The sequence below is a fragment of the Mustela erminea genome, chromosome X, assembly GCF_009829155.1.
Source record: "Mustela erminea isolate mMusErm1 chromosome X, mMusErm1.Pri, whole genome shotgun sequence".
Classification (NCBI taxonomy): Eukaryota; Metazoa; Chordata; class Mammalia; order Carnivora; family Mustelidae; genus Mustela; species Mustela erminea.
In genome coordinates this window covers 108,318,872-108,390,960 of record NC_045635.1, presented here as the reverse complement: position 1 = coordinate 108,390,960, position 72,089 = coordinate 108,318,872, and positions in this window count along the sequence as shown.

Below are 72,089 nucleotides of genomic sequence, written 5' to 3'. Positions count from 1 at the left end.
GGGAATTCTGCAGGAAAGAAATCAGTTAATGTTGTATAGTTCAATGTTTCTCAAACTTACTTGATGACTTGTATCTGTGCTTCATATTCCAGGGAAGGAGGTACTCATTTTGGGAAACATAGGACAATGGGTAATAGGATAATCCATGTTAAGTCTCAAATACAGAGAAGTCCTTCTTTAACTAAAGCCTAATAATTTGGAACCTATAATTACAGGAAAGTCTGTGTTGAATCTTCCCTTTCATATTACTCTTCCCCCAACCCACTGTGAAGAAAAAGAAGCAAATAGCAATAAAATAGGCTGAAATAGAGGATATAAAAACATTCGGAATTGTTTTAATTAAAATAAAACCAACAACTATGTTGTCATGGAATTCGTTGGGCTAGAATAATTTAACCCAGTTTCCCATCTCTGATTCAGATATGGTGTTGTGTTATTGGCTGTTGATACACTCAAGAGACCCTGAGGCCCATTAGAATTCTGGATATTCAAAGAAGTCAGCTCTATTAACCAGTCTAGACTTTTTTAGATACAGAAAAATAGCAGAGTTTAGGAAGATTTTCTACATTGGGGGTTGTATCCAAATTTTGCCTAGTATGTAGTTAACTAGAAATTAAAAAATGACCTTAAGCCCCCCTTTTTCCAATATTGATCCCATGAAGCTTTCAGAAGTGACCACTAAGTAAGTGGATGGGGCCAGAGCCATGGTGGTAGCTACTTTTAGTCACAGTCCTAAGCTTTTCTGCTAAAAAGGGCAGAAGTATTTGAAAATATATTGGGTGATATGTAAACTCTGTGGATAGGGAGAAGAAAACCTGTGGTGTTGAAGTTTCTTTGCAAACTCTTATGCATCTACTCAATTGCATTTCTACAGTCTTGGCTGTTATTTTCAGGTTTTGCTTCACAAGAATATATAGTTGGTTAAAGTCCTTTTCAAATGCAAAGAATCCTTAGAATATCTATACCTTGAGATGTTAGCCCCCTTGTAGAAGCATCAGTTTAGTGGTTCTGAAACTTTACTATTCATAATAATCACTTGGGCGTGATTGCTTAAAACTGCAATTTTCAAGGTATTTCCCCAGTCAAGAATCTGGTTTGGTAGATTTGGGGTATAGCTCAGGAATCTTCTTTTGTAACAACTCTCCAGGTGATTTGGTATAGTGGGCCAAGGATCACAATAAGGTAAAAGTTAACATTAGTTTGTTTCAAATCTCCCTCATCCCCATCCAGGAGGCCTATGTTCCTTACTTCCAATTTGGTTCTAGGTCTCAGCTCTGGAGCTGAGCCATTCAGTATTCAGAATCTTCTAAATTCAGCCATTCAGAATCTTCTGGTTCACCAACACTGGCACTGATGCTACAAATTGCCAGCTCCAGCGTTGTTTCTTCCATGGCAAGCTTGCTTCCTCCATTTAACAGCATAGTAGAAAAACTATTTCAAAGCTTCTTAATAGATCTCTAATTTTTGGAATCAAGAGGTCTTCCTCCTCATTTCCCCATGTAATGAATCTTCAAAAGGAGATAAAGTCATAGTATACTTCAACAATATTTTTTTGAGAGCATAGTAGATTCAAGGTCAGATACTTTTACTTGTATTTTATGCTTTTAAAGCAGACTTATTAATGAAACCTTTAAGACCTTTATAACTGGAACGATATTTCAAAAGGAGCCATCCTCATGGGTTCAGAATCCAACTTCAGAATAAATATTGAAAGGTTTGTTTTCCTTTAAAAACTCCAACACTATGTTTGGTAATTTCTATGCTATTGCAAAAATCAAATTGAATGCACTTGTACATAAAACATCATTTAATATTCTGGGAAATTTATTTTAAGGAGTAGTTGTTAGTCTTTTGACGAGCTTTAAACTTGTTTTTACAAATGTCAAGGTCAGGAATTAAGTTTATCTTATAAGTCTTTCAGTTTTATAGCTAGGGAAGGAACTGGCTAACATTATCCTAGGGTCATGAAAATACTAGTTTAGTGAATCTGCAGACATGAAAATATGCCTCTTGTTGGATATTTTAGTATCTGAACATAAGCTATGGTGTCTCAACGTTGTTATATTATCCTAACATTTTTTTAAATCAATGTGTAAGAAATCAATCACCCTGTGCATATCATTTTTGATTATTTAAAATGTGAGACTGGCAGAGCCCAGTGCCCCTGCCTGCTGACTGTTAATGACTCTTACTATGCCATAATTTAATAACACTTGTGGAAATGTTTGCTTTCTTTTGTATCTGCATATATTAAAGGGTCTGTGAGATTTTTTTTAACTTATTTATTTGATAAAGAGATCACAAGTAGGCAGAGGCAGGCAGAGAGAGAGGGGGAAGAAGGCTCCCCGCTGAGCAGAGAGCCCAATGTGGGGCTTGATTCCAGGACCCTGAGATCATGACCTGGGCCTAAGGCAGAGGCTTAACCTACTGAGCCACCCAGGCACCCCTTATCTTAATATTTTAATAAATACAGTGGAAAATCCAGATCTTCAGAGGAACATACATGAATATCATTTGTACACTCTGATATCAGAAAATGACTGTTCTTAACAAGATGATAGTGATATCTCAATTTGAACATTAACCTGGCTGCATCTTGCTCCAGTTCTCCATAATTTCTATTTTTCTAGAAACCACAACTAATTGGAAAAAGGAGAATCCTAGCCTTTTCATTTTCACCTTTCATTGTACAATTGGTGCTCACTGCTTGCACTGTGTCCTCCTAAGAGACTATGGGGAACTATATATATATATATTTTTTTTTTAAAGATTTTATTTATTTATTTGACAGACAGAGATCACAAGTAGGCAGAGAGGCAGGCTGAAAGAGAGAGAGGAAGAAGCAGGCTCCCTGCCGAGCAGAGAGCCCGATGTGGGACTCGATCCCAGGACCCTGGGATCATGACCTGAGCCGAAGGCAGCGGCTTAACCCACTGAGCCACCCAGGCGCCCCTGGGGAACTAAATATAGATGTAAGATTTAGATTAAGATCTTTATTTTTTGTAATAAGGAAAGCAATGTTTATTGCATTCTAAATCCATATTCTTGATAGCAATCCTCTCCCTTTTGTTCATTTGTATGCGTGTACACAAGTATTGTTATCAGTCACTAAAATGTTCTTAGTTTGATTATTTCATCTTCTTCAATTTATCTGAAATACTAGCAAAATAGATTACTCATACTCATACGACAAGCTTCCCGGTTTTACTGATTAGCCTGGGAATATTTTGTAGAAAATATTCAGCATGTAAGGAATCAAACTTGAGGTTCTGATTTCATCTTCTCTTCTATCAAGTATGTACCTAATATATTTTGCACTAAAAAGTGAACTTTGTAAAAACAACATGTATTGAGTACCAGGTTCTGTGTTAAGTATTTTCACATATATTCTCGCTTTTAGCTATCAATGACTCTACTAATGCTCCATTTTATAGGGGGTATTTAATATACATCCATCCATCCATCCATTCATTCATTCAATTGTTCTTTTTTAAAATTGTATTTATTTATTTGACACAGAGAGAGAGATCACAAGCAGGCAGACAGAGAGAGAGGAGGAAGCAAGCTCCCTGCTTAGCAGAGAGCCCAATGCGGGCCTCGATCCCAGGACTCTGGGATCATGACCTGAGCCGAAGGCAGAGACTTTAACCCACTGAGCCACCCGAGCGCCCCTCAATTGTTCTTTTATTTTTTAAATTTTTTTAAAAGATTTTATTTATTTGATAGAGAGAGATCACAAATAGGCAGAGAGGCAAGCAGAGAGATAGATAGAGGAGGAAGCAGGCTCCCTGGCGAGCAGAGAGCCCAATGTGGGACTCGATCCCAGAACCCTGAGATCATGACCTGAGCTGAAGGCAGAGGCTTAACCCACTGAGCCACCCAGGCGCCCTCAATTGTTCTTTTAATAGTAATGTAGTCATATTGAGGACCAACTTTACACAGGTTACTCTACTATGCTCTAGGATGGGGATTGTATTGGCGAAACTAAAAAGACATAAAGGAAATGAAAGGTTCAAGCAGAAGGTTATAAGTCAACTAATCCAAAAGTACAGGTGCACTTAAATGCACCAGGTACGAGTGTTGTGGAGTGTTTATATAAACCTTCATTTAAAGCTAATACATGATTTTACATTTCCTGTCAGTTTCTACCTTCTCACTTATCTCCACCTATATCATCTACCTCCAGTGCTCTACAAATTTGTGAATTCTTATAATAGATTTTTAAAATATAGAATAAGTGGTCCATGAAAAGCCCACATGGAGACCTTTGTGAGGTGGAAATAGGACTTTGTATTTGGGCCATTTTTATGACAGGAAAGGATGGTCTTTGCGTTTTGTTTTAGTGTTGGATGGATGTTTTCTCTATCACAAACATGAGAGTTTGTGATTGGAAGTTAGTGAAACCCAACTGGGTTGCCAAGAGGCAGGCAGCTGTGAAGGAAAGCTCAGGCAATTACAGGTTTGCAAGAAGAATAAAAGGTTTCCCTAGTGGTTCACGATTGTATAATCAAATCTCTGTCTGTCAGTTGCTAGAGTAAGATCATGGAGTTTGCCTATAATTACATAATCTGAAACTGAGGACATGTAAAACCCTTTAAAAGGAATACTTGGGAGAATGAGCTTGGTACTATATGGACTTGGAAATTGCTTTTCATAAGTTATCTCCAAATAATCAAATCTAGGGAGGAGAGGAATGAAGCAGGAAGTGATAGGTATTTCACTAAAGAAGAAAGTAGGCATTTCTACTTTATTGTTTCTTCCTTGGAATAATGATGATAATAATAGTAATTTTTAAAAATCTAGCAAGAAATCTTCCCTCCACCACTTGCAAGTGAGAAATCAATAGGTAATATTTCCTAACATCTCCACTTTTGTTCAAACTCTCAAATGTAACCACTTTTCCCCTCCTATCTTCTCTCTTCCTCAAACAGATTTTATTCAGCTAATTCTTATTTGGGTTGATGCAGATTTTTGTTCCTTCTCTGGGTTTTGCTACCTAGGCAAAATAGATGTGAGAAAGGCACCATAGATTAGATGGTACCTGGCCTGTTTCTTATCTGTTCAGAAGATGCATTGGACAGACACATATTATCCTATAACTTATATCATTGGCTGTTCTGCACCAACAGAATGTTATTAATAACATATAGAACTCACTCTCTCAATCTAAACAAAAACTTTTATGGTAGCTATATTTGGCAAAACATTGCTGACATAAATTTTATGTGGGGATAAAAATATGCTTGGAGGGGTGTAAATTTTATATGGATGTATAGATTTCAGAATTCAAACTTGACAAATTGATGGTATGGCCAGGGAGAGCTGAATTTTCTTTTTTAAAAGGTGATAAAAACAACCCAAGGGCTGTAGACTGAGATAAAAATAAATGCACTACATAATGTATTTGGTTTAATTTATGATGTCTTTCCCATGGCTGTTCTTCACAGACTGGAAGGAAGCAGGGCTATAATGCCCCTAGCCCTCCTTTCAGCCAGCAAAGGTGGTGTTGATCCCTTACCAAAAAAGACCCTTCCCCTCAGGTGAGTGTAAGAGATGTAGTGGAAGCCATGAGGTATTGCCTAGATCCTCCAAGTAAGGACACACTGCTCTGCTAAGGCAGTGAGGTTAGCAGACAACTTCCAGCTGGGGATGCTCTCCTCACCCCAAGTCACACTCCTTCCCAGATCATCCATATCCTATGATAGATTTGGGAGTACAAAGGCCTGTCATCTTGGTCCAACTTGAAACAACTCTGAAGGGACAGTCTAGCTCCAAAGGCTGCAGAATTTCCTGTGGAGCTAGCCTAGTCTGTCCTTGAGCCTGCCTTGCAACTCAATGCTTGCCCACTCTTTCAGTTTCCTTTCTTTTATAAGTGTTGATACCACAGGCAATTGTTAAAGAACATCCTGGTTGCTAAACTGTCAGTGTCTGCTTCCCTGGAAACACAACCTGTGACCAGTGCCACATTATGATTTTTGTGGGCCTTTTGCCTTCATGGGCCTCTTCTTCTGCAAGAAATATTAAAAAGATAATATGACTATATTGGTATAAAATGAATATATTAATATTAAATGTTAAAACTTTTTTCTTCTACCTAAAAGTTCATGTTTTCCTTTTAATTGTGAAAGAATGTAATGCAGTTTTTTGGACCTCAAGCACTGTGCCTATTGTACCTAACGGAGAAGTCCACCACGTCTGTGAAGGAGGCAATTGTGTATTAAGCACATTACAAGATTATGAAGTCTGGGAAGACTGCTTTTGTTGCTCTTTCTTCCAACCTCAGATCATCAGGCCCTTCAAATAGCTCCCACTTTCTAGGGAAACAAACCAGCAGCTAGCCCTCCTTTCAGAAAAGATCATTTGTAGTAAGATGTAAATGATTAATAAAGCTGATTAATTATTTTTCTCTATAGGATGGTAATGGTGGAGGCTTGCTTTATATGACAGAAAGTTTTTGTTACTGATTGTGTCATTTCCTTTCCACTCCCCACCTTCTTTCTATGTTCACATTTGCTGTTCTGTTAATGCTTCTCAAAGGAACATAGATGGAAACTCACACCTGGGAGAGACTCAGATGGCTCATCTTCATAACATTATCTATGTGTAGATGGGGTAGAAAACAGTTGAAATAGGAGTAAGGGGGCTGTAGAAAGTAAATTAGTTGTCTGCTTCCTCCCATTTCCTTGAAACCTTTATTCTAGGTTGATCAGCTATCTTCTCTTTTGGTTTGCTTGGGCACTAGAAGGTTTTGTTTGTTTGTTTGTTTTTAACAATCTAGCAAATACATATTTTTGAATGCCTGTTGTATACCAAACATTGCTTTGGGGTGCTTTATTTACTTGATCTCAATTAGATATAGTATGGTATCCTAGCTCAGCCTGATCTTGGATAAATGATCTGACTGTATGCTGAATCAGTGGTCCACATGATTTCACAATGCATTAAATAAAGTATATAGCAGGAAGGAGACCCAAGTGCTTAGGTGACTAGAGTCAGAGATAAAGAAGGATTAATGGTGAGGACATTATGCCTAGAAAGGCAATAGAGCACTGTAGCAAAGATCGTGGGCTCTGGAGTCAATTTGCCTGGATTTGAATGCTGGCTTCATCATTTACTTGCTGAGCAACCTTGGGCAAATTACTTGAACTTTCTATGCCTCTGTTGCCTTACATGTAAAATGAGGATGGTAATGATAAGTACTAGCTTCATTAAGCTGTAGAAAGGATTAAAAGTACCAATATATATAAAGCATTTAAAAGAGCATCCAACATATAGGTGCCTCAAAATGTGGTAACTAATGCTATTATAGTATCTATTACTTTTACTGATATTATAGACTGGATTTCTTCACCCCTGGGGACCTAAAGAGTATTGACAGAGGCTGAAGGGGTTGTTTTTAGAAGGTTCTTTGTGATACTGAGTACCAGTAGCACTGTTCTGGGCTCAGGTGACAAAATATAATACACAGCTGGGGAGAAGAGTTTTGGTACCAGCAGGTGCCATTTGGTATCTTAGGGGTTTTGCAGCTTCATGTGCATTTAGTCTCATAAGCAGGCAAACTGTATTTTTTAAAGATTTATTTATTTATTAGAGAGACAGTGTGTGTGGGGATGGCAGAGGGAAAGAATCTCAAGTAGACTCCCCGCTGAGCATGGATCTTATGACCATGAGATCACAACCTGAGCTGAAATCAATAATCAGACACTCGGGCGGAGTCAAGATGGTGGAGAAGTAGCAGGCTGAGACTACTTCAGCTGGCTGGAGATCAGCTAGATAGCTTATCTAAAGATTGCAAACACCTGAAAATCCATCGGCAGATCGAAGAGAAGAAGAACAGCAATTCTGGAAACAGAAAAACAAACACTTTCTGAAAGGTAGGACCGGCGGAGAAGTGAATCCAAAGCGACGGGAAGATAGAGCCCGGGGGGAGGGGCCGGCTCCCGGCAAGCGGCGGAACAACGGCGCACAAAATCAGGACTTTTAAAAGTCTGTTCCGCTGAGGGACATTGCTCCAGAGGCTAAACCGGGGCGAAGCCCACGCGGGGTCAGGTCCCGCAGGGTCACAGAAGGATCGGGGGTGTCTGAGTGTCGCAGAGCTTGCGGGTATTGGAACGGGAAAGCCGGCTACAGAGACAGAGCCGACAGTAAGCTCACAGCTCGGTGTTACCTTGAACCTGTTGCAGGCTCGGTGAGCTCGGAGCACGGCCGGAGGTCAGGCAGACGGGAGTAACTGGGCGCTGTTCTCTGAGGGCGCACTGAGGAGTGGGGCCCTGGGCTCTCGGCTCCTCCGGGCTGGAGACCAGGAGGCCGCCATTTGTATTCCCGTCCTCCAGAACTCTACGGAAAGCGCTCAGGGAACAAAAGCTCCTGAAAGCAAACCCGAGTGGATTACTCACCCCGGCCCCGGGTAAGGGCGGTGCAATTCCGCCTGGGGCAAAGACACTTGAGAATCACTACAACAGGCCCCTCCCCCAGAAGATCAACAAGAAATCCAGCCGAGACCAAGTTCACCTACCAAGGAGTGCAGTTTCAATACCAAGGAGAGCAGCAGAATTCCAGAGGAGGAGAAAGCAAAGCACAGAACTCATGGCTTTTTCCCTGTGATTTTTTTTAGTCTTGCAGTTAATTTGATTTTTTTCTTTTTCATTTTTTTGTTTTTTTTTCTCAACATCTGGTAAATTTTTTTTTAACTTTTACCTTTTTCTTTTTTAACATTTTTTAACTAGTGTATCCAATATATATATTTTTTCTTTTTTATATTTTTCCTATTTGTTTTCTTTTTTTTAATTCTTTTCTTTTCTTTTTTTTTCTTTTTTTCTTTTTTTTTCTTTCTTCCTTTTTGAACCTCTTTTTATCCCCTTTCTACCCCCTCACGACTTGGGATCTCTTCTAATTTGGTTAAAGCATATTTTCCTGGGGTTGTTGCCACCCTTTTAGTATTTTACTTGCTCCTTCATATACTCTTATCTGGACAAAATGACAAGACGGAAAAATTCAACACAAAGAAAAGAACAAGAGGCAGTACCGAAGGCTAGGGACCTAATCAATACAGACATTGGTAATATGTCAGATCTACAGTTCAGAATGACAATTCTCAAGGTTCTAGCCGGGCTCGAAAAAGGCATGGAAGATATTAGAGAAACCCTCTCGAGAGATATAAAAGCCCTTTCTGGAGAAATAAAAGAACTAAAATCTAACCAAGTTGAAATCAAAAAAGCTATTAATGAGGTGCAATCAAAAATGGAGGCTCTCACTGCTAGGATAAATGAGGCAGAAGAAAGAATTAGTGATATAGAAGACCAAATGACAGAGAATAAGGAAGCTGAGCAAAAGAGGGACAAACAGCTACTGGACACGAGGGGAGAATTCGAGAGATAAGTGACACCATAAGACGAAACAACATTAGAATAATTGGGATTCCAGAAGAAGAAGAAAGAGAGAGAGGAGCAGAAGGTATACTGGAGAGAATTATTGGGGAGAATTTCCCCAATATGGCAAAGGGAACGAGCATCAAAATTCAGGAGGTTCAGAGAATGCCCCTCAAAATTAATAAGAATAGGCCCACACCCCATCACCTAATAGTAAAATTTACAAGTCTCAGTGACAAAGAGAAAATCCTGAAAGCAGCCTGGGAAAAGAAGTCTGTAACATACAATGGTAAAAATATTAGGTTGGCAGCTGACTTATCCACAGAGACCTGGCAGGCCAGAAAGAGCTGGCATGACATTTTCAGAGCACTAAACGAGAAAAACATGCAGCCAAGAATACTATATCCAGCTAGGCTATCATTGAAAATAGAAGGAGAGATTAAAAGCTTCCAGGACAAACAAAAACTGAAAGAATTTGCAAACACCAAACCAGCTCTACAGGAAATATTGAAAGGGGTCCTCTAAGCAAAGAGAGAGCCTACAAGTGGTAGATCAGAAAGGAACAGAGACCATATACAGTAACAGTCACCTTACAGGCAATACAATGGCACTAAATTCATATCTCTCAATAGTTACCCTGAATGTGAATGGGCTAAATGCCCCTGTCAAAAGACACAGGGTATCAGAATGGATAAAAAAACAAAACCCATCTATATGTTGCCTCCAAGAAACTCATTTTAAGCCCGAAGACACCTCCAGATTTAAAGTGAGGGGGTGGAAAAGAATTTACCATGCTAATGGACATCAGAAGAAAACAGGAGTGGCAATTCTTATATCAGATCAATTAGATTTTAAGCCAAAGACTATAATAAGAGATGAGGAAGGACACTATATCATACACAAAGGGTCTGTCCAACAAGAAGATTTAACAATTTTAAATATCTATGCCCCCAACGTGGGAGCAGCCAACTATATAAACCAATAAATAACAAAATCAAAGAAACACATAAACAATAATACAATAATAGTAGGGGACTTTAACACTCCCCTCACTGAAATGGACAGGTCATCCAAGCAAAAGATCAGCAAGGAAATAAAGGCCTTAAACGACACACTGGACCAGATGGACATCACAGATATATTCAGAACATTTCATCCCAAAGCACCAGAATACACATTCTTCTCTAGTGCACATGGAACATTCTCCAGAATAGATCACATCCTCGGTCCTAAATCAGGACTCAATTGGTATCAAAAGATTGGGATCATTCCCTGCATATTTTCAGACCACAATGCTCTAAAGCTAGAACTCAACCACAAAAGGAAGTTTGAAAAGAACCCAAATACATGGAGACTAAACAGCATCCTTCTAAAGAATGAATGGGTCAACCGGGAAATTAAAGAAGAATTGAAAAAAAATCATGGAAACAAATGATAATGAAAATACAACGGTTCAAAATCTGTGGGACACAACAAAGGCAGTCCTGAGAGGAAAATATATAGCAGTACAAGCCTTTCTCAAGAAACAAGAAAGGTCTCAGGTACACAACCTAACCCTACACCTAAAGGAGCTGGAGAAAGAACAAGAAAGAAACCCTAAGCCCAGCAGGAGAAGAGAAATCATAAAGATCAGAGCAGAAATCAATGAAATAGAAACCAAAAAGACAATAGAGAAAATCAACGAAACTAGGAGCTGGTTCTTTGAAAGAATTAATAAAATTGATAAACCACTGGCCAGACTTATCAAAAAGAAAAGAGAAAGGACCCAAATAAATAAAATCATGAACGAAAGAGGAGAGATCACAACTAACACCAAAGAAATACAAAGTATTATAAGAACATACTATGAGCAACTCTACGCCAACAAATTTGACAATCTGGAAGAAATGGATGCATTCCTAGAAACATATAAACTACCACAACTGAACCAGGAAGAAATAGAAAGCCTGAACAGACCCATAACCAGTAAGGAGATTGAAACAGTCATTAAAAATCTCCAACACACAAAAGCCCAGGGCCAGACGGCTTCCCGGGGGAATTCTACCAAACATTTAAAGAAGAACTAAGTCCTATTCTCCTGAAACTGTTCCAAAAAATATAAATGGAAGGAAAACTTCCAAACTCATTTTATGAGGCCAGCATCACCTTGATCCCAAAACCAGACAAGGATCCCATCAAAAAAGAGAGCTATAGACCAATATCCTTGATGAACACAGATGCGAAAATACTCAACAAAATACTAGCCAATAGGATTCAACAGTACACTAAAAGGATTATTCACCACGACCAAGTGGGATTTATTCCAGGGCTGCAAGGTTGGTTCAACATCCGCAAATCAGTCAATGTGATACAACACATCAATAAAAGAAAGAACAAGAACCATATGATACTCTCAATAGATGCTGAAAAAGCATTTGACAAAGTACAGCATCCCTTCCTGATCAAAACTCTTCAAAGTGTAGGGATAGAGGGCACATCCCTCAATATCATCAAAGCCATCTATGAAAAACCCACCGCAAATATCATTCTCAATGGAGAAAAACTGAAAGCTTTTCCGCTAAGGTCAGGAACACGGAAGGGATGTCCATTATCACCACTGCTATTCAACATAGTACTAGAGGTCCTAGCCTCAGCAATCAGACAACAAAAGGAAATTAAAGGCATCCAAATCAGCAAAGAAGAAGTCAAATTATCACTCTTTGCAGATGATATGATACTATATGTGGAAAACCCAAAAGACTCCACTCCAAAACTGCTAGAACTTATACAGGAATTCAGTAAAGTGTCAGGTTATAAAATCAATGCACAGGAATCAGTTGCATTTCTCTACACCAACAGCAAGACAGAAGAAAGAGAAATTAAGGAGTCAATCCCATTTACAATTGCACCCAAAACCATAAGATACCTAGGAATAAACCTAACCAAAGAGGCACAGAATCTATACTCAGAAAACTATAAAGTACTCATGAAAGAAGTTGAGGAAGACACAAAGAAATGGAAAAATGTTCCATGCTCCTGGATTGGAAGAATAAATATTGTGAAAATGTCTATGCTACCTAAAGCAATCTACACATTTAATGCAATTCCTATCAAAGTAACATCCATCTTTTTCAAATAAATGGAACAAATAATTCTAAAATTCATATGGAACCAGAAAAGACCTCGAATAGCCAAAGGGATATTGAAAAAGAAAGCCAACGTTGGTGGCATCACAATTCCGGACTTCAAGCTCTATTACAAAGCTGTCATCATCAAGACAGCATGGTACTGGCACAAAAACAGACACATAGATCAATGGAACAGAATAGAGAGCCCAGAATTAGACCCTCAACTCTACAGTCAACTAATCTTCGACAAAGCAGGAAAGAATGTCCAATGGAAAAAAGACAGCCTCTTCAATAAATGGTGTTGGGAAAATTGGACAGCCACATGCAGATAAATGAAATTGGACCATTTCCTTACACCACACACAAAAATAGACTCAAAATGGATGAAGGACCTCAATGTGCGAAAGGAATCCATCAAAATCCTTGAGGAGAACACAGGCAGCAACCTCTTCGACCTCAGCCGCAGCAACATCTTCCTAGGAACAACGCCAAAGGCAAGGGAATCAAGGGCAAAAATGAACTATTGGGATTTCATCAAGATCAAAAGCTTTTGTACAGCAAAGGAAACAGTTAACAAAATCAAAAGACAACTGACAGAATGTGAGAAGATATTTTCAAACGACATATCAGATAAAGGACTAGTGTCCAGAATCTATAAAGAACTTAGCAAACTCAACACCCAAAGAACAAATAATCCAATCAAGAAATGGGCAGAGGACATGAGCAGACATTTCTGCAAAAAAGACATCCAGATGGCCAACAGACACATGAAAAAGTGCTCCATATCACTTGGCATCAGGGAAATACAAATCAAAACCACAATGAGATATCACCTCACACCAGTTAGAATGGCTAAAATCAACAAGTCAGGAAATGACAGATGCTGGCGAGGATGCGGAGAAAGGGGAACCCTCCTACACTGTGGTGGGAATGCAAGCTGGTGCAGCCACTCTGGAAAACAACATGGAGGTTCCTCAAAATGTTGAAAATAGAACTACCCTATGACCCAGCAATTACACTACTGGGATACAAACGTAGTGATCCAAAGGGGCACTACGTGCACCTGAATGTTTATAGCAGCAATGTCTACAATAGCCAAACTATGGAAAGAACCTAGATGTCCATCAACAGATGAGTGGATAAAGAAGATGTGGTATATATACACAGTGGAATACTATGCAGCCATCAAATAAATGAAATCTTGTCATTTGCGACAACATGGATGGAACTAGAGCGTATCATGCTTAGTGAAATAAGTCAAGCAGAGAAAGACAACTATCATATGATCTCCCTGATATGAAGAAGTGGTGATGCAACATGGGGGCTTAAGTGGGTAGGAGAAGAATCAATGAAACAAGATGGGATTGGGAGGGAGACAAACCATAAGTGACTCTTAATCTCACAAAACAAACTGAGGGTTGCTGGGGGGAGGGGTTTGGGAGAAGGGGGTGGGATTATGGACATTGGGGAGGGTATGTGCTTTGGTGAGTGCTGTGAAGTGTGTAAACCTGGCGATTCACAGACCTGTACCCCTGGGGATAAAAATATATTTTTATAAAAAATAAAAAATTAAAAAAAAATAATCAGACACTCAACTGACTGAGCCACCCAGGCATCCCAGGCAAGCTGCACACTTATCTGGAATGTGCCTCAATGAGTTCAGGAGATAGAGGCAGAAGTGACTCCTAAGCAGTGACAACAAATTGTCAGGACAAAATCAAGTTGTTTTGGCTTGCCAAGCTCCTTCCAGCACTCCCTGCTCTGTTTACATGACCCAATGTGATTAGGCCCAGAATCTTGGGTGGGGGAAGAAAGGGCCGCAGTCATCAACTGCTCAGAAACTGCTTGCAGATGAATTGGATACTTGGCTGCATGGCCTTTCACTTATTGGGTATCAGACCCTGTGTGAACAGTACTGTGGCTCCCCTCTAGTGAGTCACTATTTGGAGGAAAATGTTTTTTGGAAATCCTTTACTGTTGAGACCTTGTCAGAAGCACACTTATTAGGCAGATAATGGGAAATGAAGAGAGCTCAGGGGGATGAAATTTTAGGGGCCAGTGTTAATTTCAAACATGCGTCTTTGCCAAAATGAAATAATTACTATATCTAGATAAAATGGACTAAGTTGGAATAAGCAAATGTTCTTGGCAGGAAGTCAATCACATGCTGTACAATTCAACTTATGGGCAGCTACAGACAGCTTTAAAATATTTTTTGGCTTATTGTGATGTTAAATTATTGAATCCCATTTTGTTAAACATTTAACAATCCAAAAATACCAACATGTGGTTCACCAATTTATTTGTCTTATTCTTAAATAGTCCTTCTTTGTCAACTGTATTTTCCAGAATCATCATTACTAAATCTCTTAGAAATTGGGGAGATAGGCTTCTTTCCTATGATCCACTATTAGGGATTTAACATGCCTATTTTCTTTTTCTTTTTTTTTTTTTAGATTTTTTTATTTATTTACTTGACAGACAGAGATCACAAGTTGGCAGAGAGGCAGGCAGAGAGAGATGGGGAAGCAGGCTCCCTGCTGAGCAGAGAGCCTAATGTAGATCTGGATCCCAGACCCCGAGATCATGACTTGAGCTGAAGGCAGAGGCTTAACCCACTGAGCCACTCAGGTGCCCCTAACTTGCCTAATTTCAATAAGACTGCCATCTCCATAGGGACCTTAAAGGAGTTTACAAACAACAGTTAACATGTTTCAGTTTCTTTTATCCTACAAACAAACTAAATCTCTTCCTTCTTTTCTGTAGTCCCATTCCTTCTTGTTTTTTGTTCTCATCCTAATTCCTTAAATAGTTCACATTCCTTGTCTCCATTTTTACACATCTAGTCCCTCTTCAGTCCACTATAACCTGGCTTCTGCTGTCATTATCTATGAAAACTACTGTTGCCAATGTCAACACTCTCACTGGGCAGTGATGTCCACCTATCACCTATGTGCTAATGTTTCCCAGATCTATATTTAGTCCCAACATCTCCCTAAAATTTCAGGATTACATATTCAGTGGTCTGCCAGCACCTCCAGCTGGGTGTCTCACAGGCAATTCAAATTATTTATGTCCAAAATGGAAGTCATCATTTCCCTGCTAAATCCATTCCTCCTTTTGATGTCTCTATTTCTTTACCCAATTGAAAAGTCATATTTTTTCTTTATTTCACCATGCATCTAATAAATCACTATATCCATGAGACTTTCTCTCTTAAATATTCTTTCTATTTTTTCTTTCTACTCTATCCCTACTATGCTCTCTATTTTATTTCATACTGCTACCTGTGAGATCCTTCTATTATGAAATCTGATGTTGTTACTTTTATGGTTAAAACTATGCAAAACCTTCCCATTACCTACTGAATAAAACTCAGCCTATCTAATATGGCATTTAAGGCCCTCCCAGATCTTATCCTGACTACTTTTCCAGGATTACTGGGGAATATTCTTCATTTCTTCTCTATACCTTGCCAGCTTTTGCTTTTAATCTTTGCATATACTGTCTACTTTTTCTAGAATGCCTTTATCTCCCTGTACCGTCCTGGCCTGTATAATTTGCCATATATTTAAGATTCAGCGTGGATCTGTCTTCTTTAGGAAATAGCCCCTGTCTGCCCTCTGCATTCCCAGAGTAGGTTAATACCTCATTTTTGTGATCCCATCGTACTGTAATTGTGCACACAGCTCCCATTTTGCCTCTTCTACTTAATTGTTATTCTTTGGCTATATCTCTGCTCCTTCTGTTAGACTGTGATCTCATCCCTAAGATTAGGGATTAGGACTAAGATTCCCTAAGACTAGGGACCATGTCCTGCTTACAGCTCTATCCTCAGCATCCAGTGTCATCCCTAGCTTCTAAAAAGAAATGCACTAAATGCTCAATTACAAATGAATGATGACAATAAACACATAATTTTATAACATTGTTCTGTTTATAAAATTATTTGCTACAATTTGAGGGTTTTGAAGTGGCGGGGGGTGGGAGGTTGGGGTACCAGGTGGTGGGTATTATAGAGGGCACGGATTGCATGGAGCACTGGGTGTGGTGCAAAAATAATGAATACTGTTATGCTGAAAATAAATTAAAAAATAAAATTATTTGCTACATAATTGTCTTATTTGAATTGACAAAGTCAGATTGAGGAAAAGCAGCTATCCAAAAGGGAGGCAATGCAGCAAATGGAGTAAGAGTTTAGGCTGTGCAGTGATACAGACCTAGCTTGAGTCCTGATTCCAGCACTCACTAGGTGTATGCTCTTGTCTTTAGTCACTTAACCTTTCAAAGTGTTGTTTTCCTCATCCACAAAGTTGGAATAACAATAGTTCTTACCTCGTAGGGTTGTTATGAGGATTATATGAGATATATAATTTATGTAAAAACACAGTGGTTCTTCGCACATAGTAAATGCCCAGTATTATTCATTATTGCTATTATAATTATTCTTTTTAATTTTTTATTTATGAGAGAGAGAGAGAGTGAGTTCACATGAGAATACAAGCAAGGGGGAGGGGCAGAGAGAGAGGAAGAAGAAAACTTCCTGATGAGCAGAGAAACCCATGTGGGACTCCTGATGAGCAGAGAGACCCATGTGGGACTCGATAACAGAACCCTGAGAACATGACCTGAGCTAAAGGCAGATGCTTAACCTACTGATCCACCCAGGCACGCTATAATAATTATTCTTATCCCTCATATTTTTCCCTATCTGGCTTTTTCCTCTTGACATTTGGACTAGATCATCAGATACTATGTACAGTACTTAGAATAGTTACTATCAGATTGTAAATATTCAAAAAGTATGCCTATTATAATTATCCTAAAGCAATACTGTCTTCTATATGTGCTGGTTCACACTTGGGACAGAAGAAAAGTTGCTTTGGATTTTGAAGATATTTCTCTTTTGCCTTAGGCTGAGATAAAGTAATCAGTTATCTTGTTCATGTCAACAGAATCCAAACTATGACTTACTCCAAATCATTGTCAAGTGTTAAGAAAGAAACATTTTCTCAAGGGATTAAGACATGATGGCACCCTAAAAATTCAATGCAAAATTGTCTTTATTTTTCTGGAGAAGTTTTTAAAAATCAATTTATTCCTACCTTCCCCTTCCTTCCTTCCTTTCTTCCTTCCTTCCATCCTTCCTTCCTTATTTATTTATTTATTTACCAAATAGCTATTGAATACTTACCATAGGTCAGGCATTGTGCTGAGAATTGCCATCAGGGAACTTAGAGTTTACAGTGCAGACTTACTAAGTTAGAGTCTTTGGGTATGGACCCCAGATTTGAGAACTAGTCTATACGGAGATTTATAGTCCCAGGAAATAAGGTAGTTTAAATCATAGGTTTACAATGAACATTTAATATAGCCTTGAAAGCCTCATGTAAATTGATTATCCTTCCCTACTGATTGATGCTGACATTTCATAATTTTTAAATTTTTTTATAAACATATAATATATTATTAGTCCCAGGAGCACAGGTCTGTGAATTGCCAGGTTTACACACTTCACAGCACTCACCATAGCACATACCCTCCCCAATGTCTATAACTGCACCACCCTCTCCCTACCCCTCTCCCCTGCAGCAACCCTCAGTTTGTTTTGTGAGATTAAGAGTCTCTTATGGTATGTCTCCCTCCCGATCCCATCTTGTTTCATTTATTCTTTTCCTACCCCCAACCCCCCCACATTGCATCTCTACTTCCTCATATCAGGGAGATCATATGATAGTTGTCTTTCTCCGATTGACTTATTTCTGATGCTGACATTTCAGAGCTACTTTGTCTTCATTTCTGATTGATCTTCAGTGGACAGAATTTTTCTTCTTTTTTTCTTAAAAAAAGAATTGACTGTGAATCAAAGTTCATCAAGAGTATTTAAAATGTCAAAGAACAGGATGCTTGGGTGGCTTAGGTAAGCATCTGGCTCTTGGTTTTGGCTCAGGTCATGATTTTGGGTCCTAGGGTGGAGCCCTGCATTGGACTTTACACTCAATGGGGAGCCTGCGTGCTGATTCTCTCTCCCTTTCCCCCTCCTCCTCTAAAATACATAAATAAATCTTTTAAAAAGCATCAAAGAACATGTTGGGGAAAAGCAATAGATGAGGAAATCCTGTTTGGCCATACATTTGGGAACACATTATGGACTTCCCCAACCGTTGTCATCACAGTCTACCCCCTCACTGGTTTTATTTCTTTTTTTTTTTTTTTACTTGAATTACTGGGTACGTGGTATAATCCATGTTTACCAAGTTGAATGGTAGATAATGCCCTTGGTTCAGAGATGACTCTATTGTTTTTGTTGTTTTAGCAAAATCCTCAGGGAAAAAAACCTTCCTGACCCCTTGGCCTCTTAAGGATAGGAAACTCAGACCTAATTATCTAAAATGTGAGTTACCCTGCCAACCCTTAATACTATAGCTAGTGGTCTGTCTTCCTGATGACACTGTATTACTGTGTAAGTTGCGGTTCTTGGCTATAAGGAACACAAACACACTCAGGCTACATTAAACTAAGGGAGATATTTGTGAAGGACAGCAGACATATAATTGAAGGAAGGCTAGGAAACCAAATTTGCAAAGAGAAAAACCTGAAGAAGCTCCAGTGAACGTAGTAACACTGTGTCATAGCAGGAATCACTTAGGGCACTGCTGCTGCTGCCACTACTTTTGTGACAATTGTTACCTTCTTTTTCCTTGTTTCTTTTATGAAAAATACAATTCCTAATAGGATATCTGATTGGCTGAATTTGTACATGACTTCTCCCTGGCTGTATCAGAGGGCTGGTAGAGTAAGGACCAGGATCCCTGGGTATTCATGGTGAGAGGTAGGGAGTAGGAGGTGAAGCTAACAATTACTCTTTTGCTGAGCCTACCCATAGTGGGGGAGAGATATTTTCTCCCAAATTGGGATACTAGTAGGATAAGATATAGATTCTGGACAGCTTCTCTTCTGAACCCACTCTAATCAGGCTTTTATACCCGTCTATTTACTGAAATGATTTATCATGGTCACTGATTAAAAATAAATTGCCACACTCAGTGGTTAATTCTCAGTCTTCATCTTATTTGCCTTTTTAGCAGTATTTCTCATAGTTGATCATTCCTTCCTCCATTGAACAGTTTATTCACCTGACGTCTAAGGTATATGTATTTCCTCTTTAGTCATTCATTAGCAATCTATTTTGCTGGTTCTTCTTTATCTCTGTGTCTTATAATTGTTAGAGTGTTCTAGTCCCCATTCCTTGGAACTCTTCTTTCTTTCTTTCTTTCTTTCTTTCTTTCTTTCTTTCTTTCTTTCTTTCTTTTCTTTCTTTCATTTCTTTCTTTCTTTCTTTCTTTCTTTCTTTCTTTCTTTCTTTCTTTCTTTCTTTTTAAAGATTTTATTTATTTATTTGACAGACAGAGGTCACAGGTAGGCAGAGAGGCAGGCAGAGAGAGAGACAGGAGGAAGCAGGCTCCCCACTGAGCAGAGAGCCTGATGTGGAGCTCGATCCCAGGACCCTGGGATCATAACCTGAGCCGAAGGCAGAGGCTTTAACCCACTGAGCCACCCAAGCGCCCCATTCTTCTTCTTCATCTATTCTTATTCCCTTGATGATCTCATCTACTTTCATGGTTTTAACTACCATCTTTATCCATAAATTTGTATCTTTAGCTTAGAGTCTTCCCTGAAGGCCGTAATAAGATTAGCTAACTACCTGGTATTAATTTTCACTTGGATTTCTTAAGAGAATCTTCAGTTTAAAATATCCAAATATAACTCTTGATCCTGCTCCAAACTTTTCTCTCTTTCCCACTTGAGTAATTACAGATCCCATTAGAAATCTTTTTTTAATTGGGTTATGTTAATCACTATATAATACATCATTAGTCTTTGATGTAGTGTTCCAAGATTCATTGTTTACATTTAACACCCAGTCCTCTGTGCAATATGTGCCCTCCTTAATACCCACCACTGCTCACCCATCCCCCACCCCCCTCCCCTCTAAAACCCTCAGTTTGTGTCTCAGAGTCCACAATCTCTCATGGTTCGTCTCCCCCTCCAATTTACTCCCCTTCGCTTTTCCTTTCCTTCTCCTAATGTCCTCTGTGTTATTCCTTATGTTCCACAAATAAGTGAAACCATATGATAATTGACTATTTCTGCTTGACTTACTTCACTCAGCATAATTTCCTCCAGTCCTGTCCATGTTGATATAAAAGTTGGGTATTCATCCTTTCTGATGGCTGAGTAATATTCCATTGTATATATGGACCACATCTTCATTATCCATTTGTCTGTTGCAGGGCATCTCAGCTCTTTCCACAATTTGGCTATTGTGGACATTGCTGCTATGATTTGGGTAGAGGAGGAACCCCCAACAGAGGAAAAATTTAGAATTCTTATTTTTACTATGTTTAAAATATATACAGAATATGACCATTTCTCACCACTTCTACTGCTATCATTTTCATCCAGAGCACAATCTATACTCACCTGGATTATTGTAAGAGCCTATTAATTGGTTTCTCTGCTTCCACCCTTCTGTATGGCCTATTCACCTTACAGCCATCAACATGACCTTCTTAGAACATAAACCAAGTCATAGTAACCTTAGGGTTAAAATCTTTCAGTAGCTGAGTTATTTGACCCAGGATTCACATGTAACACTGACTGGGAAGTTTTAACCAAGTTATGGTATATAATACTTGCTGCTTAACAAATCTGTTGCTTAGTAAATGGACAAAAGTTCTTAACAAATAGACTAGGCTCCAGTAAGGCTGATCTAATTCTTTGTGACATTGATCACAGAAGGTAAAAAATATACAAGGATATTAAAAAATAGCCTTTCTCGAGAAATTAAGGAGTCAATCCCATTTACAATTGCACCCAAAACCATAAGATACCTAGGAATAAACCTAACCAAAGAGGCACAGAATCTATACTCAGAAAACTATAAGGTACTCATGAAAGAAATTGAGGAAGACACAAAGAAATGGAAAAATGTACCATGCTCCTGGATTGGAAGAATAAATATTGTGAAAATGTCTATGCTACCTAAAGCAATCTACACATTTAATGCAATTCCTATCAAAATGCCATCCATTTTTTCCAAAGAAATGGAACAAATAATCCTAAAATTTATATGGAACCAGAAAAGAACTTGAATAGCCAAAGGAATATTGAAAAAGAAAGCCAATGTTGGTGGCATCACAATTCCAGACTTCAAGCTCTATTACAAAGTTGTCATCATCAAGACAGCATGGTACTGGCACGAAAACAGACACATAGATCAATGGAATAGAATAGAGAGCCCAGAAATAGACCCTCAACTCTATGGTCAACTAATCTTCAACAAAGCAAGAAAGAATGGCCAGTGGAAAAAAAGACAGCCTCTTCAACAAATGGTGTTGGGAAAATTGGGCAGCCACATGCAGAAAAATGAAACTGGACCATTTCCTTACACCACACATGAAAATAGACTCAAAAGGGGTGAATGACCTCAATGTGAGAAAGGAATCCCTTAAAATCCTTGAGGAGAACACAGGCAGCAACCCCTTCGACCTCAGCCGCAGCAACATCTTCCTAGGAACAACGCCAAAGGCAAGGGAAGCAAGGGCAAAAACGACTATTGGGATTTTATCAAGATCAAAAGCTTTTGCACAGCAAAGGAAACAGTTAACAAGACCAAAAGACAACTGACAGAATGGGATATTTGCAAACGACATATCAGATAAAGGGCTAGTGTCCAAAATCTATAAAAAACTTATCCAACTCAACACCCGAAGAACAAATAATCCAATCAAGAAATGGGCAGAAGACAGGAACAGACATTTCTGCAAAGAAGACATCCAGATGGCCAACAGACACATGAAAAAGTGCTCCATATCACTCGGCATCAGGGAAATACAAATCAAAACCACAATGAGATATCACCTCACACCAGTTAGAATGGCTAAAATAAACAAGTCAAGAAATGACAGATGCTGGCAAGGATGCGGAGAAAGGGGAACCCTCCTACACTGTTGGTGGGAATGCAAGCTGGTGCAACCACTCTGGAAAACAGCATGGAGGTTCCTCAAAATGTTGAAAATAGAACTACCCTATGACCCAGCAATTACACTACTGGGATACAAACGTAGTGATCCAAAGGGGCACTACGTGCACCTGAATGTTTATAGCAGCAATGTCTACAATAGCCAAACTATGGAAAGAACCTAGATGTCCATCAACAGATGAGTGGATAAAGAAGATGTGGTATATATACACAGTGGAATACTATGCAGCCATCAAATAAATGAAATCTTGTCATTTGCGACAACATGGATGGAACTAGAGCATATCATGCTTAGTGAATTAAATCAATCGGAGAAAGACAACTATCATATGATCTCCCTGATATGAGGAAGTGGTGATGCAACATGGGGGCTTAAGTGGGTAGAAGAATAATCAATGAAACAAGATGGGATTGGGAGGGAGACAAACCATAAGTGACTCTTAATCTCACAAAACAAACTGAGGGTTGCTGGGGGGAGGGGGTTTGGGAGAAGGGGGTGGGATTATGGACATTGGGGAGGGTATGTGCTTTGGTGAGTGCTGTGAAGTGTGTAAACCTGGTGATTCACAGACCTGTACCCCTGGGGATAAAAATATATGTTTATAAAAAATTAAAAAAAAAAGAAGATGTAGTATATATACACAATGGAATACTATGCAGCCATAAAAAGCAATGAAATCTTGCCATTTGTGATGATGTGGATGGAACTAGAGTGTGTCACGCTTAGCGAAATAAGTCAATTGGAGAAAGACAGCTATCATATGATCTCCCTGATATGAGGAAGTGGAGATGCAACATTGAGGGTTAAGGGGGTAGGAGAAGAATAAATGAAACAAGATGGGATTTGGAGGGAGACAAACCATAAGTTACTTTTTTTTTTTTTAAAGATTTTTTCTTTATTTATCTGACAGAGATCACAAGTAGGCAGAGAGGCAGGCAGAGAGAGAGGAGGAAGCAGGCTCCCTGCAGCGCAGAGAGCCCGATGTGGGGCTGGATCCCAGGACCCTGGGATCATGACCTGAGCCGAAGGCAGAGGCTTAACCCACTGAGCCACCCAGGTGCCCCCCATAAGTTACTCTTAATCTCACAAAATAAGCTGAGGGTTGCTGGGGGTAGGGGGGTAGAGAGAGGGTGATGGGGTTATGGACATTGGGGAGGGTACGTGCTATGGTGAGTGCTGTGAAGTGTGTAAACCTGGCGATTCACAGACCTGTACCCCTGGGGATAAAAATATATGTTTATAAAAAATTAAAAAAAATAAAATAGCCTTTCTCGTATATGACTTGGGGAAGTGAAATGTGTTATGCGCCAGAGACCAAGAAGTTGAGGAGAAAATGACTTCAGTAGAAATGTAAGTTATAGAAACTGCATAAACGGGATCGCTACCAGTTAATTAGAGAATTCTGAGAATGTAGAGTTATGTCTTCATTTACTCTGGTTCATTTCATTCTTGAAGTAGAATATGTTGCTGTGGAAGGATTCACAGAGGTCATGGATATCCAGATGATTAACTAGAAGTGATCTGACTGAAAATTTGCTAAATTTAGTGCACTGACAAGGACTATTTGGGGCCTTTATGTTCTAAGTTTGCACGTGTACAAGAAAATAATAGGGTTAAAGATAAGTTATGCACATCAACAAAGTAGCCACAGATATTGGCTGAATCTGAAAGGAACATGAAATAAATGGAATTCCTAATGAAAACGGTTAATGAAATGCCTAATATGAGAACTGAGTTTGTATTTAGAAGATGTTCCAATTATTGGGTGGCAAGCACATAGGCAGAAATGTAGATAATGATCCATATGTCCAGTATCTTGAGAAAAGGAATGTGCGCAAATGTGAGTGAGTGAGCAGACAGGACATATAGAAACAGTAGTTATTAGAACAAATGATTTCAAAAGATTAGGAAATTAAGTATACAGCTGAAAAGGGAAAAAAATTGAATAGATCATTTGTGACACAATCCTGAGACTTTAATCAGGATATTACCTAGCTGATGTGCTAGCATTAGAAGAGAAAGCTGGGAATTGCTTTTTCTTCTTTTTGATTTATAATGCAACCTAAATTAATTTCTGAATAAACTCACTAAAGAGGCAAGCCTGATAAGATTAATATTGAGGTCATTATTTACTGACATCAGAAAAAATATTGCTAATTGTAACCTTGTAGATGATTAGCTTTCAATAAAGGGAAGGCCACTGGAATTAAAATGACAGTTTCATTTTTTGTCTTAGCAATGAAACAAAGACCAAGTAGAAGGAGAGGACTGCACATGTCTTCAGTGCATAAAGAGGGAAACAGAATAATTTAATGCTGATAATAGTACTGACTAGTACAACTCAATCCAGTAAATATTTATTGGGCATCTACTATGTGATAGGCATCATGTTAGAGGCACTAGGGGTTTAAAAAAAAATGACACAGCTCCTGCCTCAAGCTGTTTGCAATTATCCTAATGATAGGGATAATAGTAAAATCTGTGGAGTGTATGTATGACAAGAGGAGTACAAGTTACCACTGTTGTGTGAGCCAAAAGCAGGGTGTATCTGGAAGAGAAGAGGGGTTTCTCCCCACTGATTTTAGCTTGGAGCCTATGGGGGCTGACAGGGAAGAGAATAAGAAGGAAGCATTTCACAGTGGTGTGCACATTGACTGGGTAGCCATGATGGCACAGATGTCCTTTGAGAATGTGTAGGAAGGTTGCTGTTTGTCAGTTGCCCAGGGGACTCACTACACTTCCTGACCCTGAAAGAGAGAAATCTGGAAGGGCTAGCGTTTCAGTAGGTATTGGGATTCTTGTGTTTTTTTTTTTTTTAAGATTTTATTTACTTATTTGACAGAGAGAGAAATCACAAGTAGGCGGAGAGTCAGGCAGAGAGAGAGAGAGAGAAGCAGGCTCCCGCTGAGCAAAGAGCCCGATGCGGGGCTTGATCCCAGGACACTGAGATCATGACCTGAGCCGAAGGCAGCGGCTTAATCCACTGAGCCATCCAGGTGCTCCGGGATTCTTGTGTTTTTAATTGAGCCTCCCTCTTGCTTATCATCATGCTCAAGGATTGCCTGATTGCTAGCTTATTTCCCAATGGGCCTTTGTCAAGCCTGTTGGCTTTTACTATTTATTTATTTATTTATTCATTCAGTTATTTATTTATTTATTTATTTATTTATTTATTTATTTACTTATTAGTGCTATTGTGTCCTCAGGCTGATGGTTCTATAAACACTTGGCGTATAAACTTTAACCTGTATAACAGAAATGCAAAAAGTACAAATACTTCAGAGGCAGTAACCTGCAAATTACTGCATGGTTATTTAAAATCATTTATCTATGTATTAAGGCAGGATTCCTAGCCAGTTGGTGAATGGACCAGCTAGTCATTGTGCTTATTCATGGGTGCTTTCATTATGTATTGTGTTATAGTCACTGTAGGACTGGCCAGGTTAGCTTTTTGCTATGGGGTAAGTAGAAGATGATAAATCAAGGGAAATAAGGTAAAGAAAACCTGAAGGAAAGAAGAATAGGCTAGGACAAACTGGCCTAGAAAGAATAAATAAAATAAAAGAATATCAAAATTAGGAGCAAGTAAAAAGGGAGGAGGCATAGTAGGGTGCCAGTGTGTTTGGAGACATAATCATTTTAAATAGGTAGCAGAGTCTTGGGTTAAGAAAATAAATACAGGGAGACAATCTGAGGGTTTTGAAAGGGAGGGGGGTGGGAGGTTGGGGGAGTCTGGTGGTGGGTTTTATGGAGGGCATGGCACGTATTGCATGGAGCACTGGGTGTGGTGCATAAACAATGAAATCTGTTACACTGAAAAGAAATTAAATAAAAATTTTTAAAAAGAAAATAAATACAGGGAGAAAAGAAGAGAGAAGAGAAAGCTTCGGAGCTACTATGGGAATAAAGGATATAGAGGATGTTTGATTACCTTGGAGTCCACAGACTAAGGCCATAAGGCTGATGTGAAATTACTAGGTTTCTTTAAGGACCAAGGACAGGATTATAGGGCTTACATACAAACTCTTGAACAGCTCCAGGGATATTCTGATTCAATTTACCTATAATATGATTCTTGGATGACAGCTTTTATTCATTTGGGATATTATGCAAGTTCTCAAAAACCCTAATATAATGGACAATATTCCTTGATTGTGGCAAGAAATATGTGTCTGGTTCCCCAGGCAGCAGTCACCCCATTCTGCATGGCAGTTCACAGGAGTTAAGAGAGTATATTGTAAATTGCACTTTTGAACCTGGCCTCTCAGTGCCCATCCAGGCAGGCAGGCCAGGCTGAAGTGAACATGGGTTCAGCACAGGGAAATACTGATTAAAAAAAAATAACATGTGCAAGTCTTCTCTGTCAATAACAAAGCTCATCTTTTTGTGCCAGCAAGGTACTGCAAAGAGCCCACATTTCAAATTCAGTTAATCTCAAAATAATTCAAAAATCAAAGAGCTTATTCAACTATCAAGATATACCAGATTGACTCACTGTGTATTATTCATACAAGAGACTGTGTTTGTGGGGAGGGTAAGGGAAGAATCCAATATTAGAATCAGTCAAAGCAGCACTAGTTTTTGTTCAATTTAAATTGTTTTCAGACTACACAACTGTACTCTGAATACTAAGAAATATTGCCAAAGAATAGTTGATGATGGCATCATTTACATTCTCAGCTAGGAGTAAAATATAGCAACTTGATCTCTGCAATTAAGTGGCCCTTGCTTCTCCCTCACACTTCGGTGCTTCCATCTCCCTGGTTTCTTCTTTTAGTTCTGAATTTCACACTCTGTCCCTACTGCAGCTGCTGTGGTACAAAACGCTAGTAGGGAGATGGGCAGAGGCATCAGGTTTGCAATTTGTTACAATATTAATACCTTCAGAGTGTGTGTGTGTGTGTGTGTGTGTGTGTGTGTGTGTAGTTAACACTTTGGTTTGTTCCAATATTCTCCCTACCCCGTTCTCTCAACTGTCTCTCTCACAACAGAGGGGAAAGGGCTACTCTTACCTTAATTCTTTGAAACTCACTTCCTTCATCTGTAAAATATAGGTGAGAATATAGGCAAGATTCATACCCTGCATAACATAATAAAAATTGCATATGTGATTAAAAAAAAGATTCATACCCTGCCAGGTTCTCACTAAATATTAGTATTTACCTCTAGATGTACCCTTTCTTAGTTTAATTGGAACTGAGAGAGGTAAAAGCATTTGCTTAAGGACACAGTCCTGTGGATGTCAGAGTTGTTAGCTCTACAAATGTACCCACTGTACATTGCCTATGTACTATTAGAAGCTTAGTGAGTGGGGTAGGGGAGAAGAACTGGCTTCCTTAGAAATTATTTTGCACAGGGGTGCTTGGGTGGCTCAGTCAGTTAAGCGTCTTTTAATTTTGGCTCAAGTCATTATCCTGATCAGGGTCCTTAGATTTAGCTCTGTGTCAAGCTCCACTCTCAGCAGGGAGGCTGCATGAGATTCTTTCTCTTTCCCTTTCTCCTCCTCCCTCAATAGCACAGGCACGCTCTCTAAAATAAATATATAAATCTTTAAAAAGAAATTATTTTGTACAAGGTGTGCCCATTACCATAGAGTAATTGTTCAATTTTGATGTAAGACACAGAAGGCAAACTTGCCCAAAGAGTTAAAGGAGGGTAGTTAATGTCTCCTTACTCTGAAAGGGGTGTGAGGTTAAAGACTGTCCTTCACTCGTTTTTTTTCCTTTTTTCCTTCTTTCCTCCCCTTTCCTTCCCTCCCTCCTTTTCTTCCATTCCCTCTTTCTTCCTTTCCTTCCCTTCCCTTTCCCTGCCCTTCTTTTCTTTCCTTTCCTTCTTTTAAAGATTTTATTTATTTGAGAAAGAGAGAACAAAATCAGGGGGAGGGGCAGAGAGACAGAATGAGGAGAGGGAGAAGCAGACTCCCTGCTGAGCTCAGAGCCCTATGTGGAGCCTGATCCCATGAACCCGAGATCATACCAGAACCTGAGATCACACCCGAGGCAAAGTTGGATGCTTAACCAGCTGAGCCACCCAGGTGCCCCCATTTCTATTTAATAAAGGTCCACAATCTATTATCCACAATTCCAAAATTTGAGGTCTGAAAACTAAGCCGTGTGTGTGTGTGTGTGTGTGTGTGTGTGTGTGTGTGTGTGTATGTGTCTGTTTTTAAATTGATACCCAAACTCATTTGATAGTAAAATCTTTCCTGGTCTGATTTATGGGGGCTTTTATATTCTTCATTAATCCAATTTAGAGTGAATATATCTTTGTTTCACTAGAGGTATATTAATGTGTTTGGTTATGGGATGTTGTTCCCAATCTTGCTGGGGTGCAATTTATAGTATGTGCCCCAGATTCTCTTTCTTAAATCTGAAAAGTACTTCAAATTCTGAAGTACTTATGGACTCAAAGGTTTTAGATGAGTAATTTTTGACCTAGAGATACATATTTAGTACCGTTCCTATGCCAGGTATTGTGTAAGGTGATGGGAAAGTGATATGGGGTGAGAATGATGATGATGCTACTAAAACTTTTACAGTAGTTGCTCCACGCTGGGCACTAAGAAGTGCTTATATTAAGTCTTTTCTTTACCAGTAATGCTTACAGCAAACTTTTGTAGTGGATACTATGTAACCCATGCTTCCTGCCCTCAAGAGGCTCACAGCCCTAGGAGGGAAACAGTAGCTCTGTGACAGATGCTAAAAGAACTCTATAAGGAAAACGTATGCACTTCAGCCCAACACCCAGTGCTATCTATTGCCACATACTTGTGTATAATGGGGCAGGAAAAAGGCCCAGGACCAATGGGAGAGGAGGTGGCAGTGATGGAAAAAGTTAAGGAAGAGGTGTCAGATTGGCCCAGGGAATCATGATGTATCAAACGATTACAAGTAGGGACAGAATGTCAGTCAGGTAGGGAACTGAAATGTTAAGAATATGTTGCTTGTTTGAGGTTCTGGTTATGAGCCTTTAATGTCTTAATATAGGTTACTGTGACAGGTAAGAGTTTATTTAAAAACCTGACATGTTAGCTTTGGAGGACTTAGTAAGGGGGCATTTGAATATGTCACCTCATATTTCTCACATCTCCTATTTCTCAGCAACTCTTTCCAAAGGCATGATTTGAGATGAAACCTCAAGACTCAAGATTTCCTAAGGGTCAAGAACCTTTAAACCTAGGGCCCAAGGATGGTTGCTCACCTTCTCCCAAGTGAGTATGGCCCTGCCCATAAGTATATCAGATAATGCCTTCCCAAGTTGCAGGGCTAGATTTAAGTTCTGAAATGTGAAAGGGAATCTAACCTGATGTAGCACCTGCCTGTTTCCAGTGGAACTTTCCTTTTAATTGCTCCTGCTTAATGCAAGAAATGATCAATGTTGTTCAGGTGACCATCAATTACAGATCTTGTTTTGCAGCAGGCCATGCTCCCTCCTTTCCCTTGCAGATAACTGAGGGGCTGAAGCAATTAAGAGTGATATGCTACATCGCAACTATCATTCCCATAAATAAGAAGATATGAGCACACAAAGCATCCTCCATTCTTAATTGATGATTTTCATGAGCTGGCCAGACATGGGCTATTGATATATTTGGTGCTCTCACTTTTCCTTTCCTCCTTGGGATTAGGTACTGCAGCTGGTAGGGCCATTAGCCTACTGTCGAATTCTGGCTTGCAGCCTGCTTGTTAGAACAGATTCCTAGAGGACATAGTGGGTAGTACAGGACAGGCAGGGGGAGGGTATCTGGGAACTAGCAGTGGCCATTTGGTGAGGCAGAGGCTTGGGGGCTAACCTAACTGCTGGCTGTAGGAATGAGCTGAACTAAGCTGGTAGGAGGATATCTGTAACAATTATAATAACGTCAATAGCAGTTATCATTATTGTTAGTGTTCTAATGAATATAATGACATCTAGCATTGCTTAAATACCTACTCTGTGCTAGGGGCTTTATACTCATTATTTCATTTAATGGTCTCAAGGACCCAACATGGTATGTTCCCTAATTTACCTAATACTACACAGCTAAATTGTTACAGGGTTTGGATTCAACCCCAAGTCTATTTCTGTCCAAAGCACATGCTCTTTAGACTGTCCATTCAGAAAAGGGTCATGCAATGGAGGTAATTGCATGGAATTCTCTGGAAGCAGAATTGATTTGAGGGGTAGAACAACCTGGTAGCTGCCCAAGGAATCATGCTATATTGTGTATTGCTTTAGCACTGGACAGTTTGGAAGTGTGGGAACAATTAACTCAGGTTTACAACCGTGAACCCATGTTATTGGCTTTAGTCCATCCAAAGGAGACATAGGTCTTGAAAGAAAATAAAAATAACCCCTTACTAGGTTTAACATATATTCGTTGAGTATTTTTGCAATACATATACAAGTTGCAGGAGGCTTTGAGGCTTTGCCACCAATCTTCAGAACTGCAAGTTGCTTAAAGTGACAGTAGCAGTTAGTTGAAAATATGAAAGAGAATAACATGTGATCTAACGTTGTATGCAAGAAATGAATGAATTACTTTCCTGTCATAATTTTAAATACTTTTAATATGACTCACAATAAATTTTATGGTCTCCAAAATTACATAATTACATTAATCTCAATATAAACATAAAGAGGTATTAGTTTTATTAGTAGAGTATCAGTTTATTTGTTTTTATATTTCTTTATACAATTTTCTTTTTTCTTCTTAATTTTGCTGTTTTCCTCCTTCTAGCCTTTCCTGCCTACCACCCTCTTCTTCCAATGCCCTGTCTCAGTAGTGTACCTCAACACTGTAGCCCCATTAGTAGTTGCTGAGCCTACTTTTTATGTGTATTACTTGGGCATCTCCATTCTGGTTACAGGTACGATTCTCTGCCATGGCAGTGGACAACCCATGCTGTCTGATTCTTACAGAAGATGAAGTGCCATCACCATGGAAAGAAAATGTTTTCTCAGAAAAGGGGATACCAGGTACTCCAGTAGCATTCTGTTCCTCACAAAGCAAGACTTTGAAGGTGTGAAAGGAAAATGTGTGGCTTGTATGTTACATCTTGAGGTTTTTCCCTTCCTTCCTCCACTCTCACCCCAATCTTCCCAGAGATCTTGACTTGTCAGTAGATGATGCTCTTAAAATCCTTTTATCCACCCATGTGGGCAGTACCACTGGCAAAATGTCAGGGAGTCTATGTTAGCAATGTTAGCATCCTGATGTCACACAGTGGCACCCAGTAAAGCCAAGGGACAGGTAGAAAAAACAATTCTGGTGGCATGGAAAATGAGAAACATTATAAAGAACCCATACATTGCAAAATTGATTGAGAATAGAATTTTGAATGTTTAGAACTGAAAGGAATCTTAGAAATCATTAATCTAACCCCATGTTTGTATATAAACAGGAGACTGAGGTCCAGAGAGGGAAGGCATTTACTAGACATATACAATGAGTGTCTATACCAGAGTAGTCCCTAAACCCTGTGTTCTAACTCCCAGAGGAGGGTTATTTCCCTACCTTCTGAATATAGGCATTATATAGGTCTGAAGGTAACTAAATGTGACTATCACCTGAAACAGCACCAGTTAAAGCCTGGTCCCCTGAACTTTCTTTCTACTTGTATACTCTGTTCTCCCTAGATAAATGTGATCTAAGTAACTCAGTGATCTAGCTAGGAAATTACTTTACTGTTGAGGATTATTCTAGAATCCAAGTGTATAGGGTTCAGACAAGTATAACTCCCTGCTTTTAAACAGTCATCTCTTAGCAAAAAAAAAAAAAGAAAAAGAGGGTTTAGACACAAATTTTTTGTTGGTATTTGCAATATTAATGGAATCGAAAGAAGCAATATTAATAAAGACAGTGGCACTGTGGACAGGGACCTGACTCCACACTTACTGATTTTTCTCTGAGACCCTGCAGATAATAGGGGAAGTGGCATTTATCTGACATTGTCTTGTTTCATTGTTAGGGTTCTTTCCCCCATATGCTTTAGTTTGTTACATAAAGGGGAATGGGTACTTTTGGCTATTATGTGGTAGACTATTTATATTCATTTAGAGAATCATGATTAGTTTTTTAATTCCCAGCATTCTTTGAAACAAATTCCAGGCTAAGTGTTTGGCCATTTTAGGTTTATTGAATAATTAAAAAAAAATGGAGCTGTTAGGGAATTTCACATTGATCTCTCCAAAGGCTTTATTTTAGACAGAGGGCCAGGACCAAAACATGACTTGTTCAAGGTCAAACAATAAGTTAATGCTGAGTCAGGATTAGAACTCAGATCTTATGACTCCTAGAACAGTATGTTTATTGGTGTAAGGAAGTATTTTCATGAGTTTTTGATAATGGGTTTTCATATCATAATTATTCTCAAAATATTCACAGGTTCTATGATTCTATTGTATGACACATTTCTGGAATGCTGTTTAGCTCCAGATATGGGCTTTTATCTTGTGTCTATTACTGATATGTTGTGTGACTTTAAGCAAGTCTCTTAAACTCTCTGTGTCTTATTTCCCTCAATGGTAAACTAATACCTGTCTCACTTAGCGTACCAAATTCTTGGAAATCTCAGACAAGATGGTGGATGGGAAAGCACTTTGCAAAGTGTAAAATATTATGCAGATGAGATTCCAATAGTATTAATGCTTTTAAAATACCTCTAGAGAACTTTTGCTTTCAGCAATGGAAGACTACTAGCTTTTAGGGCCACATTATGGCTTTTAGGCACTTTTGTCTTTATGAACTCTTTCCTCCTAAAAAATTTTTAAAAATTATATTTTATAACTGAATTATAAAAATTAACATATTAACATTGCATATGAAAACATTTTCTCCAACCTAAAAGTTTATTTTTTTTGTTTTGATTTTAAAATAAATTAAGGGGCATCTGGGTGGCTCAGTGAGTTAAGCCTCTGCCTTTGGTTCAAGCCCCACAACGGGCTCTCTGCTCGGCAGGGAGCCTGCTTCCCCCTCTCTCTGCCTGCCTCTCTGCCTACTTGTGATCTCTCTCTCTGTCAAATAAATAAGTAAAATCTTTTTTAAAAAAGGAAATTAAAACTTTTTTTATGGGCCCCTAAAAATATTGTGGGTCTTAGGCATAATTTCTACTGTGTCTAATGAATAAGTCAGTCCTACTGATTTGGACCAAACTTGCAAATGAGAACAACAAAAAGTTGTTCAAAGTATAAATAATATTAATTTTAAGATTAAACAAGGGAAGAATTAGTAGACCAACACCAAAAGAACAGAGAATCTCCGAGAGGTGCCACATTTTGTGTCACATTTCTCATTAGCATATTTCACGATTCCAAAAGTGCAGCTAAGAGACTAAGAAACTGAGGAGAACTTATAATTCCCAGGGTCTGAGGGACAAAATTGAAAGTCAGGACCCATCAAAGAGAAGGGTGTCTGGTAAAGCTTCAATTTTGGATTGGGACGCTGAAGGGCAACATTGTAGGGGTAAGAGAAAACTGGAGATGGACTAGCCTTTAAAAAGACTGAAGCCTAGCATCTAGTTATTTTAATATCTGAATGAGTTAAAATGATCTGGGGTTGTTAGTGCCCTTGGACTATTAATGCTTGCCAAAAACAAATGTAAATTGTCTCTAGAGGAAGACAATATCATCTAAAGCCTCAAATCAATTTTATAATTTTTCACACATGATGTCTTAGACATTCAGTCAAAAATAATGAGTCGTAGAAAGAGATAATAAGACCTCATGACCAAAAATGAACATAAACCACAGATAATAGAAACAGTTCCACAGGGGCCCCAGATAATGGATTTATCAGATACAGATTTTAAAATAAGTATGATTGATGTGTTTAAAAAACTAAAATGTCTACAGATGGGATGTTTTATTCTAGACCAGCGATTATGTTTGGAAATCTATGTGGATCTGTAGGGAGACCTTTGTCAGTTTGGAACATTCGCCACATCCGTTCCTTGTATGTAGATCTTATGCTATAGAAGCCTGTGTGAGATGTTGCCATCCATGTGAAGTTTGGTTTTCCACAGATGCTTATGGCTCTCTTGAAGATTTAGGGTCCCATGTTCCTTTTCAGGCATACACCATAGTGCTCATTTTAATATGCCCCCCTTGAAAATTCAGATTTTAAGATCATTTGTAAAACATTGGATTTTGATTATCTTTGGATAGACTGTAAAACAAAATTATAGGAGGAATGGCAAGTCTACTTAAGAAACTGATTTCTTTTTATAAAACAGTTCTTGGATAGCCTTTTTTTTTTTACATCTACCTTCCTACAAATAATATCTTAATTAAAACTGGTCCAAGGGAGTCTTTTTACTAAAGCAGTTTATTAGCAGTTATTTTACATTTAATACTTGATAGAGTTCTTTTTATTTAATCTTTCTTGGAAAGGTAGACTTTGCACAGATTCAGATTAATCCTAATCCTAAATAATCTTATTTGGCAAAGACTTATTCCTATAAAGAGCAACTCTAAAATATCCCTTTTCTTGGTTTCCCCCACTGGCCCTTTAACAAAACAGAGAGGATAAAAATGATTTTTTAATAGGGTCCAGAAAAAAATGGTAACTATTTTGAGACATGGTTCCAGTTATTCTTCTAAGGAAGACTACTCACAGCTGAAGGAAGTAATTTGCTTTTTCATCTAGGTATGACCCAGAATGTTAGAAAAGAATTGGTCAGAGAAGAATTTAGAATTATCACTTCAGAAACAGTTTCAACTGACTAAAATCAAACTATTTCCCATTGGAAGAGACCAAAATATATCCAGTGGACACCAGCAGCACAAGTGTGCTGTTCCCGCTTCTTTCTGCCTTTTACCTCCTCCCTTTTCCACCTTCTTCCTGTTTCTGGATGTTGAGTTCTCCCTCATCAAGCTGTCCTTAGTTTGAATAATCTGCTGCTTTCTGAATTATGTGCCCCTTTTCTGTGTTGTGTTCTCTGGTGGGAAAAAAATTAGCCCTAAGATATGTTTCTATGGCTATTTTATTTCTCTCCCAGGAGACTTATTCATTTTCCCATAGAACATAGCATGGGTACCACTATTCCAATTCAGAAGGAGATCACAACATTAATTCAGGAGGATTTGTGTGTTTTGAGCTATTGCTATTGTTCATAAATCATATGTAACCACATTGCTGAAAGTACACGCAGACCTATTATTAACTGGATATGATAGAATTTAGCTCACTACCCTGTCATTCTGACAAAAATGACCAAGAAATGAATAGCTCTTTACTGAGGACCATTTACATAGGAGTTCACATTAAGAACTAAAAGGAGATATAGAAGAAAGCACAGCAAGGGATTCTGTCTTTACAGGAATTTGTGACCAAATAGGGGAGAATAGATACATGTGAGGAAATGGCTTGAGGCCTTTGCTCTGCTCTATGTTTGGACCTCATCCCTTTAGCCCCCACTGTGCTTAACATAGTGCCTAGTATATTTTTGCCACTTAATGAAAGGGAATTGAATACATTAAAGAAATGAATTAGTGTGGGTACTAATTCAGCATAAAGCCTACATACCTCTGAGACAGAGCTCATCCAAGGAGAGCTAATGTAGTACTTACAAGGAGGCAGTGAAATTTGATGGCTCGCTGACCATCAACTCAGCAGTAGGTTTTACCCTTTCATGAGGTCATTTATTCTTTGAGAATATGATAAAATATCTGAACACTTGCTCTAGAAAAACACATGAATGCACATGTGTACTAACATTCGAATGCAAGTTAGTCTTCCTGTAGATTCCTTTAAGGTCCATAGTTCCCTGCTTAGGAACCCTTACTCTACTGGGTGCCTATTATGAATCAGGCACTGTGTGCAGGATATAGTTGGTGCTGTGAGAGCCCAGAAGAGAAGTATTTATCCTGACCTGGTGATTCAGAGCAGGCTTTCTGGAGAGGTAAAGACTGATACAGACACCTGAAGAATGGGCAGGATAGAAATACTAATAATACATCATAAGACACCTTTTAGAGGGGACTTTCCTGTCTACCTTGTTGAAAATAATACCTTATTTTCTATTTCATTACTCTTTCTTCATTTTTCCTAGCACTTGTCACAATCTGTCTATGTATTTTTTGTTTCATTTACACATTTATTTTCAATCCCTCAACTAGAATATAAATGCCAGCCACAAAGGTAAGTGAATTCTATCTGTTATGTACACCGCTGTCTACTCAGAATCTGAAATGGTGCTGGCAGACATTCTCAATTATTTGCTGCATGAATGAAGTGTTCCTAAGCATATGGAACAACTTGAACTAAGGCACAAGGACACAAGACAGTATGTGAGGACTATGAACAATTCAGCGTACCTAGAGGATAAAATGTAAGAATGAGAATAAAGAGGAATAAAGAAGAAATGAGTGTACACGTTATAGAGACCCTTGTTAAGGCACTTGCACTCTCTGTAGTTCCACTCTAGAGAGCAATCCATATAGTCATTCATAGGGATGTGATCCTAACTTCTAAGAGAAAGAGCTGGGGGTGTAGTGGAACAGGGAACAAAGCAGGAAAAAGAAAGTCCGATAAAGTCTTACTTAGGATGTTCTGTCATAGGAACCCTACAACTGCTCCTTGCCTGTGACTCTGGTTGGGGTCTCTAATTATGGGCTTGTATTTTGGACTTATGCTCTTTTAATAAGAATAATGACCACTAGAGAGCATCTGACATGTGTTCATCATCTACTTCTCCCAAGGCTTATAAAGATCTGTCTTCTTTTAGTTCTCCCCTTAAGTCCCTATGCATTTCTTTTCTTTTTTTCTCTTTTTTTTCATATTTAATATGTCATGATTTTATTGATTCAAGATGTAACTCTTTGGCAATTTTTAATAAAACATTCACTGTTTACATAACATCACCTAATTGTTGTATATAACACATAATTTTTTTTCAGGGGTAGCTTTCTTTCTTTTTTTTAAATTAAACTTATTTATTTTCAGCATAACAGTATGCATTGTAGTTGCACCACACTCAGTGCTCCATGCAATCCGTGCCCTCTATAATACCCACCACCTGGTACCCCAACCTCCCACCCCCCCACCACTTCAAACCCCTCAGATTGTTTTTCAGAGTCCATCGTCTCTCATGGTTCACCTCCTCTTCCAATTTATCCCAACCCCCTTCTCTCTAACTCCCCATGTCCTCCATGCTATTTGTTATGCTCCACAAATAAGTGAAACCATATGATAATTGACTCTCTCTGCTTGACTTATTTCACTCAGCATAATCTCTTCCAGTCCTGTCCATGTTGCTACAGAAGTTGGGTATTCATCCTTTCTGATGGAGGCATAATACTCCATAGTGTATATGTGCCTCTTCCTTTTTAACCAGGGATGCTTATAGTAACCAACCCTGGTTCCAACTCTGGCCAGGCACTGTTCTACACCTTTCCCTTCCTTTATTCCAACACTGATTCTTTGCCTCCAAGGCCTTACTCTCTTATTCCCAGTGTGTTCCCCTGGTAGCTATTAAGTGAATTGGTGCTAAGGTAGTTAAGTCTAATAAGAAGTTAATGTCTTCATGCTCCCAGGGGTTTTTCCATTTCACTTATCACCCCAGTTGACTTAACGATGAGAACTGGAAGCTCTAGAATAGAGAAAGGAAGGTAAGGAAAGGCTTACGGGATGTCAAATTAAACCAGCAAGACATACAACTGCTGCTGATTTCACTGAGGTGAAGACCTGATTCTGTTTTTCAGAGTACTTGGAATTAGTCCTGGTTCCCTGTGGTCTAGAAGTAATGACAGCCCAAATTTCTTCATACAACAACTTGAAAGTTCTTGAGTTTTTACTCCATGGCCCATGTATTTAGGCCTCTGTGAATTGTGTGGTTATTTGTTCTCTTCCTCAGAAACTTTATACTCCAGTCTGCTTGAGGCATAAATAAGCTAAATCTTGCAAAGAACGTTAGAAAGCTGCTTCTGCCTAAAATCAATGAACAGAAGCTTTGAAAACAGACCCATTAAGTGGTTTTAACTCTGGATGAAAAACTGTGTAATCAGATAAATCTAATTCTTGCACACGCTGAAACCCAAGTTTTTCCATCCATTTTTTTTTCCTCCAGCTAAAGAACTTCAGATGCTCATTAAGGAATGTAAATGTCAAGTTAGGCTTTTTTGATATGCATCTTCTATGGAGTAGGGACTGTATCAGTGGCCCTTTGGTTTCAAGCAGTGTCTGGGCCCTTGCCAACAATCACAGACCTGAGTGCTCACCATCTGCAGAGCCTAAAGTGACACAAAGCCTTATCCAGAGCCAGCTAAGCAAAATGGAGATACTTTACTCTCCATTCAGAATATCCACTTAATATCTGTTATTCAGTGAGTGCTGTCTATGTGTTTTCATATAAGAGTTGTCTTTTCAGAATGGTAAAATCTTAGGAGAATTTTTCCCATCTGTGGATTTCCCAACTTTTTCCTCATCCAACTAGCAACCAATTTGACTATTGCTTCACTTTCCACTTTCAGACACCATATACAGAGAGACATTTAGAAGCACACTGGCCTTTCTTCTTCTGAGTACTTGTAGGCAACACTTAGATAGCTCAGGGGCCTCTACCATGTCCCTGGTTATGGATCTGTTGTATCTACTGCATGATATTTTGTCCTATCCAAGTTTCCCACCATGTTAGAAATCAATCTGGTAAATTAATTTCTGCTAAGGTTCTAATGCCTGATAATTGCCAAAGTGTGGCTTTTGTCCTTTCCCTCAGGCATATTTGCATTTGAAAAGAACATTTTAAAACCATAAAACCGTTTTCCAAGGAATGACTCTTCATGGTATGAATTTTAGACATTGATTCTTTTAATAAATATTTAATGCATGTCTACTATGAGTTAGACATTGCATTAGGAGAATAAGTATGACAATAATAAAATGTAGTTCCAGTTTAGAAGCTTATAGTACAATATGAGAGATGGACAGTGGTAAAATAATTTCAATGTACTGTTGTGTTATGAGAAAGGTATTCCTAATTAGTTCATGCAACACATAGTTATTGACTGCCTACCATATGTCAGGCACTGTCCTAGATACCAGTGAATAAAGGAGACAGTTTCCTTCCTCATTGAGCTTCCATTCTCTTTATAAAATGCAGTATGGTCCAACACAGAAGGGAATGACTTAACTGGGAAGGTCAGGCAGGTCTACACAATTTTCCTGACTCTTGAGCTAGATTTGGGAGGATGAGTTGAAATTCTTCAAGTACCTGAAATTAAAAAAAAAAATGTAGGCAGAGGAATATCAGGTATGACGACACAGAAACGTGAAAGATGGATATATTGTGTCCTTTAAAAAGAGTGAGTAGTTTGCATGTCTGGAAGTGCTGAGAATATGAAGGGAGCATCATGACAGTGAAGTTGGAAAGACAGGTTAGGGGAGGTGGTGAAGAAAACAGCTATATAACCCTGTGGCTCTGGATCTTATAGAATAAGTTCTTATAAGTTATATAATTTATAGAATAAGTTCGATAAGTTCTTATTTGAACTTATAGAGTAAGTTCAGATTTGGGTTCTGCCACTTATTATCTATGTGGCTTCAGACAAGTTATTTAATCTCTCTGTATCTTTGGTTCTCAAATGTAAAATAGGAATAATAATTGTATCATGAATTTATAGCAAGATTAATTTAAGTATGATTCTCAAGTGCTTGGCATAAGACCTAAGACATAGTAAGTGCTCAATAAGTTGTAACTATTGTTTTTATGTAAAGGAAATAAAATAGTATATGTAGGCAGTGGGGACTTGTTGAACTTGGATTCTTGAGAAGGGGAGTGACTTGATCAGATATATATACTCTGCTTAGAGAGAGGAGTAGAGATTTTAGGGATTAGAGAGTAGAGGTAGAGTGCATGTTTAGGAGACTGGTACAACAATTAAGGAAAGAGATAACAAGAGTCTGGACAAAATTGGGGCAGAGTGACAAAGACTCTCTCCTTTGCCAAACTTTAGGCTCCTCTGAGTCCTATTGTTGACTAGGCTTTAATTCTTGGACTTCCATGTCTATCCCTGTTGAATCTGGTTTTAACAGGAATTCTGCTAAATCAGTTTAGAGAGAATCTCTCACCCTTGGTACCTGGTTGCCCTCACCTGCCTTCAGCAAGACTTTCCTCTACACTTGATGTCTTGTTTTAGTAGTTTCCATCCATTGAGCCCCTCACTCTGCTCATAGCTAGAAAATCCCAGCTGTATTTGCTGTATTTGGAGTTGAGTCCTATCTTTCCCCAATACTGCAATTGCAGTAGTTTGGAATAAAGTTTTCTTTACTATACTGACAAGGGTCAGAATCATCTTTTCTTTAACAAGGAGATGAGGAAAGTCTGAGGGAATGGAGTTCAATGGAATTTAGAGGATTTTCTTCTTAGTTCTTGATCCATGGGGTAAGAACAATTACGGTCAAAGGTAGAATCATAGAGAATTCTGACTAGTTGGAGGGAATGGTGATATCTTTAACTGAAATGGGGATTACCGAAGTGTGGGGTTTTGTTTTGTTTTATTTGTGTATGCGTATGGGGGGGCACTGAGTCAATTTTTGGAAGTTTTGTCAAGTTTGTATGTTTTAATGATATATCTTTATCTCTATCTAGCTGTTGATTCAGCAAACAAATGGGACTAGGTGGTTCTTGATAAAATATAGTAGATGAAATAGTGTTAGAAGACATTATCTAAAAGGAACATGCAAAACTATAAGAAAAGAGGACTGAAAACAGAATCCCTCAATGTATTTAAAGTGTAGGCAGAGGAAGATGAACAAAGTAGGAAAACTTAGTAAGAATAGTCAAAGGCATGAAGTAAACAAAATTAAGGGTGGGTGTTATCAGAGCTAAGGAATGAGAGTTTCAAGGGGGGAGAGGGAAGTAATCTCAAATGCACTTGAGAGGTCCAGCTGAACTGGAAATTAGGACACCAAGAACCTTTCCCAGAGCTGCTTTATTGGAGAGGCGAGGACAAAAGCCACATTGCTTAGGCTGAGATGTAGCCTTGACTTTTCTACCCATCCTGCTATACAACTGGCAAAGGGGATGAGATTACCATTAATTTGGAAGAAGGAATAAAATTTGGGTCTTGTATACACATACAACCAAATATTCTACAGTTTTTGTTGTGGGACTGCATCACAGGTAGTAAGGGCTGTGGCTTATTTTGATTGCCCTTGCAAACAGTAACTCAGTATTTGTGTAGACATATTCTAGAAAAAAAAAATTAAGAGTTGTGGGGAGGAAAGCTGATCTTTTCAATTTATGATTCAATCAGATCAGAAACCCATTGGTTATCCTAGTTAGAATTTAATCATAGATTAGTGAATTCTACTGTCCTTTAATGAAACACAGTTACCATTTTCATCTCTGAATAGTCCTTTATAGAAATTTGCTGCTGTATTTGCCTTCCTAAGGAAATCAAAGTTACCTCTTATTATCTTTGACTCACATGTGAGGCATAGAAACTCATGTGAAATGTAAAATTTCCCTCTTTTTCTGACTGTTTATTTTTACAGCATCCAGTTGCCTCTATAAGAAAGTATAGACCTATCCTCCTCCCTAACCACCCTGCTATCCGTCCTTCATTTCTTTTTTTCTTTTTTTTTTTTTAGTTTAAATTTCATTAGCCAATATATAGTACATAAGTAGTTTCAGAAATGGGGTTCAGTAATTCCTCAGTTGCATATAACACCCAGTACTCATCATATCACATGCCTTCTTTAGTGTGTATTACCCAATTACCCAATCTCCCTACCCATCTTCCCTCCAGCAACCCTCAGTTTGTTTCCTACGGTTAAGAGTCTCTCATGGTATGTCTACCTCTCTGATTACTTCCCATTCAGTTTTCCTTCCTTTCCCCTATGATCTTCTGTGCTGTTTCTTATATTCCTCATATGAGTGAAGCCATATGATAATTATCTTTTTTTGATTGACTTATTTCATTCAACATAATACACTCCAGTTTTATCCACATTGATGCAAATGATAAGTAGTCATCCTTTCTAATGGCTGAGTAATATTCTATTGTATATGCATACCACATCTTCTTTATCCATTCATCAGTTGATGAGCATCTCAGCTCTTTCCATAGTTTGGCTATTATGGATATTGCTGCTATAACATTGAGGTGCATGTGCCTCTTTGGATTATTACATTTATATCTTTGGAGTACATACCTAGTAGTGCAGTTGCTGGGTCATAGGATAGCTCTATTTTTATTTTATTGAGGAACCTCCATACTGTTTTCCAGAGTGGCTGCACCAGCTTGTATTCCCACTAATGCATAAAAGGGTTACCCTGTCTCCATATCCTTGCCAACATTTGTTGTTTCCTCTCTTGTTAATTTTAGCCATTCTGACTGTATTGAAACAAGATCTCTGTTTTTCTTCTCTCTTCATAGTATATTAAAGAATATGTAAAGAAGGAAAAAAAAAACTTTCTAAAGCCACAAATGCCTTTGCCTAAATGAGAAACCACTTTGCAAAGGACCATTGTGTAGCAGACCTAAGGTGTTTATCATAATAGATTCTGGATATCAGTCTTAAAATTCATTCCCAAAAGGAGTAAAACCACCCAATTCTAGCACTTGTCTGAGAACCCCTAAGCAGAGGAGAAATTGGCCAGCAGATATGCAGATGTGGGGGTCTGTGCTACCTAACTGCTGAAATCTGGGATGGATCTTAATCACAGAGGAAGTTTGAAAACGATAAAAGAGGCCTCTGTGGAGGCTTCTCAGGTCCCAAAGCTCATTTTACCCTAAGAATATAGGGCCCTGGGGCCTGTGTGTTCACAAGCAGTAAAGCATTCGAATTCTTCTCAAGTCGCTAAAAGAGCACACTAAAAATAATGCCTTCCTCAGCACTTCCTTTCAAATGGTTCAAGAAGAAAAACCATGGCATCTTTTCTAATACCCACATCTTATTTTCAAATCTGCCAAAAATAGTGGCTTTAATTCACAGGCTTTAGACAAGAGGGGAAAATGCACTCAAAAGGACAGCTTGATTTTCTGCTAATCTTAACATTTTATAAAAATAAGTTTACCATGAAGGCAATGATCTTTGATAGCAATCTAATTGGGATGCCCAAGCTTTTCAAGTTGTTTGCTTTATTTTTATACTTTTTTCAACTGGAGTAGATGTCTTTCACCAAACCATCCCCATGTCCTTAGCCCTTTGTGAGCAAAGAATCTTCTTTGCTCATCCAACTATTGAGGGCTGAAAAAAAGACATGGAAATTAGAAAAGAAGAAAATATTGGTGACTACGTTATTTCATTAGCACCTTTGGCATATTTTCTAAAGGACAATATAAAAGATTTGTAATACGTATGTACACTTGAACCCTAAACTAGTTAGTGTTTCTTAGGCATAGTACATAATGAATATAAATTCAGGGAATTGCTGTTATTTACTGATTAACTGAGACAGTGAAAGTGTTTGGGCTTTGCTTTAGAATACTAGTCAAAGGACTAGCTGAAAAAATTGGCCACTCTGAAGAATATCATTGCCATTGGGAAATAGGGAGAGGCAAAGAATAGAGAAAATTAAGCTTTAACCTGTGTGGACATCAGTTCTCATTTCTCTACTTTAGGGCACTACCCACTCCTCTTTTCTGGGCATGGAGTCAACCAGATGCCCCAAGAAGCTCCAAGGCTCATTCTCATGAAATCTTTTCACGGATCTTTAAATGGAACCCTATTATAAGAGGGTGGCCTGGAAGCCAACAGCTCCCTCTGGCCGTTGAAGTATTTTTTTCTCAGGATTGTGCAAGATTGGGCTGCCTGATTGGTACTGCAATGTTGATTTGGGGCAACTCTCACACACATTGAACGCAGGATGACTTTAGAGCACTGTTGACCTAAGCATTGGTTCTCTACCACCTGCATTTTAACCATGAATCAGCTTTCTGCCCATATTACCAGAGGGCAGTGAGAGTGGCTACAGGCATCTTTTGATCCCCTTCATCACGGCTGGAACCCAAGACAGTCACCCAATCTCTTTCCACAGACTCAGCGGAATGTGTCACAAAGTCCTCTGTAGATGGTCACACCTATTTCCTCTCAGGACTTTTGAGACCATTGCTGTGCACTGGAAAATAGTTCTTCCTATTGATATCCTCTCTTGGCTCTGAATGATGTGGTGATGTCTTGGTTTCTGAGGCTGATCTTAAGCTATCTCAGATGAGGGATTGCATGAATGAAACCACTCTTCTCTCTCTTCCTATTGGTCCTGTGCTTATCCTCCCAGCTCATGGAGGTATATGAAAATTAGGCATGTAGTCAAACCGAAGGCAGTCATATTCTAAGAATGCAATAAATGCAATAATGGTAGCCTAAAGTATTCAAAAGATGATGTGGTTAGAAGATATGTTGTTCTGTATTTATGGCATGAAACCTCAAAATTTTAACATAACCAGGAGACAAATCATCATTCACATTTTACTGCTTACCATGGGCAAGTTTTCCATTTGTGGTCTTTATGAATAAAACACAGTAACAATTTCTGAAGGAGTAATTGGAAGCCAGCATTAAATGGGAGTGGGCCATGGATGAAACAGCATCATGAATAATGATGTAATCACCATTAAATAGATAGTATTAAGGAACTGTAGAGGCAAGAAGATCTACATCATTTCAATACAAAGATTCCGAAGAGCCATGGCACTGTGAAGGATAATAGTGTTGTTATGTTTTTCTCATGGTAGCCAGTATAAAGTTAACCAAGAACATCATATTTGACAATAAAGCGCATGAAGAGATGGAGCCAAAACATTAAGAAGAATCTTCATGTGCATGCATTAGACAAGAGACAAATATACAAGTATCTATTTTCTACCCATAATTCTAAATCTTTATTGATAAGTCACTATACTTCACATGGACCCATTAATTTTATAATCCATTTTTTCATGTTTTTATTTAAATTCCAGTTAGTTAACATAAAGCATAATATTAGTTTCAGGTGTAGAATTTAGTGCTTACATATAACACCTGGTGCTCATCACAAATGCCCTCCTTAATCCCCATCACCTATTTTACTCATCCTTTTACCCCCCCACCTCTCCTCCAGTAGCCATCAGTTTATTTTCTATAGTAATAAGAATCTGTTTCTTGGTTTGACTCTCCTTTTTCCCCCTTTGCTCATTTGTTTTGTTTCTTAAATTCCACAGATAAGTGAAATCATATGGTATTTGTCTTTCTCTGACTGACTTATTTCATTTAGCATAATATTCTCTGGTTCCATCCATGTCATTGCAGATGGCAAGATGTCATTCTTATGGCTGATTAATAGTCCATTGTATACGTATATACCATTTCTTCTTTATCCATTCTTCAGCTGATGGACATTTGGACTTTCTCCATAATTTGGTTATTGTAGATAATGCCGCTATGAACATCAGGATGAATTGGTCCCTTCAAATCAGTATTTTTGCAACCTTTGGGTAAATACACAGTAGTGTAATTGCTGTTTTATTTTTAATTTTTTTTGAGGAAACTCCATACTGTTTTTCTGAGTTGCTGTACCAATTTGCATTCCCACCAACAGTGTAAGAGAGGATCCCTTTAAGCACATCCTTGCCAACACCTGTTGTTTCTTGTATTGTTGATTTTAGCCATGATGACAGGTGTGAGGTGATATCTCATTGTAGTTTTGATTTGAATTTCCCTGATGATGAGGGATGTTGAGCATTTTTTTTATTTCTCTGTTGGCCATCTGTATATCTTTTTCAGAAAAATGTCTATTCATGTCTTCAACCATTTTTAAAATTAGATTATTCATTTTTTGTGTGCTGAGTATTTTCTTCACATATTTTGAATACTAATCTTAGTCAGATATGTCATTTGCAAATACCTTCTCCCATTCTGTAGGTTACATTTTTTTTTTGTTGATTGTATCTTTTTCTGTGCAGAAGCTTTTTGTTTTGATAAAGTCCCAATAGTTTATAACCCATTTTTAACCCACTGAGCCACCCAGGCGCCCCTTATAACCCATTTTTTTGTTTTGTTTTTTAACTACTCAATGCATTTTTTTTAAATTTTTTTATTTTTTATAAACATATATTTTTATCCCCAGGGGTACAGGTCTGTGAATCACCAGGTTTACACACTTCACAGCACTCACCAAAGCACATACCCTCCCCAATGTCCATAATCCCACCCCCTTCTCCCAAACCCCCTCCCCCCAGCAACCCTCAGTTTGTTTTGTGAGATTAAGAGTCACTTATGGTTTGTCTCCCTCCCAATCCCACCTTATAACCCATTTTTAAATCAAATTGTTTCTATAGACAAGAGACATATACATATTTTTAAAATATTTTTCTCCACCCCAAAAGTGGCCCTGACTGAAGAGTTAAGAGTAGGACTGCTTGTTACACCCAGTACTGCACTTATTTCCCAGAAGGGTCTCTACCTGCAAAGAGCAGGGTTGAATAAGAAAGTTATAGTTCCTTTAGGTTTGTAAGATATTATCTGGAGCTGAAACTCAGAACTGGAAACCTTATGAGAAACTTAGTTATATACATTAGCAAATGACATAGACTTAAATTTCATTGGTTTAGACAAAATCATTTCATGTTTATTTATTCAATATATTCTAAACACTTTGCTAAACATTATATATATAGCATTAGATATATAGTGGTGAACAAAACAAATGTATTCCAAACAAGGACTTTACAGAACTTAGAGAAGCTGGGCAGGTGGCAGGCATTAAATAAAAATGTAAATATTACAGATTTTAATACATCCTAAGAATAAGAGGAAGATTCTTTGTGAGACAATGATGAAAAGTGTCTTGCTTATATAGAAAGTTGAAGATATTTCTTGAGAAGATGACAAATTGAAACAAGAGAGGCAAGAGAGAAGATACCCTGGCAGAAAAAACAGCATGTGCAAAGCACTGAGATGGTTATTTCTAAGGAATGGAAACACTTAAAACATTGAAAATAGTGATATAAAATGAGTTTAGAAAGTTTGGCAGAAACTAGATCATATAGGGCTTTGAAGGAGTTTAAATTTGATCCTAAAAACACTTGTAAGCCATTGGAGAGTTTTATGTAGGAGAGAATGTTCTGATATACATTGTTAGAGAACCACTCTGTGAAAAATGTATGGGGTGGGACTGAGAATGGAGGTGGAAGACCAGGTAACAGACTACTGAATAGGTCCAGGTGAGAATGATATGGGTTTAAACTTAGGTAGCAACAGTGGGTTGGAGAAAAAGAAGCCAAGTGGGCATATATTTTGAAGATAGATAATTGATAAGAATTGCTGATGAACTGGATTAGTTCATTCATCCAATGGATATTTGAGTACCTCCTCTGTGTCAAGAATTTTTGCAGGTATTGAGAATATAGCTATGACCAAATTTAAATTCTGCCTTAATGGAGCCTGTAGTCTAATGAGAAGATACATCCAATAAATAAACAAGTAAAATATAATATGACAAATGGTGATAAGAGTGATGGACTCTACTAAAGCAAGGAATGACGTGAAGAGAATACTGGGATGAGTTTGGGTTTCCTGTTTTATAAAGAGTAGTTAGAGAAAATCTCCCTGAAGAGGTCACATTGGACAGATACTTGAAGAAAATAAGGAAGCAACCTGATTATTGGGGAAAGTATTTTAGGTAAATACAATATCAGTAATCAGGAATGTACTTGGTAATTTGAGGAACAGTGGAGAAGCTAGTGTGTCTAGAGTAGAATGTGTGAGGCTGGGAATGTTAAGGAATGACACAAGAATGGTTCTGCAATGCTCATGTTGGGCCACTGTAAGAGATTTGGATTTTATAATAGGAATATGGGAAGTCCTTAAAGGATTTTGAGAAGAGTCATATAATGGCTTACATTTCAACAGGATCATTCTGGCTGCTATGTTGATGACAGACTGTAAGGGGACAAGAGAGGAAACATAAAGTTCATTTAGAGGGATATGTCAGTAATCTAGGCTAGATATGATGGTGGTTAGGATTTGGGTGGGTGTAGTGAAGGTATTATGAAGTAGTATTCTGTATTCAGTTTGAAGGTAAAGTTGATAGAATTTACTGAATAATTGCATGTGAGTTGTGAGACAATGAAAAGAGTCAAAGATATAATTCAAAGATCTAGAAGGAACTAAAATTGCCATATACTGAGATGAGGGAGACTAGGAGCAGTGGTTTTGGTGGGAAAGGGTATTTGATTTAGAGGGTGAGGAAAAAGGAGGAATTCAGAGTGGCTCCTAGATTTCTGGCTTGAGCAACTGGGTGGATGAGGGTGTAATTTCCTTAGGTAGTAAATATGACAGATTAAAAAAATGTAGTTTAAGCTCCTTGCTTTGATAAAGGAATAACCGAAGCCCTGAGAAAATAGCCATCTTATTCAGTAGTTAGAAGAGCCTAAACTTGATTCTCCTGATTAAAGGGTCAAGTTTATTGCCTCTTCTACTCTGATTTTTAAATTTTAAAATCTTTGGAATGTGAAAATGAAATTGTAAGTTTCTTAAAGGTATAAGCATTGTGCTTTCAGGTGCTTTTGTATGTTATGCTGTAGTAGACACCTATTATTTTATGTCCAGACCCCTTCCTCCCCTTTTCCAGGTTCCATTCTTCTCCTTACTCTACCCACATCTACACAGTTTCCACAGGCATCACCAGGTTAGTACAATGTGATCCCACTTCTTGGCCTTAGTGGATAGTTTGAGGAACTGGCTTCTGACCTAAGTTGGGCAAATTTCCTCTGACCACTTACATGAGAAAGGGAGGAAAGATTTTTCTAAGTACTTAGTAAATATGTGATGAACTGAATTGAAACTTTCAGAAACAGTATATATAAAACTTTTTCAAAACATATGAACTAGGGAATGACTGTTACCATTTCAAGAAAAATTTTGTTCTACAAGAACACTGACTGTAATTTTGTCTTAAATAGCAATCTTTTGAGTGCATTAAAGCATTTGTTCATGATCATTAACAACTTGACAGGCTGGGGTTGAAGGGAGAACATTTTAAAGTTAAAAATATCAGAAAATACTTATCATTAAATTCACTTCCTCAGGGCCTGGGACATGAGCTCTACAAAGGCCTCTATTTCCAAATAGTGAATTATAGGCTATCAAATAGGTTAGTACTTGGTATCAGTGTTGGCTAAATAAACTACTGGTGCTTTGAATTGTGAGTTCACCTTTGTATGTTTTATAGGCCTCTATGTGAATCATTTTAAATATAGAATCAATTAATTAAAAACATTGTGCACACAGAATACTTAGGAAGAGTATGTGTTTTAGATAGATAGTTATGAAAGATGTATGGATCAAAACTAGGGCTGCTGATAAGAGGGAATGAGTTTCAACAAAACTACTTCTGTTGTTGATGGGTTCATCAGAAAAAAGATGCACATCGGTGTCTATCAATGAGCTTCTGCTGGAGTCCAAGAGAACAGTGTTGGATACCAGCCTACTGGGGCATAAATCCAAAGTCAGATAACCCAGCTAACACATTCAATAAGCCTATATTTATTCTGTGAAGACAAAGGTGATGAGTAGTAATAACCAGATCAATGCTAGATGGCATTAAAAAAAAGCAAGTTCAATCTGAACTTGCTTGAAGAATGGAAAAAGGAAGAAGAAAGAAGGAGAGCAAAATGGAAAAGGGGAAGAAGAAAGAAGAAGTTATTATTTCATGAACATGTACAGCTCCCAAAAGCTTTTTTTCCATATTTTATCCTGCAGGGAATTGACCACCCATGCATTCAGGCACTTAGTAAATAACTTCTGAATGAATTTGTGAATAACAACTAAATGAATGTACTATTTGAATTACACAGCTTACTGGAGATAGTAAATTTTCAAATCTGCACACTGCACCAGTCATACATATGGCAAGCCTTTTTTTTTTTTTTTCCCAACCTTGGAATAATTCCCTTATATTTAACAAGTGAAGTTAAATCTATGTAACTTGAGCTTCGCTGATGGGCCAGATCACTTTTCCTGGTAATTTTGGTTTCCACTGATTTGGTCACAATGTAAGAATTAAAATAGTGTTTAAGGTAGTCTCATTGCTATTTTAGTAAAAAAAAAAAATACTTACTTGGTCAGTTTGACCAAGAGAGCTAACTATCCATGCAGGGTAACCATACATTTCTGTTTGCCTGAGATAGTTATGACTTATGCTGTTTTCCTGATGTACATACTAATAGTAATTTTTCCTCCTTAAAAGTGCCCTGATTTGGAAAATCAATTGTGTTTTCTCTACATGTCCATTCTATAGGTAATCTTGATCCAGCCAACATAGAAAAAAAAAAATCTACAGGGAACTCAGCTAACTTTCCTGCTTTGTAATGAGGCTTTATACACAGTTCATTTTGATCCCCATTCCTCTAGATGAGAGACCATATCTTTAAACTCGTACTTTAGTTAAAATGTTTTGTCAGAGAAATTGGAACCAAGTTTTAGTGCTTTCTGGTGACTTAAGTGAATGTAGATAGTGTGGAAGACCTTGAGGAATAAATGAATAGCATGTCTTTTATTCAGTTCTTGACTATTAGTTATTTTAACTTGGCTTTTGGCATGAACTGGATGGCTATTGATTTAAGCTTGAGATATCTGGAAAGTGCCTCAACTACAGAGATTTTGTATTTCTGGTTGAAGCAAGATGTGTAAGTTTTAGTTAATGGGAGTTATTTTATTTAGGATTAGGTCTGGCTGCCAGTGGCAGAAAATTCAAACTATAGGGCTTGAACAAGACAGCTTATTTCTTACTCATATAAGACATTGGAGCTAGGTGTTACAAAGCTCTTAGAATGATCCACAGCCTCAAGACCCAGCATCCTTCCATCTTGTTGCTCAGTTGTGTGCAGTATTTATTTCCAATGTCATTTCATATTTCTGTGTGGCTGCTTTATTTCTGAACAATGCATCCTGATTCTAGGTTGCAGGAAGTAGGAAACAGGGAAAGAAGGAAACGGCCTTTCTTTAAGGTCACTTACTGAAAGCTTTATATTACTTTTGTTTAGATGCTTTGGCCAGAATGCAGATGCATGGCCACATTTGACAGCAAGGGAGAAGGGAGTCTGAGGAGTGTAATCTTAATTCTGGATTACCATGTGCCCAGCAAAAAATAGAGGTATTAAAGGAGGAAGGGGGGGCACCTGGGTGGCTCAGTGGGTTAAGCCGCTGCCTTCGGCTCAGGTCATGATCTCAGGGTCCTGGGATCGAGTCCTGCATCAGGCTCTCTGCTCAGCAGGGAGCCTGCTTCCTCCTCTCTCTCTGCCTGCCTCTCTGCCTACTTGTGATCACTCTCTGTCAAATAAATAAAGAAAATCTTTTTAAAAAATAAATAAATAAAGGAGGAAGGGGAAATGGATATTGGAGAAAAATTAGTGTCTGCCTTAGGACCAAAGATGGCAAAATTAATATTCTGTAATGAAAAACATCAAGACTTGAATTATTTGTCCAGATCAAGTGTCCTCCTACCTTCTCATGATAGTGAGTCTGGAAATATGTTTAGTTATTAACATTTTCCCCTCAAATAAAATTTTGCTTGTGCTTGATTTAATTTAATACCTCTTTATTAATACTTTTTAAATAGTATAAAATTTATGCAAAATTATTGAACTTCTTTAAAAGTTATTGTGGAGCACCCTCCTACACTGTTGATGGGAATTCAAGCTGGTACAGCTACTCTGGAAAACAGTATGGAGGTTCCTCAAAAAGTTGAAAATAGAGCTACTGTATGACCCAGCAATTGCACTACCAGTTATTTACTCTAAAAATACAAATATAGTGATCTGAAGGGGGGACATTCACCCAAATATTTATAGCAGCAGTATCCACAATAGCCAAACTATGGAAAGAGCCTAGATATCCATCAACAGATGAATGGATAAAGAAAATATGGTATATACACATAAATAATGGAAAACTATGCAGCCATCAGAAAATGAAATCTTGTCATTTGCAATGACAAGGGGGGAACTAAGGGGTATTACACTAAACAAAGCAAGTCAATCAGAGAAAGAATTATCATATGATCTCACTGATATGAGGAATTTGAGAAATAAGACAGAGAATCATAAGGGAAGGGAGGGGAAAGTGAAACAAAATGAAACCAAAGAGAGAGACAAACCATAAAAGACTCTTAATCTTGGGAAACAAACTGAGGGTTGCTGGAGGGGAGGGAGGTGGAAGCGGTGGGATGACTGGGTGATTGACATTGGGGAAGATATGTGCTATGGTGAGAAAATAAATTAAAAAAAAGTTATTGTGGAGCAAAGGGACTTAAAATACATAAAATGTTAGATTGTCTTTTGTCAAGGGATGGTTATTTGGACTGCTGCTACCCACACTAACCTAATTAGGTCCCAGCTTGCCCAGAAGCTATTTGCAGGCACAGTGTATAAGTTATTCTCTAAGAATTGCATTGAATTGTACTTCATGTGTGATGAAGAAAAAAGTTATGAACATAGGAGTATTCATATTCTTTCTTCTTCCACTTTGCCCTCTACCCTCCTGGATGCTCTCTTTGGTAGACTGGTTCCTAGACATTTGTGAGGCATAGTCATAGAGGGGTATAGAAAGGTAAGTGATATGAGAAAGACCTGAGGAAGAGGGGGATACATTATCAAGGGAGGTTAAACCAAGCTATATGATAAAAGACTTGGAGAGATACAGGATTTGTGGGAAAATGAAAGCCATGTGACCTGGAGGGGAGGGGTGGAAAGAAGACATTTTTGGAGGGGATTGTTTTTCTGGTTTTATTGATAAATAATTGACATCCATCACTGTGTATGTTTAAGGTACATAGCATGATGGTTTGATTTACATATATTGTGAAGTGATTACCACAATTAGGTCAGCTAACATCCATCATATCACATAGATAAAATAAAAAAAATTATAATGAGAACTCAAAGAATTTATTCTCTTAACATTCCTATATATCGTACAGCAGGGTTAACTGTAGTCATTGTGTTGTATATCATGGCCCTATTACTTTTTTTTTTTAAAGATTTTATTTATTTATTTGTCAGAGAGAGAGCGAGCGAGAGCGAGCACAGGCAGTCAGAGTCGAAGGCAGAGTCAGAGGGAGAAGCAGGCTCCCTGCGGAGTAAGGATCCTGATGTGGGACTCAATCCCAGGACGCTGGGATCATGACCTGAGCCGAAGGCAGCTGCTTAACCAACTGAGCCACCCAGGTGTCCCGGCCCTATTACTTATTTATCTTATAACTGGAAGTTTGTTCCTTTTGATTACATTCTGGAGAGAGTTTTAAATGAGAGGTTCTGGAGGGTATTATATAAACTGTGCTTTCAAAATTTCATACGACTTGTAGCCTGAACCAACTGGGTCCCACACACATTAGTTAATAAGTGGAGTTGCAATTTGGTTGTATTTTGGGGTCCTCTTAGAGTTAATTAATTCCTCTAAGAATTTTATCTTATCAAAATATAATTAATTAAACTTAATGAATTTCCTTTGTGATTAACCATTTTGATACTTTATATTTAAACATGTCATTCACTTAAGCACCAGGAGACCACAGTCATCTTGCATTTTCATGGCTTATGGTCCCTTGGAATTGCTTGCCTAATTAAAACTATCTTCATAATGATCTCTCTGAGCTTTGCTGGTTCCATTGGACATTAACACACAAGTTTATTGGTAGGTGATTCAGGGCCTCTACAGATGGATATGTTGTTCATTGCATAACTGTAGATGGTGGTTCTGAATAGAGTAAAGGGCAATGTATTTACATCTGCTCCCTTAAAAAAAATAAACGGTTGATCATTTTATAGGCAAAGACATTTTTCCTCCCATATACAATGAGCAGGATTATTTTGTCTGGAAAAAAAAAAAGTAAAAGAGGCAAATGGGATAAAATTTTTTAAAGGGAGGATGTTATTGATGTGGTACTGTAAGTTACATAAGGGTCAACTGCAAATGGTGGGGGGGATGGTCTAGAAAATGGAATGAAATGCCAGCAGTGTGTGGCAGGTATCCGCAAGATTGAACTGTCAGATGTGTGGCAAGTATGATGTCTGGCAAATATAATGACAGGTAATACCCTAGCATTCAGGTGAATAATTTGTATCAGAAGTTGCAGGCACAGATATTAAGGTGGGACTGTCACTTCATGGGAAATTCAGGAATAGACAAGTTTCAGATTCAAAAGAGGTGGCAGTTGGAATGGTTTGTTTTCTCCATCACTTGACTGTGAATGTTTTCCCTTACGTTTTAGTCATCTGAGACTCCCTTTCCTTGGGAAAATCCTTCTGAAATGATGATTCTTTACATCTTTTTTTAAAATCTACTATTCCAAGAGTCCAAAGTGACATATGATGTTTGGCTTGGTAATCACCAAAGCTCTCTATAGCTTTGGAAGACTAAGTTTGGGCCTTAGTCTGACTAAACCTCTCTTGCTCCCTATATTTGTTTTCTGACCCTCACCAAAAAAACAAAATTAAATCATTTATTCTAATTGAAAGTAATTGTTGCTTTTCCTATAGGAGTATTTTGCTACAAAAACACCTATGTTACATGAAAATTCAGATATACAAATGAGATCAGTGAGACAAATGGTACAGGAAAGATTGATCCTTATAAAAAGCTTTTGCAATAGAATTCTCTTAGGCAGAGAGCTCTCTGAGTATATATTCAAATAAGGTTTGATTTGCTATACTTTAACTTACATATAACTCTTCAAGAACACAAAATATATCCTTCTACCTGTTCCTTGGCTATATCTTTGTTCAAGATGTCTTGGCAAAGACAGACAGGAAGGGGAAAGACAAAGGGGAATATACATACCAAGATTTCAGTTATAAAGCGTGGAAAATCCAATATGTTTCTACAATGACACATGTGCCATATGAACCTCTAATCGGAGTTTTGACATGACCTATTAGATGCTGCTAGTAAGGTATATAAAGTATTCACTTTAAAAAGAAGCATATGAAAATAAAGATGTTCTAGGACTTGCTAAACAGAAGATTGCTAATAATAGTTGATTTGGGTGATGTTGGACAAGAAGGAATGATCTCAAGTGGAAGTTAGGAAGACAGTATGGAATCAGGATAGGATCAGACATGTTGATAGTGGAATAGAAGGGAGATTTTAATAATAGATCTATGTAATGAACTTTGACATGTAACAGAGGTGATATGGCAAATCACAAGGAGAAAGAAGAACTATTTAACAAATGAAACAAAAAACTGTACATATGAGGAAAAATGAAATCTGATACTTACCTAAGGCCATATTAAAAAAAAAAAAAACAGATCAACTTTAGGAAGATTAAGAACTTGACTGCCAAAACCAAAAATATAAGACTTGGAAGAAAATATAGGTGATTAATTTTCTGACCTTGGAGTAAGAAAATAAAACCTGAGGTACCTGACCCATGAAATAACAGACTGATAAATTAAAGGTCTTTTGATCATTAATAGATACTACAGACTAAACTGAAAGACAAGTTACACCCTGGGGAAAAAGGTATGTGTTTGTAACATATAGAACCAAAAAAAGTCTTAGTATAGGAATATATAAAGAAATTCTACAAGTGGGATGAAAAAAAATCCCAATAGAAAAATATAGGGAAAATATAGGACTAGGCATTTCAGAGAAAAGGAAACATATATGTCTAATACACATAAAAATATATACAACTTCACTTTTACTCAGGGAAATACAGATTGGGAACACAATGGTATGCCATTTTACATCCACTGGATTGATAAAATTTAGGTAGCCTGAAAATACCAAGTGTTGGAGAGAATGTATATGTGATCTCTCTTTTACATTTCTTGTGGGAATATAATATGATATAACTGCTTTAGAAAACAATTTGGTGTTATTTTGTAGAGTTGAACATTTGTACAACATATGACCTAGCATCAATACTAGGTATTTCCAAGAGAAATTTTAGCTCAGTTACCCAAGGAGACATGTACTAATTAAATTGTTTGTGGTGGCATTGTTTGTAATAGCAAAATCTGGGTAATCACCAAAATGACCATGAATAAGAAAATGAGTAAATGATTTGTGGAATGTTCACATAATGGGATATTATATTGGTGAAAATGAATGAACTGTATCTACAAACAACAATGTGAATAAACCTTACTAAAATGATACTGAGGAAAAAAAATCAAGAACCAGAAAACAGCATATAATATAGTCCAAGATCTATACAGAACTACTCAAACTCAACAATCAAAAAACAGATAATCACATCAAAAAATGGGCAGAAGACATGAGCAGACACTTCTCCAAAGAAGACATACAAATGGCTAACAGACACATAAAAAAATGTTCATCATCATTAGCCATCAGGGAGATTCAAATCAAAACCACATTGAGATAACACCTTACACCAGTTAGAATGGCCAAAATTAACAAGTCAATGTACAATAAGTGCTGGAGAGAATGTGAGGAAATGGGAAACCTCTTACACTGTTGGTGGAAATTCTAATTTGTGCCAGCACTTTGGAAAACAGTGTGGAGATTCCTTAAGAAATTAAAAATAGAGCTACCCTATGACCCTGCAATTGCACTACTGGGTATTTACCCCAAAGATACAGATGTAGTGGAAAGAAAGGCCATCTGTACCCCAATGTTCATAGCAGAAATGGCCACAATTGCCAAACTGTGGGAAGAGCCAAGATGCCCTTCAACAGATGAATGGATAAAGAAAATATGGTTCATATATACAATGGAATATTATACCTCCATCAGAAAGGACGAATACCCAACTTTTGTATCCACATGGATGGGACTGGAGGAGATTATGCTGAGTGAAATAAGTCAAGCAGAGAAAGTCAATTATCATAGGTTTCACTTAATTGTGGAGCGTAAGGAATAACATGGAGGATATTAGGAGAAGGAACGGAAAAGTGAATTGGGGAAAATTGGAGGGGAAGATGAAGCATGAGAGACTGCAGACTCTGAGAAACAAAATGAGGGTTTGGGGGGGAAAGGTGGGGGGGATAGGTGAGCCTGGTGGTGGGTATTAAGGAAGGCACATATTGCTTGGAACACTGGGTATGGTGCATAAACAATGAATCTTGGAACACTGAAAAAATAAAATTTAAAAAATAAAATCTTTAAAAAAAATAAAAGTACAGGGGCACCTGGGTGGCTCAGTGGGGTAAGCCTCTGCCTTTGGCTCAGGTCATGGTCTCAGAGTCTGAGGATGGAGCCCCACATCAGTTTTTCTGCTCAGCAGGGAGCCTGCTTCCCTCTCTCTCTCTGCCTGCCTCTCTGCCTACTTGTGATCTCTCTCTCTCTCTCTCTGTCAAATAAATAAAAAAATAATAATAAAAGTACAACCTACAGTAAAAAAGCAATATAATACTCATTTTGTAAAATGAATAAGCAAAACAAAACATTTTTTAAAAATTTATTTATTTATTTGACAGAGATTGCAAGTAAGCAGAGAGGCAGGCAGAGAGAGAGAGGAGGAAGCAGGCTCCCTGCTGAGCAGGGAGCCCGATGCCGGGCTGGATCCCAGGACCCTGGGATCATGACCTGAGCTGAAGGCAAAGGCTTTAACCCACTGAGCCACCCAGGCGCCCCAAAACAAAACATTTTTAAGAAATACATGTATAATTGATAAAATTAATGAAAAGGGAAGGGGATGATAAACATAAAATATGGGATAGTGGTTATTTCAGGGAGTCATGGGTGATAGGATAATAGATATAGGTAATGTTCCAGTTTGGGGATTGGACAGTGGGTTCATGAATGCGTATTAGGACACTAAAGTAAATAGATGAAAAGAGCAATTTATAAAGCAGTGATAGTATGATCTAAAACAAGAATTATGATTAATTCAATTCTGTACACCTGAGATTCAAGCAAAATCCAAAACAATAAACACCTTGCTATAGCCTACAAAATCCCATGTAATCTGGCTTTTGGCTTCTCTTTTGATTTAATTTCCTGTCTTTCTTATCCTTGTACATTCAGCTTCAGCTATACTGCTTTTTCTGTTAGTCCTTGAACTTTTTAAACATGCTTTTGCTGCAGGGCCTAGAATATTTCTCAGATATCCACATGTCTTGCTCTCTCACATCACTCATGTTTCTCAAGTATCTCAGCAAGGCCTTCTTTGAACATCTGTCTAAAGTGTACTCCTATTATGCTGTCTCCACACTCTGCTCTATTTCTCTTCACACTAGATACTGATATATACATATTATTTTTATTATTTTTCTTTCCACATGTGGAAGATCCAGGGAGGCAAAGGTTTTGTTTTGTCTACTTCTCTATTGCTATTTAGCTACTTCCTACTTGTCCTTTGTCTCAAGTGGCATTTCTTCCAGAAAATTTTTTCTGACTCCCCTAATCTAGGTTAGTGCTTTTCTTCTGCACTACTCTTCTGCTTCATGATAACACAAGAAAACTCCTCACTTTCTTTTATGGTTAGCTGTTTACTAGTTTGTCTCTTGCACTAGATTTGTGTGTGCTCTGAGGATGTAGACCCTGGTTTGTATGTGTGTGTGTGTGTGTATGTAGTTAATCCAAAACATGTCAGTGTCTACCACATAGTATATGTTCAATAATGATTATTTCTTAAACAATAAAATAGATCTAAGAATCAGAAAGTGAGCAAGTAATCCAGCCTCAGGTCTAAGATGTCTAGCCAGATAAAAAGGGAGATTGGTCATGTGGAAATAGTACATTGTGGTGTAAATAGGAGAAGCTGGATATTTTTGGGGTGAGACTTAGCTGTGTTTCTATAGAAGCCTTTTTATGCAGACTTCAGTGACTTCATCTCTTTTAATGTAGGGTCTTAAGAGATATCCAGGGCTGATTATGTGCCTATATTCCTATGAGGAATAGAAATCCAGAAGCCTTTTAATCACTCAGGATTTCTGCACAGTTATAGTTCTGGGGAAACTCATAGGCATGTGATGATGCTGAGATCTTTTGAGTTGTTAAAACAAGACTGTATAATCAGATTCAGATTCTCTGCTGCCGAAATATTTGTCATTTTATAATCTATGTAAGGTACATAATTCTCTTTCTATTTACTGAATAAAATTTCCAGGGCAAGTCCCTTCCTCTGCCCGATGACCCCTGTCATATCAATATCTACAAGCTATCAATTGCCTATAGTTTCTCTCAATGGCGTCATGCTTTCCAAATCAAATTACCCTTTTTCTCTTTCTGGCTCAGTCATTATGGGATCACCTTTCCCATCATTATCAGCATTAATGCTACCCATAATTATATACACAATTGGATTGCTTACTCACTTGCACAGATAATTGCATCAATATGCCTGCAATTTTGCCAGCTACCAAATAATATACCCAATAGTCATATGAGAGTCTGAATAAATTATTGACACTGATTTACTTTATATGATGGAGCAACTTCAGAGTTCATAGTTTGGGTGTAATTATTGTTGTGAGTTGTTCATTAAATGGATGTTACCTCTTTTCTGTTTATGAATGGGCTATAGCTATAGGAACTTCAAACTCCTGATATGTTTATGGTGGCCTACTCAACCACTAGTACCTAAAAGTACTGCTTGGTATACAGATAGTGAAAATAAAATACTAATTAGACGAAGGGAATATATTTTGTTTCTGTGGGTGAGTGAACTATTTGTTTCCTAGTCATAAACTGCAGTCCTGTTTCAGTAAGCTCTCAGGCCCCATATAGAGGGCTAACCACAGCCATAACTAAAAATAGTGGCAGTTCATACAGATGAATATATTAGAGAGGTCCCTCAAGAACAGAGTGGCTTGATGGGCATTGCGACATGATGAAAGAAACTCTAGGAGTAGGAGGTATGCCAAGATCCAGATGAACAGAGAGATTGTCTTATCAAAGAGGACTGGTAGATAAAATGTTCTGGGATTGCTTCTGGGTTGCAGGAATGGGATTGTAGTTTGAGAGTAAGGTATGGCCAAATATACAATTATCAGGGTTAAAATACAGGTGGAAATAATAGGGGTGATTACTTGAAGTAGTTTATAAGGTAGAGTCTTGGTCATGTATTAGTGTGGTGGAGCAGGCTCATACTATCTCATGAGAGCTGACCGTGTGTACTTCTCTTCCTAACTACATATTCAGTGACTTCACATTAGTTGTTCGATACCAGCTATTGTTGAATTTATTGAATTCTTATTATATGTCAGGCACATGCATTATTTTACTTACGTCTCACATCATTCCATTTTTTAAAACTCTTGAATGCATTTTGTTTCTTTTATTTTTTTATAATAGTCATCACTAGGCTAACCCATCCTCCCATCTCTCTCCCCTCTGAAACTCTCAGTTTCTTTCTCAGAGTCCATAGTCTCTCATGGTTCATCTCCCCCTCTGATTCCTCCCCCACTTCATTTTTCCTTTCCTTCTCCTAATGTCCTCCATGCTATTCCTTATATTCCACATATAAATGAAACCATATGATAATTGTCTTTCTCTGCTTGACTTCTTTCACGTAGCATAGTCCCCTCCAGTTCCATCCATGTCAATGTATTCAATTTTCTTATGAGGAAACTGAGGCACAGAGCAGTTTAATAAGTTCAGTTACTAGAATGGGGCCATGTGATCAGAACACAACTAGTAGTAAAGATGGTTCAATGATGGGCTGCTTGAATACTAAGCTAGGCATTATAAATCTTTCCTGATCAGGAACAACTTGGGTCCCAGAATTGAGCTTGCAAGACTAGTAGAGCATGGCCTAGGGAACCAGGGTAGTCATGCCTGGTATAATTCTAAGTAGAATTATGTTCTTTTTTTTTTTTTAGAATTATGTTCTAATTTTACTTCATCCTCTTGTATAAAGTTTTCCCAGGATTCATCAGTATGAGGTAGGAGAGCAGTAGAATGAGCCTAGGTATTCCTTTCCACACTCCATGCCTTTACGGTAAGCAATGATTTCTCTACTTCTAATTCCTTCTCAAGGGTCTCTCTCAGTATCATACTTATGACCCTCTGTGTGATTCTAAGGTTCTAGAGAATAGAATGTATGTACTTTCACAAACAGTGTTTGAGAACACATGTTCTTATTTTTCTATGGCACATTCTACATTTTTATAGCCAGAAAGACTCTTTAAGATGGAGTCATTTTTTTTTTAAAGATTTTATTTATTTATTTGACAGAGCGAGATCACAAGCAGGCAGAGAGGCAGGCAGAGAGAGAGAGAGAGGAGGAAGCAGGCTCCCCGCTGAGCAGAGAGCCCGATGCGGGACTCGATCCCAGGACCCCGAGATCATGACCTGAGCCGAAGGCAGCGGCTTAACCCACTGAGCCACCCAGGCGCCCAAGATGGAGTCATTTTATTTTGTTTTCTTGCAGCATGCAGGTTTAAAGTCAGTTATTGCAGTCCACACACATCACTAACAACAAGATTGAATTTAATTTTTTTAAAATTTCTTTTCCAATGAGATAAAAATAACCAACCAAAAGAAAAAATATATTAAACTGTGTAAATCCAAATATACAAACATCTATTAAGCCCTGACTGATTATTAGGTATTGTAAATGCATGTTTTTGGTTTGTCATATCTGCAGATTAATGTAAACTTTATTTAAAACAACTTATTTTTGTACCCTTAATGATTTTCTTTTACTTTACTGTAGCAATTCACAGGACGTCAACTGCAGGAAGATTTAACAGAATAGTAATATCCTTTCTATTACCTTAGACACAATAAGAAACACAGCTCTTCCAAGAAATCAGTTTTGCTCTGCAGTAGGTCCATAATTTCATATAGATCTGAGAGAAAATAGAGAAAAAGAGCATTTTAAGCAGGTGTGGACTTTGTGTATATGACATTTGTTTTGGGTTTTGATTGATTCATCATCTTTGTAAACCATGCAAGGCCCTGTGCTATGTGGAGTGAGGATTTAGTTGAGTCTAAAAGAGCTGGTGATATTTAGGTAGCTAGCTGAATACAATGTATATTACATTGACACAAAACATCATTCTACTCATGAAGTTTTAGACCCAAAGTCCAAAACCTTCCAAAACAAGTGCACCAAAGTTTGAATACATGTGTTGAAGGAGGATTTATAACTGAACAGTAGAGACTGAAAGTTCTTTGTATCAGTAAATTATTGCTGTATACCATATCAACTTACAAATTAGTTGCTTTAAATAGCAACCTTGTATTACTGATTTTGGGTCAGTGAGTTAGTGGAACAGTTCTGGTATTGTCTGGTTTCACTCATGAATTTACAATCATCTGTGAGTCAGCTAGAGGTTGGCTTGTTTAGGATGGCCTCAGCCTGGGCAATTTAGCTCTTCTCCACATTACTTGCATCTCTCTAGCAGGGTATTGTGTGTTTGTTTAATTGTGGGAGAAGTCTAACAGAGTAAGCATGAACAAGCCAAGACTCTGCTTATGTCATATTAGCTATCATTCAGTTAGGGGAAAGATTTTACATGTCCAAGTCCAAAATGAAGTGATAGGGAATAACAGCTCACCTAGAATGGGAAAATCTGCATAGCAAAGTTTCTGGATCCACTGATAGGTAAAGGATTTGGGCCATTTGTTGTAATCCATCTACCATGTTCTTCTGGTATATAGAATCTTTGGAAGCAAAACTGATGATGGTTCAATTGATTGCTGGTCTATATAGCAATGAAAATCAGCTTTCAACCGTTGATACAGTGAGAAATAAAGTATGTTACTTTCAAAATTAATGCTACTTGGGTTATAATATAACTGTAATATCTAGTACAGTGAAAGAAATTATCCTACTGTACTTTGCATTGAGCATGGTATGTCATTTGTTCATTCCTTCAGGTAACATTTATTTCTTACCTAATGTGTACAGTTTAGCAAACTAGAGCATAACCACAAGGGGGACAAGAAAATAGTGAGAAATCTAAAAACAAACTGGGAGAAATGGTTGAAGAAATTTAGTTACCTTTGAACTACAGAGGAGAGGACATAGCACGGATATAAGCAAAGTCTTCAAATATGTAAAAAGCCTTCATATAGAAGAGGCATAACATTGATGTATATTAGAAAGCAGAACAGTCCATTGCTTTTAGAATAGTCTGACCTACAAGGCCCTACATGATTGGCTTCTGCCTGTTTCTCTTACCTCATAGCCTAACACTTCCCCTTGTTCACTGCAGTGCAGCTGCATTGGCCTCTTTGTTGTTCTTTGTGCACATCAGGCATAATCTTATCTCAGAGCCTTTTTACTTGTTATTTCCTCTTCTTCCGTGGAACACTTTCCCCCAAAACAGTTGCATAGTTAGCTCCTTGTATTCAAATCTCACCTCAAATGTCCCCTCCTCAGATAAGTCTTCCCTGACCAACTAATCTCATATTATTAACCCTTATGCCTCCTACTTTTCATTATTTATCTCATAACCCCTTTTTTTACTTCCTTGCATATTTCAGTCTGGAATTATCCTATTTATGTACTTTCTTGCGAGTTATTTATTTCCTTACAAATAGGATATAAGCTCCAAGAGAATAAGGATCTTGTTTATCTTGTTTACTACTGTCCATCATACCTAAAATGGTACCTGGCACATAGTTGGCTCCCAATAATTATGTATTAAATGAATTAATAAATTTAATGATTTACAGGTATATGTGGGCTATATTGTGAAGTAATGAGTTTCCCATCCTTGTATGTGTTTAAGTAGAGGTGAAGTAGAGGTAGGAAGATTTCAAGGAGATTCTGCATTAGGTGGGAATGTTAACTTGGTGACCTCTAGGAATCCTTTGAACTCAGATATTTTATGATTTCTGAGATCTAGTAAGAATAATAAATATATGCAACCTAGTATTCTTAGAGATTTACAAAATTCAAGAGGATTTCAAGGTTATCTCATATTTCAAAAAGTATGCCGTTTTGTCTGTGGAAATTTTTGTGAGGTCAGGGAATCATCATTGATACACTAGACACAGTAGAATGTGTCCACAACTAGGTTTTGTTTACTTTTTGCTCTCCTTGGCTCTCTGAGGTGAATTATAGCCACCACAATATGTGGCTGTAATATTTTGAATAAACTCTGCAGTAGAGGTTCTTTAACCATTGTGTTATTTCTTTTCTCTTCCCTGAAGAAAATGTTCTTGAGAACATGAGAATGAGCTGGGCCTTGAAAGGTGGGACAGGCTTTGGATCATAGCAGACATTTTAGGCTGGGGGAAGAGCCTGAATTAAGGCATGGACATGGAAGTATGTAAAAGAAGTAGACCAGCTGGATTTTTTAAAAAGGTTTGGCTCTCTTATTTTTAATTATTTTTTTATTGAGGGAAAATTGATATATAACATGATATAAATTTCAGGTGTATAACATTATAATATAATATTTGTGTACACTACAAAGTAATCACCACCATAAGTCGCCATTGAGTATCATGTTAACTGTGGGTTTGTCATACATGGCATTTATTATATCGAGGTATGTTCCCTCTATTCCCACTTTGCTGAGGGTTTTTTATATGTTTATTTTATTTTTTATGTTCAATCAACCAATATGTAATACATCATTAAGAGGGTTTTCATCATAACTTATGTCCAATGCTTTTTCTGCATCTGTTGAGATGATCATATGATTTTTATCTTTTATCTTGTTAATGTGGTATACCATGTTTATTGATTTGTGGATAATGAACCATCTTTGCATCACTAGAATAAATCCCACTTGATCATAGTATGTAATCCTTTTAACATTTGTTGAATTTGGTTTGCTAATACTTTGTTGAGGATATTTGCATTTATATTTATTCAGGATATTGACCTATAATGATTAAAAGGTTTTTATTTAAATTCCAGTTATTTAACATATGGGTAATATTAGTCTCAGGTGCACAATATAGTGATTCAACAATGCCATATATCACCTGGTGCTCATCACAAGTATACTCCTTAATCCCCATCATGTATTTCACCCATTTCCCCCCACCAACCACCTCCTTTCTGGTAACTATCCATTTGTTTTCTTAGTTAAGAGTCTGCTTCTTGGTTTGGCCCTGCCCCCCTCTTTTTTTTTTCCTTTGCTCATTTGATTTGTTTCTTAAATTCCATCTATAAGAGAAAAATGCCACATGATTTCATTCTCTTACTGACTTATTTTGCTTAACATAATACTCTGTAGCTCCATCCCATCCTGTAATGTGTGTGTGTGTGTGTGTGTGTGTGTGTGTATGTGTTTATCTGGATTTGGTGACAGGGTAATTCTGTCCTAATAAAATGAATTTGGAAGCATTTCCTCTTCAAATTGTTAAAGAATTTGAAGATAGGTATTAAATCTTCTTTGAATAATTAGTAGAATTCACCAGTGAAGCTGTCTTGTCCTGCACTTTCATTTGTTGAAATGTTTTTGATAACTGATTCAATCTTTGCTAATAATCAGTCTATTCAGAATTTGTATTTCTTCATGATTCAGTCTTAGAAGGTCGTATATTTCCAGGAATTTATCCATTTCTTCTGGTTTTCCAGGTCATTGGCAAAAAATTTTTGTAGTTGTGTCTTATGATCCTTTGTATTTCAGTGGTATGTTATAACTTCTTCTATGTCTGATTTTATTTATTTTATTAATTATGTCTATTTTTTCTTGGTGAGTCTAGCTAAAGTTTTATTAATTTTGTTTATCTTTTCAAAAGGACCAGCTCTTAATTTCATTGATCTTTTCTATTTTTTGTATCTATTTCATTTATTTTTGCTCTGAACTTTATTATTTCCTTTTTTTACTGACTTTTTTCTTCTCTTCCTCCTTCTCCTCTTTCTTCTTTGCTTTGTTTAGGTGTAGAATTAGATTGTTTATTTGAGATTTTTCTTGTTTCTTTATGTAGTTCTGCATAGCTATAAACTTACCTCTTAAAAGTGCTTTTGCTGTATCATATAAGTTTTGGACTGTTATATTTCCATTGTCATTTGTCTGCAGGAATTTTTTGTCTGTTTGTTTCTCCTTTGGTTTCTTTATTGATCCATTGATTTTTCAGTAGTATGTTTAATTTTCACCTATTTGTTAATTTTCCAGTTTTCTTCGTATAATTGATTTTGAGTTTCATACCATTATGATTAGAGAAGATATTTGATATGATTTATTCTTTTTTAAATTTATTGAGTCTTATAATGTGGACTAATGTAATCTATCCTTAAGAATGTTCCATGTGTACTTGAGAAGGATGTGTATTCTGCTGCTATTGGATGGACTATTCTATACATACCTATTAAGTCCATCTGGTCTCATGTGTCTTTTACAGCCAGTGTTTCCTTATTGATTTTTTTTATAATGAGAAATATAGCTTTTATAGTAAAAAAGGATATCAATAAAATATGCACAGAAGGAAATAATAAGATGAATCAGAAATCCATTACACAATATAAAAACACATTTGTCAGTAGTTATAGATGAAGTGAATAAAAAGCAGACAAGACATACAGTAAAGCACCAATGAACAAATTAAAAAATAGCTATATATACAATAATATAAAAAATCATTAATCACCTAAAATTCATTTATGCAGATAATGAAAGACATGAACACTATTATAAATTATTACAGAATTAATTAAATAATGCACCATAATTAATAGAAAGATCCCATGTGTTCCTCAGAAGAGTTAATATTGTTCACATGTTACTACTGCTTAATCTACAGATTCAATTCAATCCCTACCAAATTCAAATAGTTCCATCTGTAGAAAGGAGATAGCTGATCCTCTATCACAGGGAATTGTGAGAGGCCTCTAATAACAAAACAATCTTGAAAAAGAAGAATAAGTCAGTTTTAGGTTTCAAAACAATGTAATGACAGAAGGAAAAATATATACCATTGGGAGAGAATCAATGTATCAGAAAAAAACCACAAATATTTATGGTCAAATGATTTTTTGAGAAAAATGTAAATTCCATTCAGTGAGGAAAGATTTATGTCTTTAACAGGTGACATTTCGACAGCTGAATTTTTAAATGCAAAAGAATAATACTGGCCTTCTACTTCACACCACCTACAAAAATTAATGCAAATAGATCAATGACCTAAATATAAAAGCTGAATACATATAACTCTAAGGAAGAAAGAAAGAAAGAAACCCAATACTTGATGGCCTCAATTTTTATCATGGAATATATGAGGTAACACCACATGTATAAGCAACAAAGGAAAAATGATAAATTGGACTACATTAAAATAGAACATTTTGTACATCAAGATAATTTTCTGGAAGGGGAACAGACAACATACAGAAAAAAATAGACAACATACATTAAAAAAATAGACAACATACATTATAAAAATATCTGGAAGATATATAGCTGATCATGTTTTAAATCCCAAAGATACAAATAACTCATGCAGGGGGAAAAAATTAACAAATTGTGTTCTAAAGAAGACTTACCTTTGGCTGTTGCCCATTAGTATGTCTTCTCTGGAGAAATGCCTGTTCATGTCCTCTGCTAATTTCCTGATTGGATTAATTGTTCGTTGGATGTTGAGTTTGATATGTTCTTTATCGATTTTGGATACTAGCCCTTTATCTGATATGTTATTTGCAAATATCTTCTCCCATTCTGTCAGTTGTCTCTTGGTTTTGTCAACTGTTTCCTTTGCTATGCAAAAGATTTTATCTTCATGATGTCCCAATAGTTCATTTTTGTCTTTGTTTCCTTTGCCCTTGGAGATGTGTCTAGCAAAAAAAAGAAGCCGAGATTTCATTTCTGATGGCTGTGTAATATTCCATAGTATAGATATACCACTTATCCTTTATCCTTTCATCTGTCAATGGATGCCTTGGCTCTTTCCATAGTTTGGCTACTGTGGACATTGCTGCTATAAACATTGGGGTGCAGGTGCCCCTTCAGATCAGTACTTTTTTTTTTAAAGATTTTATTTATTTATTAGACAGAGATAACAAGAAGGCAGAGAGGCAGGCAGAGAGAGAGGGAAAGAAGGCTCCCTGCTGAGCAGAGAACCCAATGAGGGGCTTGATCCCAGGACCCTGAGATCATGACTCGAGCCAAAGACAGAGGCTTGACCCACTGAGCAACCCAGGTGCCCCAGTACATTTATATATTGTATGTACCAGAAGTGCAATGTTTTCCAGAGTGGCTGTACTAGCTTGCATTTCCACCAACCAACAGTGTGGGTGGGTTCCCCTTTCTTCTCATTCTTGCCAACATCTCTTTTTTCCCGAGTTGTTAATTTTGGCCATTCTGACTAGTGTGAGATGGTTTCTCATCATGGATTTGGTGATGTTGAAAATCTTTTCATGTGTCCATTGGCCAGGAATCCATCAAAGCTCTAGAGGAAAACTCAAGGAGCATCCTTTTGACCTTGGCCACAGCAACTTCTTGCTATACACATCTCCTTATTGATTTTTTATCTGGTGATCTATCTATTGATGTAACTGGGGGCAAATTACCTACTATTATTGTATTGCTGTCACTTTCTTCCTTTAGGTCTGTTAATATTTGCTTTTTATATTTAGGTGTTCCTATGTTGGATACATAAATATTTTTAAGTTTGTTACCGTACAACATTATTACAACATCATTGACTATATTCTTTGTGTTGTGATTTTCATTCCCATTACTTATTCATTCCTGCTTCTCTTAACGTACTTTACTGATTCCCTTACCCCTCTGGCAACCATCAGTTTTCTCTCTGTATTTGTAGGTTTGATTCTGCTTTTTGTTTATTTATTCTTTTTTTTTGATTTTGTGTTTTTTTTTTTTTTTTTTTTTTGGAGCCTGGGTGGCTCAGTGGGTTAAAGCCTCTGCCTTCAGCTCAGGTCATGAACCCAGGGTTCTAGGATTAAGCCCTTTATTGGGTTCTCTGCTCAGCAGGGAGCCTGCTTTCCCCCATCTCTCTCTGCCTGCCTTTCTGCCTACTTGTGACCTCTGTCTGTCAAATAAATATTCCTTTTTTTAAGATACCACATGTGAGTAAAATCATGTGGTATTTTTTTAATTTTTTATTTTTTATAGACATATATTTTTATCCCCAGGGGTACAGGTCTGTGATTCACCAGGTTTATACACTTCACAGCACTCACCAAAGCACATACCCTCCCCAATGTCCATAATCCCACCCCCTTCTCCCAAACCCCCTCCCCCCAGCAACCCTCAGTTTCTTTTGTGAGATTAAGAGTCACTTATGGTTTGTCTCCCTCCCAATCCCATCTTGTTTCATTTATTCTTCACCTACCCACTTAAGCCCCCATGTTGCATCACCACTTCCTCATATCAGGGAGATCATATGATAGTTGTCTTTCTCTGCTTGACTTATTTCGCTAAGCATGATACGCTCTAGTTCCATCCATGTTGTCGCAAATGGCAAGATTTCATTTCTTTTGATGGCTGCTTAGTATTCCATTGTGTATATATACCACATCTTCTTGATCCATTCATCTGTTGATGGACATCTAGGTTCTTTCCATAGTTTGGTTATTGTGGACATTGCTGCTATAAACATTCGGGTGCACGTGCCCCTTTGGATCACTACGTTTGTATCTTTAGGGTAAATACCCAGTAGTGCAATTGCTGGGTCATAGGGCAATTCTATTTTCAACATTTTGAGGAACCTCCATGCTGTTTTCCAGAGTGGTTGCACCAGGTTGAATTCCCACCAACAGTGTAGGAGGGTTCCCCTTTCTCCGCATCCTCGCCAGCATCTGTCATTTCCTGACTTGTTTATTTTAGCCATTCTGACTGGTGTGAGGTGACATCTCATTGTGGTTTTGATTTGTATTTCCCTGATGCCGAGTGATATGGAGCACTTTTTCATGTGTCTGTTGGCCATCTGGATGTCTTCTTTGCAGAAATGTCTGTTCCTGTCTTCTGCCCATTTCTTGATTGGATTATTTGTTCTTTGGGTGTTGAGTTTGCTAAGTTCTTTATAGATTCTGGACACTAGTCCTTTATCTGATATGTCGTTTGCAAATATCTTCTCCCATTCTGTCAGTTGTCTTTTGATTTTGTTAACTGTTTCCTTTGCTGTGCAAAAGCTTTTGATCTTGATGAAATCCCAATAGTTCATTTTTGCCCTTGCTTCCCTTGCCTTTGGCGTTGTTCCTAGGAAGATGTTGCTGCGGCAGAGGTCGAAGAGGTTGCTGCCTGTGTTCTCCTCAAGGATTTTGATGGATTCCTTTCGCACATTGAGGTCCTTCATCCATTTTGAGTCTATTTTTGTGTGTGGTGTAAGGAAATGGTCCAATTTCATTTTTCTGCATATGGCTGTCCAATTTTCCCAGCACCATTTATTGAAGAGGCTGTCTTTTTTCCATTGGACATTCTTTCCTGCTTTGTCGAAGATTAGTTGACCGTAGAGTTGAGGGTCTATTTCTGGGCTCTCTATTCTGTTCCATTGATCTATGTGTCTGTTTTTGTGCCAGTACCATGCTGTCTTGATGATGACAGCTTTGTAATAGAGCTTGAAGTCCGGAATTGTGATGCCACCAACGTTGGCTTTCTTTTTCAATATCCCTTTGGCTATTCGAGGTCTTTTCTGGTTCCATATAAATTTTAGAATTATTTGTTCCATTTCTTTGAAAAAGATGGATGTTACTTTGATAGGAATTGCATTAAATGTGTAGATTGCTTTAGGTAGCATAGACATTTTCACAATATTTATTCTTCCAATCCAGGAGCATGGAACATTTTTCCATTTCTTTGTGTCTTCCTCAATTTCTTTCATGAGTACTTTATAGTTTTCTGAGTATAGATTCTGTGCCTCTTTGGTTAGGTTTATTCCTAGGTATCTTATGGTTTTGGGTGCAATTGTAAATGGGATTGACTCCTTAATTTCTCTTTCTTCTGTCTTGCTGTTGGTGTAGAGAAATGCAACTGATTTCTGTGCATTGATTTTATATCCTGACACTTTACTGAATTCCTGTATAAGTTCTAGCAGTTTTGGAGTGGAGTCTTTTGGGTTTTCCACATATAGTATCATATCATCTGCAAAGAGTGATAATTTGACTTCTTCTTTGCCGATTTGGATGCCTTTAATTTCCTTTTGTTGTCTGATTGCTGAGGCTAGGACCTCTAGTACTATGTTGAATAGCAGTGGTGATAATGGACATCCCTGCCGTGTTCCTGACCTTAGTGGAAAAGCTTTCAGTTTTTCTCCATTGAGAATGATATTTGCGGTGGGTTTTTCATAGATGGCTTTGATGATATTGAGGGATGTGCCCTCTATCCCTACACTTTGAAGAGTTTTGATCAGGAAGGGATGCTGTACTTTGTCAAATGCTTTTTCAGCATCTATTGAGAGTATCATATGGTTCTTGTTCTTTCTTTTATTGATGTGTTGTATCACATTGACTGATTTGCGGATGTTGAACCAACCTTGCAGCCCTGGAATAAATCCCACTTGGTCGTGGTGAATAATCCTTTTAGTGTACTGTTGAATCCTATTGGCTAGTATTTTGTTGAGTATTTTCGCATCTGTGTTCATCAAGGATATTGGTCTATAGCTCTCTTTTTTGATGGGATCCTTGTCTGGTTTTGGGATCAAGGTGATGCTGGCCTCATAAAATGAGTTTGGAAGTTTTCCTTCCATTTATATTTTTTGGAACAGTTTCAGGAGAATAGGACTTAGTTCTTCTTTAAATGTTTGGTAGAATTCCCCCGGGAAGCCGTCTGGCCCTGGGCTATTGTTTGTTTGGAGATTTTTAATGACTGTTTCAATCTCCTTACTG